Here is a 70532-nt window from a genome sequence, read left to right as displayed (position 1 = left end):
ATATTACAGTCTAATTTGAACCCATGCATTAGCTGACCAATGCATGCGGTGATGCTATCAAAAATTTACTTAGCATTTCAATATTTTGTTGTTTTGTCTTCCTGTGATGAAAGTGACAGGCACAAGTAAAACATTTCCTGACCGGAAGGATGAAGATACTTAGAGACCCTGAAGAATATAATCTTATCCATACTGGACTGTGGATAACAGGAATGAAAACTTATATATATATATATATATATATATATATATATATATATATATATATATATATATATATATATATATATATATATATATATATATATTAGTGTATTTAATCTTTCACTTTATATCACATTGACGAAGTAAAGAATAATTTGGTAAACTATATTACTCAAATTCTCCATGAAAAAACAATACGAAATAAACACAAATATGAGCCTGGGTAGTGATATCGAAGAACATGATCGCTTTATACGATAAAAAATTACGATCATTCCTTAAAATAATTTATTGAATTGTTTTAAGATGTAATATTTGATAACAATAGAACCAAACTCTTGGTACAAGTTTACATTGTAACAGAATTATCTTGAGTGCTCTTCAACCACAGAAACAACAATAAATTTCCTGTACATTAAGACAACCATATAAACAATAATAAATTTCCCTGTACTTTAAGACAACCACATAAGCAATAATAAAATTCCCTGTACTTAAAGACAATGTTACAGTCGTCGATGAACTCAATATCTTACCTACATTCTATAATTTCCCCTCCGCCCCAGCATGTGATGAGACATACTCCTACAATTTTCGCAGAATACACTAACAGGAAGCAGTTGAATCATCCGATAGCTAAATTTACTTAATATGATACTATTTTTAGAAAACCTAAAGATCTCAAGTCGACATAAATACTGAAATCATGAGTCATTGACATGCGATCGATACGAACAGAATGTCAAACGGTACACTGGCAATTTGAAAAATTGCATCAAAAGGTATTAATGTTACCAATATTTAAAAGATCTAAACATGCTACTAAGATTCAAGCCATTTGTTTGATTAACTGTTAGCAGGACAATGCAAAGTTTCATAAGAAAAATGGACTTTGGCAAGTCCCCAATTTGATGCATACAAACTTCAATAAGAAATATAGAAGATATAATTTGCGACAAAAGGAATGTATTTTCGTCGAGGATATTTTATCAGCTCACATGGTGATCACGAGTACTTAGTTATCAGTGATGATTAAATGTATCACAGTACTCGTAGTCATCAGTGATCATCAAAATGTATCACAGTACTTAGTCATCAGTGATGTGCAAAATGTATCATAATACTCGTACTTAGCTATCACTGATGGATTCGGTTATTAATTATTTGTATACACTTCTTAGCACTTCTTGTATCTAGCATGTAAATGACTTTTAATTGGATTGGATCGTTTTTATCTTTGCTAAATGAATGCTGCAATGCAGACACTGTGCTCTCATTCGATATCTTGAGACTGAGAAATAGTTTGTGATGTGATATGTACGGGTAGGAATATGAAGTCAGCATTTCATCTCAAACTAGTTACTAATTTTCGGGAAAATATTATTTTGGTTATTTCAACATCAGTCATTATTACCAGCCTGGGTGAGATATTTACACACACACACACACACACACACACACGTATATATATATATATATATATATATATATATATATATATATATATATATATATATATATATATATATATATATATATATCTATTTCGATCTATTATTTTTATTATTTATTGATCAATGAGTTCTTATGAATCAAATACCTATTGCGACTGAGACATGCTTGGAGAACTTTAGTCATTTTATTCTTATTTCCAAACCGACTTCTACTAAACAAATCAGAATCACACACCTTCATTATTCTGATCAAATTGTTCAAGGAAATTATCAGCTAGGCAAAGCTGAAATTACTTTCATACAATTGTGAAGGCGATGAAAAGAAACTCAGGGCGACTCCAACTTGCTTGTCATTTTCTGCAAGACGGGATACTTGTTTTAGTCACTTTTTACACTTGCAACATTTCGTTTCAGCTGTATAAATTCTAGCTATCGCAAACTTTTTCTACCACTTGTAAGTGGTGTAACAGTGTGTGTGTGTACTAGAAGACGTATCCTTCGTGGGTCAGGGGAGAAAACCCGCTCAAAAAATACGATCCGATATATTTTCTTGTTAGTTTTGTTGTTTTGTTTTGGGAGGCAGATTTTGGTTACATTTTTCATTTGTTATTCCTACGTTTCATGTAACTTGCTATGTTTGTCATTTCCGTTCATTTGTTAATGTACTTGTTATCAGAAAAGGGATATATTTCACTTTACTGGACCTAGTACATGTGCCAGCAGTATCCAATTTCTGCAACATAATGTGGCATTGGTATGGAAATCTATATTGTGGCATATGTAATATTACATGTCTTGATATACAAGTGATACGCCACGGATATCTACAATATTCCCCAAATTTTAAAGAACTCATCATATGGTATATCGTTCATTTATACCGATTGCATCACAATGTCTAAGGTACATTCCTATAGACAGATAAGATATCAGGTACATTCGGATAGGCAGAATTCATCATAAGGAATAAGGTAGATTCCTATAGACGGAATTCATCATAATGTATAAAGCACATTAATATAGACAGAATTTAGTATAAAGTATAGGATACATTCCTATGGCTTTTCCGAGATGCATGATGAACAGCTTGTGTTTCTATAGCATGTTTCCCAACCCAAGAAACCAGACCCGTAACATAAAATTGGTTTCTCTCTAGTGTTTAAAAAATTATATATTAAATTAACTTAAATTACAGTTTACTGCAGGAAGAAAATGCGTGGTTATGTCACTCTAAAATTATTCCACACTTGATATTCATTGAAGTATTGATCAAAACGAAATTGACATTATATTTTACCAAGATATTGATAAAACAGACATTTTGAATATTTGTATCCCAGATCAAGAAATAAGGGATAATATTAAACCTAAAGGTTAAAACGCCGAGACCAGATAAGGTGTCTATTGTTCGCTACCAACTGACTTTATAAAATATAGATCATTTCCTTACTTTTCTTTTCAATCAAATGTTTGACACTGACGAATTGACAAATGAATGGTCCACAAATGGTTTTGTCTTACATACATAAGTGGCAGTAAAATAAAATAATAATAATGTAATTCTTTTGATAAACACACTCAATAAAATATGCCCAGCCGTGCTGAATTTAAGGTTTCACACATGGACATAAGATAATAATATGATACTTAGGTATAAATATGGCTTTAGAAAATATGTCATCTAAGGCTGAGTGACGCATTTGCACATAGTCGATTTCACGTGTTTTGCCCGCTTCTGATTTTTTATTCTCTAATAATTATTGTATAAATTTCGAGGATAAAAAGAGTTTCGGAGAAAAGCATACACTCAGAAATCATACGCTTTATCTTTACTTCTAATGCACGGCTATTGATGAACTACCATCTCAAAATGTGCACAATGTAAAAAGCGAGAAAAACACTGTTAGTTTGTCGTATTATGTATCCGTATGTCCGGTATTTTCAGAATAACAATTTCCGTAGTGGTGTGGATAGTTTAGAAAAGTGGACGAGACTTGATTGAACAAATTATTCATTCGATATCCTGCATTACATTTTTAAAACTGAACTTAATAATAATTTTATCATTAAAAACATAATCACAAAATTTTCGTGTTCCTTTATTAAATATCCTGATACTTGTTCTCATGATTTTAAACTTGAGTCAATTCACGTCAAAATAAATGTAAGTTCATATAATTTTCACACCAGTCTGATGATAAATATTTCAAAAAACATTCAAACAGCATGCATTTGTTTAGGGAAACTTACACACACTTATTATTGTGTACCAATGCATCTAGAAATTATAGCAGCTGATATTTTATTTTTTAATTTTTTAAATAACACCTCCTACAGTTTGTCCCTTAACGTTCTCCTAACACCATTTTCTGCAAGTTCCCTCCTCTTTTGTCTATAAGCAATTTCGATCTATTATTTTTATTATTTAGTGATCAATGAGTTTTTACGAATGAAGTACATATTGCGACTGAGAGATGCTTGGAGAACTTCAGCCATTTTATTCTTATTTCCGAACCGACTTAGTTCTACTCAACAAATCAGAATCACACACCTATATTATTCTGATCAAATTGCTGTAGGAAATTATTAGCTAGACAAAGCTGAAATTACTTTCACACAATTGTGAAGGCGAGGAAAAGAAATTCAGGGCGATTCCAACTTGATTGTTTTAGTGTTGCATGATATTTTGTCATTTTCTGCCATTTCCGCTGCCAGACGGGATACGTGTTTTACTCACTTTGTACATTTGCACCATTTCGTTTCAGCTGTATAAATTCTAGCTATAGCAAACTTTTTCTACCACTTGTAAGTGGTGTAACAGTGCGTAAGTGTACAAGATGTCCCATTCGTGGGTCAGGGGAGAAAACCCATTCAAAAACACGATCCGTTATATTTTCTTCTTAGTTTTGTTGTTTTGTTTTGGGGGCAGTTTTTGGTTACATTTTTCATTTGTTATTCCTACGTTCCGTTTAACTTTCTATGCTTGTCATTTCAGTTCATTTTTTAATGTACCTGTTATCAGAAAAAGGATATATTTCAATTTACTGGACCTAGTACATTTGCCAGCAGTATCCAATTTCTGCAACATAATGTGGCATTGGTATGGAAATCTATATTGTGGCTTATGTAACATTATATGTCTTGATATACAAGTGATACGCAACGGATATCTACAATATTCCCCAAAACTTAAAGAACTCATCATAAGGTATAGGGTCCATTTATACCGATTGCATCATAATGTCTAACGTACATTCCAATAGACAGATAAGATATAAGGTACATTCGAAATGGCAGAATTCATCATAAAGTATAAGGTAGATTCATATAGACAGAATTCATCATAATGTATAAGGTCGATTCCTATAGACAGAATTTAGTATAAAGTATGAGATACATTCCTATAGTTCTTACTAGATGCATGATGCACAGCTTGTGTTTCTATAGCATGTTTCCCAACCCAAGAAACCAGACCCGTAACATAAAAATGGTTTCTCTCTAGAGTCAGAATTTATTTTTTGAAACCCTTAGGTAAAACTTTTTTTTTTATAAATTAAATTAACTTAAATTACAGTTTTTCAAAATTAACTTAGATTACAGTTCTACAAAATTAACTTAGATTAAGCTTTTTCAAAATTACTTTACATTACAGTTTTTCATAATTAACTTAGATTACAGTTTTCGAAAATTAACTTAGATTACAGTTTATCAAAATTAACTTACATTACAGTTTTACAAAATTAACTTTACAGTGTTTCAAAATTACCTTACATTACAGTTTTTCAAAAGAAACCTAGATTAGTTTTTCAAAAGTGACTTACATTACAGTTTTTCAAAAAGTAACATAGATTACTAGTTTTTCAAAAGTAACTTACAATACAATTTTTCATAATTAACTTACATTACTGTTGTTTTTATTTCCAAATTAACTTTATTAAAGTTTTTCGAAAAAACTCAGATTACAGTTTTTCAGAAGTAACTTAAAGTTTTTCGAAAGTAACTTAGATTACAGTTTTTCGAAAGTGACTAACATTACAGTTTTTAAAACGTAACATATCTTACAGCTTTCAAGCGTAACTTTTGAAATTAACTTAGATTACAGTTTTTCAAAAGTAACTTACATTACAGTTTTTCAAAAGTAACGTACATTACAGTTTTTCAAAAGTAACTTACATTACAGTTTTTCAAAAGTAACTTACATTACAGTTTTTCAAAAGTAACGTACATTACAGTTTTTCAAAAGTAACGTACATTACAGTTTCAGCACATTTAGATACATGATCAACGTATAATAAAGTAATTATTTTTAACTGCATCATTTATTAAAAGTTAGAGTATAACTGAACTAAGAACACAAAAATGCCTTCCCTATTCCAGCCGTGAAGTATTTTGCTTACTTTATTGGGGTTGGTGAACAATGTTCACCAGAAATAACTCTTTCTAAACTTATAACAATTTCCCGTTAATGCACCAAATAAACCCATAACGAGACGTGTTGACCACTGTCAAATGCATTAGAAACATCAGCATACAAACAGTAAAACGTCCTCCAGGTTTAAAAAGATACTTCAGAAAATACTTCATGCGACCTAAGCATCATGTCACATGTGATGTATTTTCTAAAGCCATCCTATCATATTATTATCATCTGCCCATGTGTGAAACTTTAAATTCAGTATGGCTGTGCATATTTTATTGAGTGTGTTTATCAAAACAATTACATTATTATTAATTTTATTTTACTGCCACTTATGTATGTAAGATAAAACCATGTGTCGACCATTCATTTGTCAATTCGCCAGTGTCAAACATTTGATTGAAAAGAAAAGTAAAGAAATTATCTATATTTTATAAAGTAAATTGGTAGCGAGCAATAGGCACCTTATCTAGTCTCGGCGTTTTAACCTTTAGGTTTAATATTATCCCTTATTTCTTGATCTGGGATACAAATATTCAAAATGTCTGTTTTAACAATATCTTGGTAAAATATAATGTCAATTTTGTTTTGATCAATACTTCAATGAATATTGATTTTGATATTGCTAAATTTGTACCGTTCATTTTCTTCCCATCTGCACCATTTAGAAATTGTAAAAACTTCTCGTTTTTGTTTTTCTTGATTTCTCGGGTTTTCTCGCAACGACGTTTAATATAAACCAGTTTCAGTTTGCCTAATTGTTTGTAAAGGAATTTGAACTATGAACATATGCATCTATGTGAACATTTTGGTTTGTAAAATCTAAATTGTTGACATTTCTCCTGTTTAGCTTTATCAAAATCGTTATTCCATAAGGGAATGAATTTCAATCTTGTATCTTCATTTTCATATAAAGTCACAAATCTGTTTACACAGTAGTTAATATTTATATGCAACGGCTGATAAATAACATTACATTTTTTTAAATAAAGTTGTATTCAAACAGCCCAAGGAGAGGAATTCAACACCAATTTCAAAACTGCAATACTATGGGACGTCCTTTCCAACACTTGTATTGAAGGGAAACAACTCTGTTGACCCTACTACGTAATCCACTATACTGCTGCGGCTATTTATTTATGCTGCGAACTTTAAAATTGAAAAGTATATTTTCTCCTTCTTTATAATAATAATAATAATAATAATAATAATAATAATAATGCACTAGTAGTAGTACTAATAAAGTTAGCCTTTTCACGAAATTATTTATCGAAATAAGCTCTAGGGATAATGTATGCTATATATCTTTTAAATCTACAGATAAAGATGTTTCCGGTGCAGATATATTCTGCAGATTCACCCGCAGTAAAAAGTATTCTGTCCATGAGCCTTGCATTGATTAGAAACCGCCATTCAGCCATCACTTGAACCTGAAGGAAGTAACTTCACTGTTCACCTAAATTGTCACAAATATTGCCAGAAATTTGGAGTCGGTTTAGTGAACAAAACAAATGCAAAACCTTTCTGTTGCGAATTGCAGAAGACATTAAATATTGCATCATACATTAACTAACATCCTTGGTAAAATTTGCTATGAATAACCAGAAACGACAATCTAAGATTTCATCTATGTAAAATAAAGGTAATCTGGCTTACAATAAATGTTTTTTTCTGCGAGACAAACCGACTACCTGACCAAGCATTTCTTCACGAACCGGCATGGCAGAGTTGGATAGTTCTCGATAAAACTTATCGAATGAAATTGCATAATTTGATGTTGCACATTCATTTAAAAAAAGATGTGGTTTTTTTTTTCTTTCTATCTGATTATGATGACATCAAAGGCGGAATTCGGTTTTGGCGCTGGGTTCCATGATACTATATACGAATTGTGTGCTAGCAGGTAATGAAACTTCCAGGTATTTATTTCAGGCGACAGGTTTACAAGCAATGACAGGCGAATATTTTAGTCATATCTTATCTTTAAACTGGTCAGTGAGGTCGGAGGATGAACTTGTGCTCTGATTCAAGAGGGCTTTGATGATTTCCGACTTAGTCGGAGTCAATGGTGGTTGAGAAGTTTGTAGCAAGTGTTATAGCACTCGTTCAGGGTTTGCCAAGCATCCTCCAGAAAACACTCCAGCCTCTCGTCTTGGCTGATCGCTAAACACTTGTGATTTTCACTAGGACGATCGACTTCCGAAATCCGTAACATTGTTCTGACGGATGCTTGGCGGACGATGCCAAAATATCCATTCTTGGGTAACTGACTCTGGAACACGTGACCTTCAAGAATTATCCGTACTCCTGGTCGGGGTCCAGCCGATCAGGTTTCTTATGCTTGGTAAGGCTTCCACATTAGGAACGTCCAGTGTCGCTTCTTCGATGGCCGTTTTAAAATCGCTAGCACTGGCCATCGGATGAAAAGCTTTGTTACTACAATTTAGATCAACATCGACTCCGTTTAACAGTTTTGTGTTTTTTAGCCACATCACCAATCACAAATGATCCATCGTTTCAAAATGGCAACCTTGATTGAATAGGATCCGGGTAGTCATCAGCAATCAATTCGGGACGTGTCAGGTTTTCATACCATGCAATCAACTGGGTGTGTTTTTTTTCACTTCCTTTCTGTAAGTAAGTTGCTTATCCATGTAACCCCAGGAAAGCAGGCTCCATGTTGTTGCGTACTGGTTTGCTGTACAGATACAATTCCAATTCACGGAATAAGTAATGCATACAATAATTGATGTGAGCCACGCTGTCATCATGGTCTTGAGTGGTATCGTAGGATTGTACCACTTTCACTTTAAAGTGCATATAACTGTTATTCATATTGATGTAGTCTATAGTTTGTTCCCTGGTTTCTGACTTAGTGAGCCGTCGTAGTATAGGACGATATTGGATAGCACTGGGATTTTCGCATCGTAATCGTCGTGGGTGGCATAGTCAACAGGTCGACTTCCATCTTTGAACATTGGCATGAATTCGTGTGCAACATTGTGCATTTAATTAGTAATAGAATAGATCCAGACCACTCATTCTTCTTCCTGCAATGTCCACGTTGCCTTAGTGTTTTTATTTTCGCGTCTCTTCTTGTCGCATCATTTGATGATGCGTGTATGCTGTGGCAGGTCCTTTAACGGACCTGTAGTGTGGGAGTTTTTTCCGTTTACCACAACTTTAACCCATCTGGATTAGCAATTGTTACCTGCATTCAGTAACTCCTGTTTTGGATTCGATCAGTCGACCAGAACGTTTTGAATCAGTTATTTTCCTTGAGACAGGGGGCTGTGTTTGAAGGTATTCAGACCTTAGTGGATCACAGACAAGACAGTACGAAAGACCTATTTTAGCATACTTCCAAAACCCTATTCTCGTTTTCGAGCTGCTCTTTGGTATATGGGACACATCAGTTAAGAGTCACTATAGCAATGTTTGCTGAAAACTAAGTTTAACGGTGAGTCTTCCGTCGGCGAATACAATATTTTGCCTGAGGTGGCAGGGTCCAGTTTCGTAAATTGGCCCTTGGCACATCTATTAACGTAAGGCTATGGTGTGACTTTTCCAGCTATTATTGTTTACTATTTGAAGATATGAATATATTTGTGAACTGGGTGTTTCGGGCTTGTGTTGTTATTGAAATTGATGTCAGGAATGCACACCTTCCATAGTTACTCTGTAGTGTGTTAATAGTGAAATACCATTATTCGGGTAGGAGGAAGAGTTAGCCTCCCATAGCAGTAAACACTTTGGGTTTGGGGCAAGTAGAATATCTCAAAAACGTACACTGTTTTGCAGAATTGTCGTCTAGGAAAAAGGCTTGTGTTTGCAATGTGAGCATCACATGGTGTCAAAAATGAGCTTCGGACATGAAAATTGCAGGTAGAAATTTTGGGTCCGGTGCATAAACTTCTTCTGCTATGGACTACCATTGACTTCTTGGTTAAGAGGATAATATTCTTATGTTTTGTTTAAATATAGGTATCCAAAATATGGACCTTTTCTTACCTCACTTGTATATTTGATTTTTTTAATGATTTTTTTATACTAGGTCGCTGATTGCGGCATTACATTTGTACATAAAAACTGCCCCCTGCCGCTGAGATCTATCTTAACACTCATTTTCACGCAGTTAATGTACGTTTTACTGATGTGAATGGAGTACAGGCGAACAAGTTCATTGCGAATGTGACAGATGTTTCCTCCCTGTTCGTGAGCCCCGTAAAAGTAATAGAATCCACTTAAAATGGAATCGCTCTCAGCAACAAAGCTGTTGTTTCTGACACGGCCAGAGTGTGCAGACATTAAGTGGAGTCAATTCCGTCCTCCGGTTGGGTAAATATCCTTTGTCAAAAGTGTTTTTCTTTTATGCGAACTTGACACTATCGACTGAGAAATTCAACACTTTTGTCTATTTCCATCAAAAAGGCTTTTGACCGCTTTGCTTAAAAATAGTTTTCAGAGCCCATGTTAACTCGAGATCCATTTTAGATGTAACAGGTACGACCTTACCATGTCTTGAAGACACAAGGGTAACACAAAATAAATACTTGTAAGACTGACTGTACGAACCAAAGTTAATAAGATTTTTAAAAAAAAATGCTTTTCGCCCTTCATCGATACCGGCTACCCCGATTAGGCTTTGCTTTTTAATCACTTTGTGCAACACGTACTTAATTTATTCTTGCACGCCTTGGGTGTTTGCAGTATGATTTAAATTCCGCCGTAGTCAGCGAAGTGTGCGGGATTCTGGTAAATGCTAGTCAAGCGTTCATACATTCTCGTCGCTATCTTTGTCGTATTTCTCTTGCTGTGCATGTAAATCTTCCATATCTCCTTTCCCCCTCCGCCCAACCCAACCACCTCCCATCTCCTCGCATTCCAAATCATCTCCCTGAATTGGCATGCATTGTACAAGTCGATGACGTTAAATCGATCGTCATCACTGTGATATTTCTTCCGCAGCTTGTGCAGAGCAGTTTTCGTAGATTCCAAATGTGTGTTAAATATGGAGGTAAATATAGTGTTTGCAATGGACCAGACTTCATTTTAATCCTTTCGTGGTGTGCATTTTTTGTGTGTCATTGACGTTAATCGATAGTGTACAGTCAGTTTGATTGAAAACAGTTTTAATGACTCCCGAGACATAACCGGCTACCACTCGTGAAATTGAGTCAGCAACGTTTGCCGGTAAGGATGCCATCATCAATGTTAGAAACCCACCAGGTTGCACGAGCACTTGTTTCATTTCGGTCACTAGAATTTCTTGTGTGTTCTTGTTTCCAAAGACGTAGCGATGTCGTCCTGACTGCAATTTCAATTAGTGGTTCCTTTCATCACGTTTGAACAAAATTCTGATGATGCTATACAATGATATAACTGCATTTTAGACTAATTGAACAAAATTATGATGATGCTATACAATGATATAACTGCATTTTAGACTTAATTGAACAAAATTATGATGATGCTATACAATGATATAACTGCATTTTAGACTTAATTGAACAAAATTATGATGATGCTATACAATGATATAACTGCATTTTAGACTTAATTGAACAAAATTATGATGATGCTATACAATGATATAACTGCATTTTAGACTTAATTGAACAAAATTATGATGATGCTATACAATGATATAACTGCATTTTAGACTTAATTGAACAAAATTATGATGATGCTATACAATGATATAACTGCATTTTAGACTTAATTGAACAAAATTATGATGATGCTATACAATGATATAACTGCATTTTAGACTTAATTGAACAAAATTATGATGATGCTATACAATGATATAACTGCATTTTAGACTTAATTGAACAAAATTATGATGATGCTATACAATGATATAACTGCATTTTAGACTTAATTGAACAAAATTATGATGATGCTATACAGTGATATAACTGCATTTTAGACTTAATTGAACAAAATTATGATGATGCTATACAGTGATATAACTGCATTTTAGACTTAATTGAACAAAATTATGATGATGCTATACAATGATATAACTGCATTTTAGACTTAATTGAACAAAATTATGATGATGCTATACAATGATATAACTGCATTTTAGACTTAATTGAACAAAATTATGATGATGCTATACAATGATATAACTGCATTTTAGACTTAATTGAACAAAATTATGATGATGCTATACAATGATATAACTGCATTTTAGACTTAATTGAACAAAATTATGATGATGCTATACAATGATATAACTGCATTTTAGACTTAATTGAACAAAATTATGATGATGCTATACAATGATATAACTGCATTTTAGACTTAATTGAACAAAATTATGATGATGCTATACAATGATATAACTGCATTTTAGACTTAATTGAACAAAATTATGATGATGCTATACAATGATATAACTGCATTTTAGACTTAATTGAACAAAATTATGATGATGCTATACAATGATATAACTGCATTTTAGACTTAATTGAACAAAATTATGATGATGCTATACAATGATATAACTGCATTTTAGACTTAACTGAATTGAGGCAATATTATCACTTTTAAAAACTTATTTATGGACGAAAAACGCGTTCTCCATCAAATTAAACAAAACGATGATACTTGAAATTTGTTCTGCAGTTTAGTATGGTGCAATTGTCTACAAGATTGATTAATCTTGCAACAGACATTACAAAAAGACAATACCAAACTATCCAAAATTCCAACATGGACCAGTATCCTCCCATTAATTTTCAATCCCCGTATATGTCACATCGATGTTCAAGTTACCCCAACCTCCCCATGGTTACGCATTCGTTTCCTTTTCCCCATACTAAGCTATCCATATTAAATTTCCATATAGTACTATACTATCTCATCCATTTTAAATTGCCACAGGCTCCATTCATCCATAATTGCCATATTAAAACATCCATATTAAATTCCAATAAGACCCTATATTGACCCATCCCTGCTAAGTTCCAGCTGGTTCCAACAGTACATCTATTCTTATTCCGATCCATTCCCATAGACTACCATATCGACACATATACCAACACAGGTAGGCAGTAACCAAGGTGATATCCTTTTCCTCTAAATCCTCTATAGTCATGTCATGTTTGAGGTCAACTGCGACATACCAGTGATAAAGAACCATTACGTCAGTTTATGTGCAAATTTATTTTTTGTAGCCATACGATAGTAATGAAGTCGGGCGATATAGGCTCAATGGGAATTAGCATTAAAAAACACCCTGGGTGGGTATAGCCTCAATGGGAAATTTAACATTACGGAAACCCCTGGGGGGATATAGCCTCAAGGGAATTTAACATGGGAAAAAGTCTTGGGCAACTCTAGCCTCAAGGGGAATTTAACATATGGAAATTGAACGTGGTGGGTCTGTATAGCGTCAAGGGGAATTGAACATGGTGGGACTGTCTAGGGACAATGATGGTAGAGGGTCAAACACAACAGAGACAGAGTCATACATACACTAGTACAAGCCTGAGATTTATATATAAAGCATTACCAAGACCTGAAATCTTGCTGGGGTGTTCAAAAAGTTGCATAATTGTAATGATGCTATAAATAGCTATAATCAAGGAAATGCTCAACGACAAAATGGATATGACTAAAAGTAACGTTAAAATGACGAAATTGTCCCAGAATTTAAAGGAAAATAAACATATTCCCGAAAATTAAGTTACAATGGTTTAGACTAAAATGGATAAAATTAGTAACTACTTACAATATCAACTTGTGTGACGATCGTGGATAAACACCCATGTATCTATTTATAGCTATAATCAGCTGAAATTCCTATGAAATCTCACTATCTATTTATAGCTACAAGTTGTGGGTTATTCCTTTGGAAAACCACACTATCTTTTTATAGCCTCAGCTTGAGTGACGTTCTTGTTTATGAACTCTAGTAAGTATGTATAGCTACAACCTGTGGAAAACCCCAAGTCCATATTTATAGTCTCAAAATTTCCAGCGTCACTGACGTCACTGTACTGGAAACAAGGGGATAAATGGCAACAGTGTTGCAAGTGGCTGACCTGAATACGCGCTACTGCAGGTAGGTAGGTAGAATGTATTTGATAGGGATAAAGGGAGTTTTATAGGGACAAACAGAGACCAATACACACACACACACACACACACACGCACACACACACACACACACACACCACAGAGGGAAAATTTAAAAACAAACCCAAAATATACTATTCACACAGGGAAGAGGAAAAAAACCAAAAAATATACTATCCAGACGTTCTTACACTAATACAAGCACACCCACACAGATCGAAGAATAAAACCAAAATTAAAATATACTATCCATACAAACGTACGCTAACGCATACAAACCCCAAATATACTATCCATACAAACGTACGCTAACTCATACAAACCCCAAATATACTATCCATACAAACGTACTCTAACTCACAAACCCCAAATATACTATCCATACAAACGTACGCGAACGCATACAAACTCCAAATATACTATCCACACAAAGTCGCTAACGCGTACAAACCCCAAATATACTATCCACACAAACGTACGCGAACGCATACAAACCCCAAATATACTATCCATACAAGCGTACGCGAACGCATACAAACCCCAAATATACTATCCACACAATGTCGCTAAAGCGTACAAACCCCAAATATGCTATCCACACTCGGGAGGAAGAAGAAGAAGAAAAACAACCAAATATACGATCTACACAACGTACGAGAACACACACACACACACACACAAACACACACACACACACAGAGGGAAGAAGAAAAACAAACCCCAAATATACTATCAACACAGAAGGGAGATAATACAAACCCCAAATATACTATCTACACATGGAAGAGGAAGAATACAAATCCCATACCTACTATCCACACGAAGGTGAGATGTAAAAAAAATAAACCCCATATCTACAATCCACGCAGAGGGAAGAAGAAATAAATAACCCAATATACACTATCCTCAAAGATGGAAGAGGAAAAATCCATAATATACTAACCACACAGAGGGAAGAAGAAAACCATTATACACTATCCACACGGAGTGAAGAAATAACCCTTTATATATACTATCAACAGAGAGTGAAGAAAATAGCCCATTATATTCCATCAACACAGAGTGAAGAAGAAAAAGGTTTTTGAAAGCACCTAACCCTCACCTGCAATGACCAACTCTGCCAAACACCTACACCCCACCCCCACCCCCAACACTGCAAAACCCATTTAACCCGTTATTTTATGGCATCAGTGTGTAATTTAGGAAACATCAAGACACAAAATGATGGATGAATAGGCTGACTATTGTTTACCGACTTGCATGCCTAAAGAGCGTGCATGAAGGAAAACATCCTTCCATTTCAATTCTAACTAAAACATGATCCAGAGGGATAGAGAGAGGTGAAAAAGCACAATTTCATAAAGTGTGAGTAAAAACAAAACACGCCATCCTTATTATACAATGTCAAGACCAAGAGACACTTACGTTTTCTTTCTGGTCTATTCTCTTTTAGAAGGTAGTATGAAATTTCACATCAGGGCCAACGCATCGGCTCACATTGTCAATTTTTCCATTTCCATGTCTTCACTGGCACAAGTTCTTCCTCATCTTCAATTTCTTCTTCTTCTGAATCCCTCTTCTCTTTTTCGTCTTGTTTCTGTTTCTTCTCTTTTCTCTTAGGGCACTCTGAATCCCAGTGTCCTTTCTCCTGACAACGATATTAGGCATCTTGACTATTGTCTCTCTTTCTTAGACGAAGCAGGTATTCTGGAGACAAATACCCATTTACCTTTGCAGATATAGCAAACTTCATTAGCACTTACACACTTTCCTTTCGTATGACTCTCATCAAATCAACGACCAAAATAGTAAGTTTTGTTGCCACTTTCGCCTGTGAATTATGCTTTCGTATGACTTTTAGCATATATTTGACCAGCAGGTCGATCTGTGCTGACTCTTCCATCTTCTTGATCGTTTGAGAGTGGAATGAATACTCTGACACTAAGACACTCTCCCTATATACAGGGACCTGCTGCGTATGAAACCTAGTCAAATGTAATTTTGCAATAAGATGAAACGATTTTATTGAGAAAGTAAAAGGCAATGACGTGCCGTGTCGCCTCACACAAAACCTGAAGTGTTAGCTCAAATCCGTGTCAGCGATTTCGAAGACGACATAACTGAGCTTTAATCAATGCTCTCCATTTATACCACAAAACCACGAGTCCTGATTCACGCCAAAAGAAATTTCGTTCGGTCCATAAAAGATAGTATCACATCTGAGAAACGCAAAAACGAACTTCCAGAAAACTGAGAACGACGGCTTACACCTACAACGTGAAATGTATGAGTTCAAGTAGTGCGTAAAACTTAGTCAAATTAAATTTTTATAGTCAAGACAAAACGATCTCTTTTCGAAGAAAAAAGCAGACACCAAGCGACAATGGCGATCCGTGTCAAACAACACTTTTCAAAATGTGTATTATTAGTGGTTTGTTCTAGCGATCTGCACGGTTAAATTAAATGTTGATGTATTTTACAATAAGACGGACACAGTTTCCATGGGATCGCCCATGGTACCATTGTTCGTGCATTAGTTTAATTTTTTAAAATATTTTTTTATATAAATCGCCTATAGGATAGACCCAGTAAAGCATGGCCATTCTCATCACTGTGTGAATAGCTACTCAAGTCAATTCGAAGTGAACGCGGTAAGAAAATAAGTATAGCCAATGAAATGGCTTACAACGGGTGATGCATTGTTTTGTTCTAGGACTGTGTGGCATAATAATCCCTACGCTCTTGCGTTGTTACCATTACAGTGCAGACAGACTGGAATGTGAACTTACAAGCCTTCTTTGTGTATTGTACCATTTTTTCTTACCACATCAAAATAATGAGCGTCACAGTATTGGTTCGCGTTTTCAAGCTGACCAATTTTTTTTTATCTTACTTAAACATTTTAACATAAACACTCACACTCACATCGGTAGAGTCAGAACAGACGTGTTACAGTATTGAGGGGCATGTTATCTTTTTTTCTTTCTTCAAACTAATAAATTTGGGGTTTGTATGAAGTAAAGAACCGAAAGTACAGTGAACCTCAAGGATGATGTCCCAATCTGTCTGTCTATTGATGCGTGTATTTACTTAAGAAGAAATATGACCTCTAAAACACAAAGAGATACGGCAAGCATGATTAGAATGAACACAACGATGTTTTCCTTCACGCCCGTGTAATTTAGAGTTTCAATCCTCTTTCAAGACAAACTTGGTCTCCTTTTGTAGGGCTTGAAATAAAAAAAAAAACTGAAAAATCTTAAGCACTTTGCTATAGATAATTTCATCAACAGACTAAACAACATAAATACCGTTACAACACCAGAAAGCCTTAAATCTTCTATCAAAAAGAAATGCATCAAAAAATTAAAGATTAACGATAACTAACCAATGAAACCGAATTTAACAAAGGCAATGACATGTGAAGAAATGTCTCTCACTTTGGAAAGGTAGGCGAATGTAATCTGTCATGCACCATCAACTTGAAAAAATTATAAACAAAGAGAAATCTGAATTCAAAATTCATTTTGTTTTAAAAATTGTTTCGTTTCTTTTTTCTTTTCTGGAACAAATCTAAGCACTAATATAGAGTGGAAAAGGGAAAATGCACATAAAAGCTTTGATATTTCTGAAAAAATGAGGGGATATTCCTAACGTTCATAATCACCTATATATGCTTGGACTTGTCTGTGACTTATCCACAAAACAAGATGTACATATTTCTGGTCAAGCTGCAAGTGTGTGCGTGTTTTGGAAAATGGTAAAAATTGGATATACAATTTTCTCGTGACACTTATAAAGTGAAGAGTCTGTGCAAGTGTCAAAAGCCAAAGTCATATAAGTTTTGTATTTTGTACGGCTTGTAAAGATTTCCACTTTAGAAAATGTGAAGTATCACAAGTTATTATCACAAACAGAAGTGGAACATAGGGGCTTGCAAGAAAGAAAATAACCCAGACAGTTGGTGTCATCAAGAGTGCTAGAGACGGTACCCGAACTTGCTTGCTTGCTTACTTGAATTAAGTGATTTTCGCTCCAATGGAGCATGTATCACTGGTTTAATCACGCACCGCGTGATTTTTAATTACTCCTGGGGAAGGAAAGAGAGCCTCATCCCCCAGGCTTTTATGTACTCACAGACTACTTTTAAATTTAGCCACTCAGGTGTAGGACTAACTAGTCCTTAACAACCTGACGGAAAGGCTTTAAACATGAGTGGGAATAGTCTCACCACACACTCATTTTTCTTAGTTGGTTTGAAATGCCTCAGGTGTCAACCCAAGCAGTATGTAAAGCCCGCTACGATTGGTCGGTAGCGATGACGTCACATTAGGACACATGGGCGTGTGGCAGGTGGAAATCGTTCCACATTCTGCCACGTGTACAATGTCCGAGCGTGGTAAAGGAGGAGAAAAGGTGCTCAGCAAGCCAGCGATGGATGTTAAATACTCCCCAAAACGCCAGCCCGTACTTATTTAAAATCAAGTCCCGTTTTTGCTAATGGACAATAAAAAGTACCAATAATGTGTTTTACACCTGTGCAATTAGTTCAAATCTAACGAGTCTGTTAAATTTCCTACTTCCTAACGTATCTATCTAATATTAGTACTTAGTATACATAAAAATAACCATACTGGTCTTATTTAAATTAATATGTCTAAGCGACATATACAAGTTTTGTCACTGTTAGGTTTAACAAGTTAAGTTTGTTGTGGTGTTCCAATGGGTCAAGTTTGTTTCGAGAATAGTTTAGTCAAGGAGGGATACCAAGCCAAATATGGTTCCCTATTTAATAAAAGGCAATCTTTTGGAGCCCTAAAAAGGGCTGTTTTTTCTGCTAGAAGGTACCACGTCTCTCTTTCGCCCTCACGATCTTTCTCGCACTCCTAGTCTCATGATTCTTGATATCAGGAAATGCGTAGCCATGATGGGCGACAATGTAAGCAGCGGCTTCTACAAGCTGACTGAGGGGGTATCCAGTGTAGGCTTGTCTGTAGAATTGGGGGGAGAACTCTGAACCCAAATCCCCATTGAGAACGTCTTGGTTTAAAGGTGTCTAGAGATTTGTAGGCAACGTATTGTAAGGCTCTTATACACTGTCTTGCTTTGTTGACGTCATATAATGCTTGATCTAGCCACATTTCGGTGTACTTCTCAACGAGGATCAGCGTCCCCCTCCTCCTCCTCAACCGCCTCTATTTCCTCTTCTGGTTCTGATACTAATTCTTCAGTTGAGGTAGATAGTTTCGAATCCGCTGCTATGGTGTCTGTCGCTGTTATTGTTGTTGTGGTTGTTATTTCAGCTGGGATGGCCTGTAGTATCGGAGTGAGAGAAGAACTTAGTGCCTCCGATAATTGAGTCTGAGTTTGCCATACCGTTTGTCTAACATAATTGGCCCTTTGTTCTGCCACCACTCTTTCCGGGGTGGGTTGTTTGTTAGGTATAGTCGGCTGTTGACTAGATGTTATTTGTGGTCTCGAGGTGGGTGGAGTGCTAACTGGTTGGGTCTGCATTTCTTGCTCCCGCTGCTGTTGCGTATATTTCTTCCCTCCGCACCGAGTTCTGGGTCTAATTACTTTAATTTCGTTGTACCCGAACTTACATTATCCATATTACCACCAAAAAAAAAACAAAAAAAAAAAAAACAAAACGCACAGACCTAAAAGAAACACTCACTCACTTTTTACTGACCATCACTATTTTAAACATTTTGATAGGCGACAGAAACGAAGGGCTTAGAGTCACACTTTCTAACCAAGATAAAGAAATCATGTGATTATGGACACACTTCTGTTTTTATTTTCTAACTGACTAACATATCATAGGCAATGGAATGTTATTTCTTTTCGAGAGTATGGGGTAGCCCTGAACTTTTTTTTTGTTTTTGTGAACTTGAAGCTATGGCGATCTTTTAGGTTATAAGATGGCGGCCTCCTCTGACGACAGGCTTTCTCTCAGGATAAGGTCTGCTTCTTCGGAAAGAGAAGAAGAACTCTTTGGTATCGATACGACAGTCGACAAAGCCTCTGTCAGGTTCATGCTGCTGTTGCTGTTGCTGCTGTTGCTGCTCTCTCTGCTGTTTATGAAGTCTGTACTTCTCCGTCCATTCTTCTTTCTCCTTCTTGATTTCCTCCTTGAAGAGCTCTTCTTTCAGGTCTTCAGTGACTTTCAACATTTTCACATTGTCTATCTCTTCAGGTCGCGATATCAGAGTTGTCATGACCCTATGCAAATTCACATAGGCTTCGTTCAACTTAGCTAGTCTGGAGCACATCTTCGTAGGAAGATGAGTCGACAATGGATGGGCAGACTGGAGATTGCCCCGTTTTTATGGTCAAAGCGCGGACGCGAAGGAAAACATCCCTCCACGGTTTTCGAGTCTTAATGTTCAATGAGTGTCATGAGAGGGATAGCAAGAAGTCAAAGAGCATGAATTAGGATATCTATAGCCAAACAAATCATAAAGGCATTTTTTCTTTCTTCAAAACACAATATTTTTTATTCAAAATCACTTAACACTAACAATAATTAAACAATATAACATCAAACATTTTTTTTTAAATCACAAACATTTTTTCTCAACTAACACATTATTTTGGACAGGGCTGACAACATTGTGAATGAAATTGTGATTTCCACTGTTGGAAGTCATTAGGCCATTGATGGACACTACGTTTCCTAGCTAGAGACAAAAGATAAGCATAATGGTCACAAAACCATCGATCTACTTTCACATCGTTTCTAGAAGAAGAACGAGGATCAAAATGATTCACTAAACGTTCTAAGGAATAGCCCAGGCTGCGATGATGCAGAAAATACACACAATATTGTCCACACACCAAGGAATCTGTGCCTTGTAATTTCACATTATTGAATCGTGTGGTCTGAGCATTTCTTCTCATAAAGTCAATGATATCGTCTTCCAAAGGGGGCAATCCATACGAATCGAAATATTCCACACATCCTTCTTGAGGAAAGTAGACGGCTACCCAGTGGGTTCCTGGGAGATGACTGTCGTCCATGTTGATCACATAAGCTTGATGGTCTTGAGGTTTGCGATGAGGGAGTTCATCTTTAGCACAGACGACAGGATTCCAAGAAGCAGTGTACGAACTGTGGTTCAAAAGATAATAAAGTTCCCAGGTATCCATTTATTTGTGTGGTTTTTTTCTTCACAGGTAATGATAAGTGATCAATTCGATCCTGACTTTTTGCTTGAAAATGTCTGACAAGTAACCGTTTCTTCGCCTCGTCTCCCAGCTCTTATCCAAGAGAGCTTCGATGCGATGGATCTGTTGAGTTGTTAATGGAGGAAAAGAATGTTCACGCAAGCCTTTATACCATTGTTGCAACACGTCTTCTTCCGAGATGAGACTCCAAGCTTCGTCCCGATATTCGTCCAATTTTTCTTCTTGACTCAACATCAGGCATTTGTCGTGTTGAATTTGACTGGGATGATCGTTATGACATCCATAGCAATCTTTCTTTATCAATTCCTTAATTTTTTTTTGCCAAGACTATAGCATAACAGGAAACTAAATGGGCTTCTTGTTCTGGCCATCTAGACTTCATCATGGTGACTTCTTCGTCTTTGTCTTGGGGTTTTCCTTCCTCAGGATCTTCACATTCCATGTCCAAAGAATCCCTACTATATAAACATTGATAAAAGTTTTCCATGACTTCTAATAGTCTAGAATGACTTCTCTCAAACTGTTGATTTCTATCGTATTGTCAAATTCAGCATCCAGGATGACGTTCACCATATTATCTGCGCTTAGATTTTCTGCAAACTGAATTTCCACACGAATCTGGCCGGATTTTATAGGGTGGAAATGTCCCTTGTCGCAGTCTTGACTTGCAATTCGTTTGAGAACCGTTTTAGAAAATGGAGTTTCACTGTAACTTTCCCTTTGGAGAATGGAATATTTTGTCCCAGATCTCCTTTTATAGCAAAGTTGATAGTGTCCAAATACGACTTACTGACGGGCAAATAGTGAGGATGTACAAATTCATGGTGTACGTGATAGGTGTTTGCACCTTCCTGGTCATTGTTCGTGGTACTATCCACTTTGAAAGGAATGACACGCAGTAACGGCACAGAGGTGTGTCCCACCACGTTGTACTCCACCACATCGGAATACACAAAGATCAAATTCAGTCCTTGGTTCAGTTCTACCGGGTTTCCAAAAGCTCTGTAAAAATCCATATTACTGTTGATCTTGGGGCTCAAATTGTTTGCGACCATTTCTGCATGTCCACCCAAAATTTCAAACAAACTACCATTGAACCTGAGGGACAATGTGTCCGTATCTTGAAATTTAATCATAAGACGATGAGCCACTTTATGGTACTCAACCATCACACTTTTTTTGGCTCTGTTCTGTGCTTTGCCAAAGGCTAAGTTGAACCTGTCCGCAATAGTGTCCACCAAATGTTCACCACTAAAATAATAACCTGAAGGAATTTTCAAGGTGTAGATAATGAAGGCTGGATTGCTGGCTGGTCTTGTGTCCCCTAAAAACCCGATTTTATTGATTACTTCTTCCAATTGGGCATTCAGGATTTCCACCTGGAAAAAGTTTTGCTTTTCGGTGATGTTTTTGATTTGTGTTGGGTGAATGATTTCCACCAAAGCCACTTCCCAATGCTTCGTGATCTAATTGGATGGTTTGAGGTAACTTGACCGTGTAACAGCACAAAGTGTTGTTGGGAAACAACTCCATAGAACTGTCACTAGGTAAGGTTAAGTAGAATTGGTTGTTATTGTTCATAATTCCAGAGTTCTGTGACTGTCCGAGGGGTTACTGGAAGTCAGACGAGTGTCTTCGCCCAAAATGGGGTTGTTGTTGTTGTTGTTCGAATGGTGACTGACACTGGACGCAAGATTCCCGTTCTTCCCGTTCGAGGAGAATTTCAGGAAGGGATTGGGAAGCAGGTAACCGATGCAACCGCTTAATAAAATGTCCACAATTGTTTGTCTCCTTCTTGCAAACTCAAATTGGCGATGGCTGTTCTGATGACACAATACACCGCAAAGATTTGGCAGAAAAAGACGATTTGCGTTTTAGGCACACGTTCTCCACATCACACCCACAAGGGTTGTTTTTGCAGATCTTGCAGAGAAGAACTGGGTGAAGGAGTCATCGCAGTAGCTGAATCTGTGTGAAAGGACATGATGGTCACTTCTTTTTATAGTCGATGACTTGCGAAGCGTCGATCCAAGAATCAAAACTAGGTGGATATCCTTTCCAACGTACTTTTACTTCTTTGACACGTCGTTTGCCCACTTTACGGGTTCTGCGTTCGAGAATGCCCTCGATGTCGTACACGTCTTCTTTTTTGGTGACACGACTTGATTTTCAATAAGTACGGGCTGGCGTTTTGGGGAGTACTTAACATCCATCGCTGGCTTGCTGAGCACCTTTTCTCCTCCTTTACCACGCTCGGACATTGTACACGTGGCAGAATGTGGAACGATTTCCACCTGCCACACGCCCATGTGTCCTAATGTGACGTCATCGCTACCGACCAATCGTAGCGGGCTTTACATACTGCTTGGGTTGACACCTGAGGCATTTCAAACCAACTAAGAAAAATGAGTGTGTGGTGAGACTATTCCCACTCATGTTTAAAGCCTTTCCGTCAGGTTGTTAAGGACTAGTTAGTCCTACACCTGAGTGGCTAAATTTAAAAGTAGTCTGTGAGTACATAAAAGCCTGGGGGATGAGGCTCTCTTTCCTTCCCCAGGAGTAATTAAAAATCACGCGGTGCGTGATTAAACCAGTGATACATGCTCCATTGGAGCGAAAATCACTTAATTCAAGTAAGCAAGCAAGCAAGTTCGGGTACCGTCTCTAGCACTCTTGATGACACCAACTGTCTGGGTTATTTTCTTTCTTGCAAGCCCCTATGTTCCACTTCTGTTTGTGATAATAACTTGTGATACTTCACATTTTCTAAAGTGGAAATCTTTACAAGCCGTACAAAATACAAAACTTATATGACTTTGGCTTTTGACACTTGCACAGACTCTTCACTTTATAAGTGTCACGAGAAAATTGTATATCCAATTTTTACCATTTTCCAAAACACGCACACACTTGCAGCTTGACCAGAAATATGTACATCTTGTTTTGTGGATAAGTCACAGACAAGTCCAAGCATATATAGGTGATTATGAACGTTAGGAATATCCCCTCATTTTTTCAGAAATATCAAAGCTTTTATGTGCATTTTCCCTTTTCCACTCTATATTAGTGCTTAGATTTGTTCCAGAAAAGAAAAAAGAAACGAAACAATTTTTAAAACAAAATGAATTTTGAATTCAGATTTCTCTTTGTTTATAATTTTTTCAAGTTGATGGTGCATGACAGATTACATTCGCCTACCTTTCCAAAGTGAGAGACATTTCTTCACATGTCATTGCCTTTGTTAAATTCGGTTTCATTGGTTAGTTATCGTTAATCTTTAATTTTTTGATGCATTTCTTTTTGATAGAAGATTTAAGGCTTTCTGGTGTTGTAACGGTATTTATGTTGTTTAGTCTGTTGATGAAATTATCTATAGCAAAGTGCTTAAGATTTTTCAGTTTTTTTTTTTATTTCAAGCCCTACAAAAGGAGACCAAGTTTGTCTTGAAAGAGGATTGAAACTCTAAATTACACGGGCGTGAAGGAAAACATCGTTGTGTTCATTCTAATCATGCTTGCCGTATCTCTTTGTGTTTTAGAGGTCATATTTCTTCTTAAGTAAATACACGCATCAATAGACAGACAGATTGGGTCATCATCCTTGAGGTTCACTGTACTTTCGGTTCTTTACTTCATACAAACCCCAAATTTATTAGTTTGAAGAAAGAAAAAAAGATAACATGCCCCTCAATACTGTAACACGTCTGTTCTGACTCTACCGATGTGAGTGTGAGTGTTTATGTTAAAATGTTTAAGTAAGATAAAAAAAAATTGGTCAGCTTGAAAACGCGAACCAATACTGTGACGCTCATTATTTTGATGTGGTAAGAAGAAATGGTACAATACACAAAGAAGGCTTGTAAGTTCACATTCCAGTCTGTCTGCACTGTAATGGTAACAACGCAAGAGCGTAGGGATTATTATGCCACACAGTCCTAGAACAAAACAATGCATCACCCGTTGTAAGCCATTTCATTGGCTATACTTATTTTCTTACCGCGTTCACTTCGAATTGACTTGAGTAGCTATTCACACAGTGATGAGAATGGCCATGCTTTACTGGGTCTATCCTATAGGCGATTTATATAAAAAAATATTTTAAAAAATTAAACTAATGCACGAACAATGGTACCATGGGCGATCCCATGGAAACTGTGTCCGTCTTATTGTAAAATACATCAACATTTAATTTAACCGTGCAGATCGCTAGAACAAACCACTAATAATACACATTTTGAAAAGTGTTGTTTGACACGGATCGCCATTGTCGCTTGGTGTCTGCTTTTTTCTTCGAAAAGAGATCGTTTTGTCTTGACTATAAAAATTTAATTTGACTAAGTTTTACGCACTACTTGAACTCATACATTTCACGTTGTAGGTGTAAGCCGTCGTTCTCAGTTTTCTGGAAGTTCGTTTTTGCGTTTCTCAGATGTGATACTATCTTTTATGGACCGAACGAAATTTCTTTTGGCGTGAATCAGGACTCGTGGTTTTGTGGTATAAATGGAGAGCATTGATTAAAGCTCAGTTATGTCGTCTTCGAAATCGCTGACACGGATTTGAGCTAACACTTCAGGTTTTGTGTGAGGCGACACGGCACGTCATTGCCTTTTACTTTCTCAATAAAATCGTTTCATCTTATTGCAAAATTACATTTGACTAGGTTTCATACGCAGCAGGTCCCTGTATATAGGGAGAGTGTCTTAGTGTCAGAGTATTCATTCCACTCTCAAACGATCAAGAAGATGGAAGAGTCAGCACAGATCGACCTGCTGGTCAAATATATGCTAAAAGTCATACGAAAGCATAATTCACAGGCGAAAGTGGCAACAAAACTTACTCTTTTGGTCGTTGATTTGATGAGAGTCATACGAAAGGAAAGTGTGTAAGTGCTAATGAAGTTTGCTATATCTGCAAAGGTAAATGGGTATTTGTCTCCAGAATACCTGCTTCGTCTAAGAAAGAGAGACAATAGTCAAGATGCCTAATATCGTTGTCAGGAGAAAGGACACTGGGATTCAGAGTGCCCTAAGAGAAAAGAGAAGAAACAGAAACAAGACGAAAAAGAGAAGAGGGATTCAGAAGAAGAAGAAATTGAAGATGAGGAAGAATTTGTGCCAGTGAAGACATGGAAATGGAAAATTGACAATGTGAGCCGATGCGTTGGCCCTGATGTGAAATTTCATACTACCTTCTAAAAGAGAATAGACCAGAAAGAAAACGTAAGTGTCTCTTGGTCTTGACATTGTATAATAAGGATGGCGTGTTTTGTTTTTACTCACACTTTATGAAATTGTGCTCTTTCACCTCTCTCTATCCCTCTGGATCATGTTTTAGTTAGAATTGAAATGGAAGGATGTTTTCCTTCACGCACGCTCTTTAGGCATGCAAGTCGGTAAACAATAGTCAGTCTATTCATCCATCATTTTGTGTCTTGATGTTTCCTAAATTACACACTGATGCCATAAAATAACGGGTTAAATGGGTTTTGCAGTGTTGGGGGTGGGGGTGGGGTGTAGGTGTTTGGCAGAGTTGGTCATTGCAGGTGAGGGTTAGGTGCTTTCAAAAACCTTTTTCTTCTTCACTCTGTGTTGATGGAATATAATGGGTTATTTTCTTCACTCTCTGTTGATAGTATATATAAAGGGTTATTTCTTCACTCCGTGTGGATAGTGTATAATGGTTTTCTTCTTCCCTCTGTGTGGTTAGTATATTTTGGATTTTTCCTCTTCCCTCTTTGAGGATAGTGTATATTGGGTTATTTATTTCTTCTTCCCTCTGCGTGGATTGTAGATATGGGTTTATTTTTTTACATCTCACCTCCGTGTGGATAGTAGGTATGGGATTTGTATTCTTCCTCTTCCATGTGTAGATAGTATATTTGGGGTTTGTATTATCTCCCTTCTGTGTTGATAGTATATTTGGGGTTTGTTTTTTCCTCTTCCCTGTGTGTGTGTGTGTGTGTGTGTTCGCGAACGTTGTATAGATCGTATATTTGTTTTTGTTTTTTCTTCCTCCCGAGTGTGGATAGTATATTTCGGGTTTGTATGCGTTAGCGACGTTGTGTGGATAGTATATTTGGGGTTTGTACACGTTAGGGACGTTGTGTGGATAGTATATTTTTGGTTTTCATGCGTTCGCGTACGCTTGTATGGATAGCATATTTGGTTTTGTTTTCCCTCTCTTCCGTGTGGATAGTATATTTTGGGTTTGTTTTCCCTCCCTTCCGTGTGTATAGTATATTTTGTTTTTGTATGCGTTAGCGAAGTTGTGTGGATAGTATATTTGGGGTTTGTACGCTTTAGCGACGTTGTGTGGATAGTATATATGGGGTTTGTATGCGTTCGCGTAAGTTTGTATGGATAGTATATTTGGGGTTTGTATGCGTTCGCGACGTTTGTGTGGATAGTATATTTGGGATTTGTACGCGTTAGCGACGTTGTGTGGATAGTATATTTTGGGTTTGTATGCGTTCGCGTACGTTTGTGTGGATAGTATATTTGGGGTTTGTATGCGTTCGCGTACGTTTGTGTGGATAGTATAATTGGGGTTTGTATGCGTTCGCGTACATTTGTATAGATAGTATATTTGGGGTTTGTATACGTTCGCTTACGTTTGTGTGGATAGTATATTTGGGGTTTGTATGCGTTCGCGTACGTTTGTATGGATAGTATATTTGGGGTTTGTATGCGTTCGCGTACGTTTGTATGGATAGTATATTTGGGGTTTGTATGCGTTAGCGTACGTTTGTATGGATAGTATATTTTAATTTTGGTTTTATTCTTCGACCTGTGTGTGTGTGTGTGTGTGTGTGTATGTGTGTGTGTGTGTGTGTGTGTGTTAGTGTAAGAACGTCTGGATAGTATATTTGTTGGTTTGTTTCCTCTTCCCTGTGTGAATAATATATTTTGGGTTTGTTTTTTCTTCTTCCCTCTGTGGTGTGTGTGTGTGTGTGTGTGTGTGTGTGTGTGTGTGTGTGCATTGGTCTCTGTTTGTCCCTATAAAACTCCCTTTATCCCTATCAAACACATTCTACCTACCTACCTACAGTAGCGCGTATTCAGGTCAGCCACTTGCAACACTGTTGCCATTTATCCCTTAGTTTCCAGTACAGTGACGTCAGTGACGCTGGAAATTTTGAGACTATAAATATGGACTTGGGGTTTTCCACAGGTTGTAGCTATACATACTTACTAGAGTTCATAAACAGGAACGTCACTCAAGCTGAGGCTATAAAAAAATAGTGTGGTTTTCCAAAGGAATAACCCACAACTTGTAGCTATAAATAGATAGTGAGATTTCATAGGAATTTCAGCTGATTATAGCTATAAATAGATACATGGGTGTTTATCCACGATCGTCACACAAATTGATATTGTAAGTAGTTACTAATTTTATCCATTTTAGTCTAAACAATTGTAACTTAATTTTCGGGGATATGTTTATTTTCCTTTAAATTCTGGGACAATTTCGTCATTTTAGCGTTACTTTTAGTCACATCCATTTTGTCGTTGAGCATTTCCTTGATTATAGCTATTTATAGCATCATTACAATTATGCAACTTTTTGAACACCCCAGCAAGATTTCAGGTCTTGGTAATGCTTTATATATAAATCTCAGGCTTGTACTAGTGTATGTATGACTCTGTCTCTGTTGTGTTTGACCCTCTACCATCATTGTCCCTAGACAGTCCCACCATGTTCAATTCCCCTTGACGCTATACAGACCCACCACGTTCAATTTCCATATGTTAAATTCCCCTTGAGGCTAGAGTTGCCCAAGACTTTTTCCCATGTTAAATTCCCTTGAGGCTATATCCCCCCAGGGGTTTCCGTAATGTTAAATTTCCCATTGAGGCTATACCCACCCAGGGTGTTTTTTAATGCTAATTCCCATTGAGCCTATATTGCCCCACTTCACTACTTACGATGTCTTACGCCAGTAAAAGAGAAATGTTAGGTTTAGTTCCGTTGTACGGAGAAATACAAGAATTTAATCCAACTTCAGTAACTCTGCAGGTGTTATAAAATAACAGCTTCTTTGTTCCTAGTTGTGGAATGCAAACAAGATATACTACCAAATTTAATTTTATACCAGGATTTACAAGTCCCCAAAATCATCATTTCAAACTGATCTTCACTATACTATATTTTAGGCACAGACTGATTACTTTTTGAAGGCGGTGAAGAGGGAGGCTACGATATTTTGGAGACTAATTTTCGACCTCAACCTTCCCACCTATCCCCACCCCAACACCAGGGCCCAAAGCTTGAAAGACAATATTGTCCTCAGTTTTGCCTTATGGAATTTATATCACATGATTGTGTTACTGAGTACTAAGTATAAACATGTAACTGGCGCATACAGCCAGTTTGAATGAGCCCATACTGGTAAGGGGGATTTTGGTGTGTGTCATGACTCTTAATTTAGAAACAGGTGTATTTTGTTTACTAGAGGACAGCACTGCTGATAATACTAATAGTCTAGTATGTACAGATTTAAAACAAATGCGTGGCATGTTTTAAGATACATTTATGTAAACTTATAAAATCTCCTTTGATGTGTTTCTCAAAATTATTGCGTAATTAAAATAATAAATTTAAAGAATTATAAAATGCAAAATTCATTTAACCACTAGTCTAATTATGTTGGTGATTTATTAAATCAAGAATATAGACTTAGAATAGTACTCTATAATTTCTCTTCAGAGTAATGCATAGTGCTAACAATAAGAGTATATGCACTCTACAAGAGGTACCGACCATTTCATTTACGGGATAGGGGAGGGAGAGCGATTTCGTTCTGACGAGGGAACTTTTATTGAAATATATTTTTGGCAAATACAACGATGGATAGAGTACAATTATTTTCCGCTACAAATAAAAATAAGACATTTTATTTCAACTCTTCTATGATCCGGATATTTAAACCCCACCCACCCATACGAAAGTTAAATAGTCTGTCCCTTAAAAGAGTACGTAATTCATCAATGTGGTTGATCAAAAACAGAGATCACTAAAAATAACCGATTGCCGTCGCATTATAAATACCACTGTTATTTCCGGTTATTATAAAGGTCGGTAAACACGGTGTTGACGACCTGTTAATGCACCTAAAATTTTGAGGTCAGTCAGTTTCGTGAAAAGAGATAAATTCCATTTCAAGAACAAAAAGCAAAATGCCTAAGTCATTAACAAGACATTATTATCAGGTATATTTCATTTGTTAAATCAATTTTATACTAAACTGATATCTGGATCGACCTCAGTTGTAAAGACTAAGTTTACTAACAACGTGACGGAAAATTATGTTGACTGGAAATTGTGTGCCCATGACTCATTCTGATATTGTCAAGGTCACATAATGTCTATATAAAGGCCCGGCAATTTGTTTGTAAACAAATATTCGGAACATTGATAACCACTGCGGAAAAAGGCAAGTAATGATCCATTTGTAGCATATATCCTTTATTTTGTTGCGAATTATAATAGTGCTAGCCGATTGCATTAACATTTGATATTGTGAATGTGATTAATTAATATCCATTGAGTGGATTTAATATTACCAAATCCGTACAACGTCGCTGATGATAATTCCAGACTATGGGATAAGACATGGCATTAGTTTCAGATGCAGATGCGTAAAACGCTCTGAAAATTTGAATACTCCGCCTAGAAGGGGATGGTACGGGGTGGGGTGGGGTGACAAGCATCCAACAGATGTGAAATGCACAAGGACGTGAAGATGCAGTTGTTTATTATTATTATTATTTTGTTATTATTATTATTATTATTATTATTATCCATAGACATTGACATATTATCACTCCTCTCTAATTTGGTTTAGCAAACTTTTAGAATATGCTTATCAATACCTAATTGATTCTGCGTATTAACTACATTAGTGTACACTTGCACAATTATTGGGATATCATTCAAAGCGATGCTCAAATGCATTAGAAAACATGATAATAACGCAATGCTGATGATCCTATGTCTAAAGTCCAGTTTATGGGCAGGTATCGCATCATGGAACGATCTATCATGACATCAGTCTCATCATCATCATTATTTATTATTATTATTATTATTAGAGAAACACACTAAAAGAAGCATTTGAAGAAAATACGTTATATGGCGAGACCAGAAAATACAGACGACATGATTCCAAATTTGCCTATCTCAACACTGCATTCATATGTTGGAGAAATTGTGAAAGCTACAAGTATGGACAACACAAGAGAGCGTATGAAAAATGAGTGGGCCAGATATATTTCCTTTGGAACGTTCCCCCGATCATGCCCTGTTCAACCAACAAGATTAACCCAATCCGGGTTCTACTACTCTGGAACAGGGGACCAAACTATCTGTTTTGCATGCGGATTGAACTGCAAGAACTGGAAAGAGGGAGACTCACCATTCGATGTTCATAAGAGACTGTCTCCAAATTGTAGTTTTGTGAACGGAATTCTGGACAATAATATCCCCATAAGGAACAGAGTTATTGATTTTGTTACACATTTAAATTCTGCAACCGCTTTTGAGGTACAAGACGAGAAAGTGACGTATGGCATTAGCGGTTCAGAAAAGAAAACCTCGAACAACAAAAACGAAAGTCGTGTATTAAGTGATATCCAAACCAACTTGTCCTCTGCTGTGGATAGGACCGGAGAAAAAGAACACTCAAGGGATACTTTGGGAAACAGTGAGTCACCGAGCAATTCCACTTATACATGTAGCCCATCTGCTGAAGTCGAAAAGAAGGAAACTTACAACACCAGAAACTTTCTATCAGAAAGATTTAATAGACAACAGGAACAAATTCAGAATGACGTCAAAGTCGCCGAAAATCTTGTAAATTCCAGTGAAACTAACGGATCAATCGGAAGCAATACAATGACAAACGAACAAGTCACATCTAAACCTGCACAAGTGAAACAACAATCATCTAGCAATACAAATAACACTCTGGGTGTTTGCCTTGAGAAACCGAAGCATCCACACTATTCCATTTTAGCATCACGTCTAGAATCGTTCAGGGGATGGCCTTCACATATGAAACAGAAACCGGCTGACCTGGCCGCAGCAGGATTATACTATGTTGGTAAGTTATTAAGCTACTGCTTTTCAAAGATTTTCTTTCTTTTTTTAATTACGATTTTATAAGTGTCTGAGAATAATTCGGAAGTCATCGGGTCTTTTATTAGATTAATTCTCTTTCATTTTCTATGGACGCGTGATAAATGAGCGCTATGATCTGTGTTTAAATTCTTGTCGTTCTGTATAATTCAACGATTTTATGGTTGTTAAAGATCTAATTCTTGCATTAGTAGCATCTGACACAATCCATGTGTCGCCTTGGTACAATATCTAGATTATTTTACCTATTTCACAGGTGTGGGTGACTGTGTACGATGCTTTTTCTGTGGAGGTGGGTTGAGAAGCTGGGAGGAGGAAGACGATACCTGGGAAGAGCATGCGCGATGGTACCCTGATTGTGCTTTTGTGAAACAGTGCAAGGGAGAGGACTTTGTATTGAGACAGTTGGCGGGAATAAATCTAAGATCTAACGAAACATTGGAAACGATATCAAGAGAGAGCGCTGCTTCAGAAAAGAGTTCGCAAAAAGAGCTATTCCATGTGCCATTAGGGTCTGAAGCCAGGGAACTGCTTCCTGAAGATCCAATGGACTATCCGTCAACTCAGAGCGTATTATCCATAGGTTATAACACAGAGATGGTCAAGAAAGCCGTGCAGATGCTAATCAGTAAAAATGGTAAGTCTATAAACAGTTGGTGCATAGCCATTATATAGTGAACTGTCATAACGATAACGCAGGATTTACATTTCCCCACAGTTTATTAGAATACTGGTGTAATTTATATTGGAGGTGAGTGTGGATTGCTTCCCTGTTCAAGATGGGGGTGGGCATACTTTGGAGATTCAATAGACTGGATTTCCAGATGTACCATTAGTTTCACACGGTAGGCTTTGATTTGTACATTTAATTTGTACGTTGTTTTATTGTACTAAGCAATAAATGGGTTTTGTTATATTTTGTGTCGCTTGTATTTATCCAGAGACAAACAGAGCTTGATATAAATGAAGTTTAATACTGTTCAAACATTTTTAAAATGATTATTTTGATTTAAGAGATTCATTTTATCCGCACGTCTAACACCATGGAAAACCTTGTATAGGAGCGGTCGCTAGATTTAGTTATATTCGTTTTGCATCCTTTTTCAGTAATGATTGTGTTTGTATTAGCACTCATTTTATTTTTCAAAAGTTATGTCGACAGATGGAGCTGTTTCCAATAAATTTACCAGTTCATCATGTTAATTTCAGTTGTTACTGTTGACAAACGGGGGTGCTGAAGTTGAATTTGTGGAGACAACGGCACAGAATTCCATCGCGCTGACACCTCAGTAGAAGCCCGCATGCCAACTGCAGCCTGTTTGTGTGACCGCTCATTATAGTTTTTATTCGGTAATTTATTTTCAGTATAGTGCTGATGACGAATAGTATAAAAGAAGGCTCTGTTTGGTATTCTGTTGTTGGTTGTTGGTTTAGCTTTAACGCCACTTTTCAACACATGATATGGCTGCCATGTATTACTGGAGGAGGAAGATCCCAGCTAAACCCCTGTAAGAACCATCGACCCACTGGAAGCTACTGGGAAGTAGTTTAAGTTACCCACATTGGACGAGCCGGAGACTCGAACCGAAAGGGACAGAGGTGAGATGGCAGTAATGTGTAAAGTCGAGCGCATTAGACCTCTCGGCCACCCAAGTTCCACTTCCTCTTAAATATGGAACAATGGTTGATCAGTTTTATGATGCAGCGTGTTTAATTTTGTAATTTTTCCTTTATTGTCGATTCTCATCAATAATGCCCACTTCCTATCTAAATATAAAAGCTCAGGGACTATAGCGTAATAATGTTAATGTTATTTAAATTTGAGGTTCAGCATGGGAGGGATTATGTTTATCAAATCAGTGTTATTATTGGGATAAGTGGACTGCCTCGTAGTAATAATGTCCTATTATGGTAAATTACTTTTAACATGAACCGATAAATACATTGAAACTAAATGAATGTTTTTCCAGGGTTATGAAGGCGTATAAAAATTCTACTTCTTCAATATATGAAATGAAAAATATGTATCATGTAATATATACTTGAAGAGACTCGTTAAAGACAAACGTAAGTGTAATGTGATTGATGACAAGGCTAGATAGACAAAATCAGAATGCATATACACAAACATTAAAATTTACAACTAAGAAATACTTAAATCAAGATGCATATTACAGCGGTATGTGTTACTTGTCTGTTACAGGTCACACCAAATTTTCATCCACCGAATTGATGGAAGTCATATTTGAGCTGGAAGAAAATGAATCAAATTTACATATTACGGAGGACACTGATCCTATCAATGACATGGCGAAAGTGCCTGCCGAGGTAACCACTCAAAACAAGATCAGCGGTACTAAAGACGCGAATGCGGATGGAAATATACAAAATAGTTCTCATTTACATCATCGCAATCATGTGGAAAAAGAGAAGAATAATTATTCCTCTCAAAACCGCCTATCATCAAAAGAAATGGAATTTATGCTAGAACAAAACCAGGAACTGAAGGACCAGATGACCTGCAAGATCTGCATGGAGAATGAGGCGTGTATTGTGTTCCTACCTTGTTGTCACATGATGGCCTGCCCTCATTGTGCCCCAGCCCTTATAAAATGCCCCATATGTAGGCAGTTAGTAAGGGGTACCGTAAGGGCTTACATCTCGTAAATGGTATGGTCTGGTGTTCGTACGGCAGATAGTGACACAAAAGTTTTATAGTGCCAAGTAATGAACCTAATGTGAGTTGTCCAATGACATGACTCGAATCCATACCATTATAATCGCAAGTCAAGCACGCTAACCACTAAGCCACAGTGGAATCTCAAGTAAAGGATTTATGGGAAACAATCGTTATACTACTTTCAGCCAATCATACAGTGTAATTCATTAATACTGTCTCTTTCATCGTGCTTAACTGACTTGATGCAGAATGACAATGGATAATGCCTTGAAATGTATTTCTTTTTATTTTGGTTGTTATATAGAGCTGAATGTAGTAAAAGAAATTGCTCATTTTACTACTGGTGTGTGTGTGTGTGTGTGTGTGTGTGAGAGAGAGAGAGAAAGAGAGAGAGAGAGAGATAGAGAGAAAGAGACTGGGCTCTTGGAACCGGTACAAGTTCCAAAATAGAACTTACTGCCCAATAACCAGATTACACAGATGGTAACTTTTTCATATTACTTCATCTTATAATGCGTATGTTTTGGTATCGTTTTATTACATTATATTCATCTATGATTTTCCCGACAAGAAACTTATGTGCGTTTCTGAAAATGTCCCCCCCCCCTTTTTCTATTAGCTAGTTTGTCTACAGTAACATTTCATTCAGACATGCATAACGCTTTTATTTCCAAAACGAAGGAGGACATAATCTCTCATGAAATGACACCATCGTCTAAATTATTCAAAATATCATGCCAGACAACAGTCACAGAATGACACCGTCGTCTAGATTATTCATAATATCATGCCAAAAACTGACACTGAATGACACCGCCGTCTAGATTATTCATAATATCATGCCAAAAACTGACACTGAATGACACCGCCGTCTAGATTATTCATAATATCATGCCAAAAACTGTCATTGAATGACACCGCCGTCTAGATTATTCATAATATTATGCCAAAAACTGTCACTGAATGACACCGCCGTCTAGATTATTCATAATATCATGCCAAAAACTGACACTGAATGACACCGCCGTCTAGATTATTTATAATATCATGCCAAAAACTGTCGCTGAATGACACCGTCGTCTAGATTATTCATAATATCATGCCAAAAACTGTCACTGAATGACACCGTCGTCTAGATTATTCATAATATCAGGCCAGATACTGCCATTGAATGATACCGTTGTCTAGCTTATTCATTGTATCCGTGGTAGGTTTTATTCCTGTCGTAATAACAATTAGTTGGGGTATATAATTTTCCAAAATTACGATGGTAACTTGTAGCTTTCAATATTATGAGGAACCATTCTGCGAGAAACGGACTGCTTCACTATGATACCTTCAGACATTCTATAATTTCATTTTAAACATATTGCCTTCTTCGTGATTGATATAAGTATTAACTTTAATATAATATTCGAGATATAAATGTCAGTTGCTGTTACATTTTGTTGATATGTCTCGCTTTTTGTGTTATTGTATTGTATATACCGAGAATCAAATAACATGGGTTGTCTTAAAATACTTCAATAAAGATTGCAAGAATTTTTCAATTTCGCCATCGCCGGTCCCAAGCCCGGGTAAGAGAGGAAGAGGGTTGTGCGTGGGTTCAGTAATTCCTACCGCGTAAAATAATCCTTGCAAAATAAAGTTTAACAGTCAGACTATGTCTGTGTTGTGCTTAACTGAGAAATATTGCTTGTTATTGTAGAATATGCCATAAGTTAGGGGAATCAATATCACTTGTAACTAGAGCAAATTATATCTGTACAGTTTATGTGTGTGAAACAGCAGCTAGTTCTTGGTCTCAGGGTATACATGTGGTATGATTGTTATTGAAATTGAGTTTTCTTGTCAGTGAAAATGAGGATCCATTAAATGTGTCCGTTCAAATGACTGTTGTTGTTAATTCACAAAAGTCAAGCATACATCATAGCATACATCATTAGTATACAGAAAAGAAAATTATAAGAAGACCCTTTACTAACAATTTTAGTAAGGAAGCGTCATTGAAGGTGCCGCCTGTACTTTTAAGGTAATGAGGTAATGAAAGACGGCTCTTTTCCAAATAAAGAGGAAAGCGCCTATCCCTTGATCCCAAGTTGTATGCTTGGATACATATTATATTAACCCTTTTTATAAAAAATGATACTATTATAATCAAACAGGTTATAAGTGTATACTCGCATTGCTGTCATTCTACAAAACTTTCTTTCATTTAACCATTTATCCATGATTGCAATGAAGAATGATTAAGTTTTAAGCGCTTTAATCTCTGTTCGGTACTTTATATGTGTTAATTGATAATCAGATTTTTATACATTACGTGTCTAATTATAAATCTAGTTGAGTTTTGCCACGTGGTCAATTTCGCTAGCCTATAATGAGCGAGTTTCTGTATCCCCTTGTTGACACCTCTTAGCTCCATCCCAACATACATGACTGGTTAGAACTTAGAAGTGACACCCTGTTTTTCAAGTCCTTCCTTACCTTCGATCTTGATTTATTTTTGTCGAAGGGGATGAGCCCATTGTCTAGTGGGATAGGCATTGGTGCATTTTAATTAGGATAAAAGTGCTGTTATACTTGGCACAATATGTGTGTGTGTGTGTGTGTGTTTAACCATCTTAAGATTACATATCATATGACAAATAACAGTCCTTTCAAGTGTTTCAAGTGCACTTGATCTAAAAAGGGATCGTGTTTGACCGATATGATATTGTTGCAATGTTACACGCCTGTACGTAAACCCTGATGTCACAAAGACGTGTGCGGCGAAGGCAGCGACATCCGAGTTTAATGCAAAGTCATTTCACTACAGTACATTGCATTTTTATTATATCGAATATTCAATCGGTAATGTTGTAATGACATACAAAATAGAATCTTCTATTTGTGCACATTTACAATCAAACTAGACGTCTGTATTTAAAGAAAAACAAAACACATCTCCACGCGCCCGTACGTTGTTACCCCATCAACAGATAAGATCCTCTTAGCTATAAAGGTAAGAATGGACCGAGGTGCCATTGTGAGTACTATGTGGACAATAGTCGTTTCAGGCTGAGTAAGAGTAGTGTGTGTGTGTGTGTGTGTGTGTGTGTGTGTGTGTGTGATTTAGATTTTTAGCGTAGCTTTAACATTGTTTCAGTGATATCGCTACGATGTCTACAGTGTGGAAGTTTATAGTAATAACTAGCACTGGGGCATCATGCCGCAGACACTTAGCATCATGTCCCACCCAGTCACACTATCCTGACAGCAGGCCGACCAGTCCTAGCACTAACCTCTTAATGCTGAGCGCCTAGTGAGGCAGGTGTTAGTACCAGTTTTATAAGCCTTTGGTATGACTCGGCCGGGGTTCGAACCCGCCACTTCCCGCATCCGAGGCGAAGGCTCTAACCACTACATAAAACTGAACACAGCTACTGATAGCCAGCTTGTCATAATATAAAGCTGAAGGCTTTGCTATCCGACAAGATGGTAGCAGGTGGTAGTTATATATTGATTTTACACCAATGTATTGGATTGGACTGCGGATAAATGATTATGTTTATATATTGATTTTAGACTAAAAAGCTGCTGTGTTTGTCGAATTGAAGAAATTATAACGCATAAAAATAGACCTGAATTATATCGTTCAAAATTTCGTGAAGTCACATCATATTAACAGACGTCAGCCGACCTCATTAGCTGGCTCTGAGCTGGCCACAGTTCTTGTCACGTGCCCATTTGCATCACCTGAAGATATAGTTAAGTAAGGTTATCAGCAAGCATATATAACCTTATTTTGCTTTTGGTGCTCAGTTTGTCAGCCGGTCATGAGAAATTAAATTGAGATCACTACAGGCGTTAAAGTTATCTGCATCAGAAATATAGACGGCTTGAAATGCAGTCTTGATGGTCATATTGTCGACAACAATACAATTTTACTCGTAGAATTCAAGTGTCTCTTTGACAGACACGTCAGCAAACTGCCTGATTATTATTACAGCATTATTACCCACCTTAGAAGTCTTGGCTATAGCATCATACGGCCCACTTATAGACACAAATTCTCGCAAGTGTTACCTGGATAAAGTTCGACTGTATCCAAAGTATATAACAAATGCATAACAAAGACTAAGGCCGATATGAAAAGGAACTGATTGCGATAGATGTCATGGATTTCTTTAGTGACTTCGATGATTGTGATGACTTATGCGAATCTAATGAAGCAGAATTATTATTGTTTCTGAGAAAGCTTTACGTAAGGAATACGAATACGAGAACACGAGCGTTCTAAACCAGTCCGATTGTATTGCAGTTGCGATAGATGGTATCAGAAAAGACATCCTGAATTCAAGCTTATTGCTGTCATACCATGGGTGATTTTTAAGATCACGTAAAATTATATCGATCACGTGCCAGGCTATGACAAAACAATCTAGCGCCATATCGAAATGACGACAAATTGCATTCGAAGTAGAGAAATAAAAAATTAAAAATAATACCATATTATAATGTACAAGTTTGAATCAAGCTGAATAGTGACCGCAAATGACAACACATAAAATTTCCAATAGGCTGGAATACAGAAGACTTGAGCTGGTTGCTAAAAAGCAAATCGTTAATTTGGGATATGAGTTCGTCAAATAATTATCAAACGTACAAGTAGCATCTGGATCACTATGATTTTACACAGAGATCTATATCGAAGTGAAAAACTCCACCTGCAGCTCTTAACATTAAAGGAAGCAACGTCAACAAAAATAGCAAGTGCTTGTAATATCTGCAAAGCTGGGTAAAGTCTTGCTCTTCTGAATTTGAAATTGCATCTTTAATTACTGCAGAGAGAGAATTTATATCGGCATCACGATGTGTCTGATATCTTGCAATCTGATTGTACGCCTCGAACAATTTTAATTTTTATTAATTCCCCCATGAAAGTGTGGCCTCTGAAACCAAAGGTTGTGAATGCAAAGTTTCTGCTGTAGGCTCTTCTGCTTCAGGCTCTAGCTGAAACATTTCTGCTGCAGGCTTCGGATGAAATTCTTTATCTAAATTACTATATAATTTTATGCAGGTGAGACACGGTTATTCGGGTATTTTTACTCCAGCAAAGTAACTTGTCCACAACATAGGTATGCTATAATCGTATGGCTTCTGAAAATCGATATAGAGCATTGCAGAAGAGAGTATGATTGCGTCATACTTAGGTTTCTCAACGTCCTTGATAGTATGATGGTATGCTTCTCCAATCATTTTGAGATCCTCTGGTATGGAATATTGTACTCGCTCTGCTTCACGCAGTGCTGTGGAGTATACTCCACGTCTAATATGTTGCAGATATTTGAATAAAGATCTGGCACCTTGTCTTACATATTTTGTAGTGCACTAGTGGCGTCAGCGTTTCACGTAGTCTAAATAGTTAGTTATCAAATTCGGATGCTTCTGGACTGCCATCAAAGTTTTGCCGTGGTATCTATGTTATAAACGATGCTATATCCTTACGCTAACCGAATCTACCATCAATCTTTTCTTTAACGAAATCGATATCAGCCTGCATCGGATTTACTTTATACGTATGTTTAGAGTTGTATTTAGCTATAATGTAATAATCTTCAATCGCTTTCAGCAAAATAGATGATAGATCAACAGTTGTTATCCACAATGCCCTTGAAAAGACTGTTACATTTTTCTTAAGAAGATCTTTATGTAGTGCCATATCAAATGTACATCAATATGGTCAGATATTTCATCATCAGGATAACATGCTCCAGCAAAGATTCTGCTTGGTATACTGTTTTTTGTTTGGGTTTTCTGTGGGGGTTTTCTGCCGTCGAATGCTGCAAGCGCTAATTGTTCCAATACCGACAGTTTTCCAACGTTCTGGAGAGCAGCTACAAGAAAAATAGTTGATATATTTTTCTTCATAGTCTTTGTATTTAATGGTATGATAATAAGCTTCTGCAGTCTTTTTTGTCGGTTTTAGACTCTCATCTTGGTGTGTTCGGTCTGGCTATGATTTATCTGCCTGTTGATTTGGCTGTGGAATTTCTACATCTGCGTGTGGCTGCAGGATGGCTAGCTTAGGCTCCCCATAATTAAGAGACTCTTGCTCCTCATTTTAAAATGCTCATTGGCTTTTTGGACACAAACACTAGTTGGGAATATTGAGAACTTATTTAAAGACATTCTGGATTCCATCACTATGTCACATCAGAACATTCAAGACTTTTAGTACATCGAGGCATGCAAAACTCTAGGTACATCAGAATATTCAATGTTATTGGAATTCTATCGGAAAATTCTATACTTTTGGACTTGTAATAGAACATTTAGCATCATTTCCTTTCGCTTACTTATTGTAAAACTTAGAGTGGTATTTAATTTGTCTGAAGTACAACGGAAGAAACAAGGCGGCGTCTTACCACTGCTTCCTCTACTTGCTGCAGGTGATACAGACTGTTGTCTGGCCGTGGTATAGGTTAAACTTTTAGTCTTGAGTAAACATAGCAATAAATAAGCTAATGTATGACAGAAAGGGTAGTCATAATAGGCCAATAAATTTGTCTAAAATTCAAGTAAATTGACAGCATCGCGGTGCTTATCGTTCAACAATACAGAAGACAGCCTTGAGGAAACTTTATCTCAAACCAAACATAATCGATCCGTTGTGAAGTCAATATTTGCTGAGCGCAAGAAAAAATAACAGCCCGCTTTGTCAAATCCATCGCTGACAACGATTCTTCCGCCAAGCAGCCTATAATTGCGTTGGACACTTAGTGTAAAACCACGTTTGTGTTTTGTGTTTGGCTTGAAAGACAAATGGACTCTGCCTGACACAATATATTGACCCATATAATCATTTGAAATAACGTAATGCAAATGGTCTGCCGCCTAATGGCCATGAACCATATAGCTAAGCAGAAACCTCAGCGATGCGGCACGACATTTGCTATAGAGACCGCCAAGATAAATAAACCGTAATAAGACCAACAGCAACGAGAGCACGCATTGAGAAGCGCTTTTGTCAGAAGTCCTATATAAGCTGGGCGTTGGAACTATAAAACCAGAAAACCAACGGCCAACAAATAAAACAAACAGCAAAACAAAACAAGATGTCAGCAAACAAACATAGCTGACATGCTTGCAAAAGAGTTACACAGTTAGGCAAGACACCGTTTTCCTAGGCGTGGATTATTCGTTAATGGCGTTGATGATACTTTGTCTGCAGATTTAATCTATATGAAAGAATATTCCAGAGAACAAACGTGTCAAAAACCTGCATATTATTATAGACGTCTTCAGTAAGCACGCGTGGAGCTTGCCACTAAAAATAAAATAGGCCTGTTTATCATAGACGTGTTCATATCTTTGTCACGTAGACCAACAAGCTCTGAATAGCTCACGGCAGCGAATTTTATAATAATACGTTTGAGACGAGCTAGGGAAAGCAGAATATATATGTAAGCTGCGCGTATAAGCATTATCCGCTCGCTCCAGAACGTATGCTTGTTGATGACGCAAAATTGAGTCTGTACTCAAAAGCGCTTAAGAAAACTTAGGTGTTGACAAAATTGACCCCAAATTCCTTCATAAAACGAGGTACGTTATACACAATAAAATATCACATGCTACGACTAGACATGAGATTGTAACTAGTTAGAATTCAACGTGTTGTAAAATTCAGGCAGGAAGCTTGGTTGAAGATTATATTGATTTCAAAACAAAGCGAGCAGCTGCGACAAGCAGTTTTTATCTATAATTTACTTCAAGTAGCAGTCTAAGTACACACACACACACACACACACACACACACACACACACACACACATATATATATATATATATATATATATATATATATATATATATATATATATATATATATATATATATATATATACACACACACACAAAACAAGCGATAAAACGTTATGCCTCTTTATTAAAAGGAAGGATATACCAGCAGACGCGAATTGGCGAATAAGAATTCTTTCGAATCCCTTAGCAACAGAACGAGATAGAACGTGGGATTGTGCCCAGAGAGTTCTCTGCTTTAAATATAGGGCTAAAATATTTCTTGTGCAGCAGAATCGATATTTATGCCTGTACTGAACAAGCTGTCTTCTTCTGTTATCCAACCTCGACACGCAAATTATCTGTCTGTCTTAATATGGTTTCCAAATTCTCTATGTGATTATCCGAACTATTGTCATTGAGATATCAATAATTAACGTATCTTGCCATCATTCCATGCTATAACTCAAAAATAAATCTATGCGCGCTCAATACCGATTCTTCCTATGCTGGTGGCTGCGATCAGAATATATCCGTTATTTTTCGGATTTTGCGTTAAATTTTAAGACGAAGGATGTTTCTGACATGCCCTTGCTCATTTCCTAATACAGATTGTAGACCGAATGCTCTCTCCAAGCCATGATAAGTAATTCTCTCCGTCTATGTAGTACTTTCTGGCCGCAATGGATTGTGTACCCGATATCAGTAAGGTATTATGTGTCAACATTATGTTTACAACTGGCAAAAACATCGTGGTATCACTACGCAAGCCAGCGGACTAATTAAAGATAGACCAACCTGTGCTGGTATCCAGATGGTAACACCAGACTCTACACACACTTACGTCAGCAATATTTATACGCTAACATGAGGTTGTTGGTGCTGCTTTTTATAAGCTCCGCGCCATTTTTTCAGCATATGTCGGCCGTTTATATGGCGAAAGAAGAACCCGCGAAAGCCCTGGGAAAAACAGCTGACCCACGGGAAGCTACTGGCAAGTTTTCTTACATACCCACTTAGACCGAGCCCGAGACTCGAACCCAAGCGGACAGAGGTGAGATGTCAGTGACCTGTAAAAGCCAGCGCCTCAGACCTCTCGGCCACCCAACCCCTTGAAGATCGGTAAAGTATTTTTTCTACATGCTTACCTTGTAGTGAGAAGAGGGATACCTTCATCTTGTGCTTTATATCGTAAATATATTGAAATATATTTTTCTCCAAAAGTTCATACAACATTGCTTAATATTCAGAAGAAATTTTTGTCACATTCAATTTCACCAGTAGTAATGGTGGTCCGGAATTTCCGGAATTTCCTATTTTACGGCATGTTATCGTGCTTTAATAACTTTCATATTACATTTACACATATTTTGCAAGTATATTCTTAGAGCGGCACGTATAGCGTGATGCCAGTTTTTAGATGGCTTGAGAAAAACATTAAAAAAGTTACAAATAAAATATGACAATGTGTCCTGAAAAGCACATTCTTTTTCCTGTTTTTTCCAAGTCATATAGAATGGAAAGTAAATTGATACACGTGTAAAGTTTGACTTCGTCCTGCTGTAATTTCTGAATTTCTTCGGACTTTCACGAGCGTCATGGTGGGTGTATGAAAAGAGAGTTGTGGTTAGGCAAATACAAATACATCGAATTTATGTTCATGTTGGAACCTTATTAACAGATGATTTTTTGTTGGAGGTGGGGTGGCAGCTTTATCATTAAATCTCGTGTTTTATTAGAGTAAATACTTTATATTAATCTATCTCTCTATTGCTCATCACACCTTTCTTATTGGTCATTTTGTGGCGTCAAGTTATATGTTTGTTGTGTTTTTGGTTAAAGTTGTACATGTTCACATTTAGCATTTTCCTTTTTTATTTCACTAACCTCAGATGACATAAAAAATGTTAAATGAGCGATAGTGTCCTTAGCTGGTGTTCTGTGAGCTTCATAACTCCTTGCAGTATCTGTTTACATTTATTCTACTTCTAGATCATTCTATATTGTGAACTCGATATTACACAGTTTGCGCCAGTAAGTACATTAACATGCAATGTGTTTATAACTGATTGATATTGTAATTCTCCTAAAACAGGTGAGGTAATAAAAGATATACTGGGTTTAACCGGTACCCGGTCGATAACACCAAGTATTTACTTACGTTGTGTATTAGTCATGCATTAACTACTTTAGGTTAGGGTTTGAATGAATATGTATGCAGAAATATACATTTTCTGTTGTGTTTCGTTTAGAATGAGGCACGGTATATATTTTAATTAACTTGTGGTAATGACCTAATGATGGCAGAGTTTTTGAAAACATTTATTGTAATGTTTTGGCTTCCATCCTTACACTATTTGCTTCATGTAATGATGCTAGTTTTATTTTTCTTGTAATTTTTTTGTAATTTGAATATTTGTTAACAACGTACGGCTGTTTATTTACCCCACATGCAGATTAATTATGCAATTAGAAAATTGTTGACTAAGCATTGGTTTTAAAGTAAAGATTTACTGGCTTCTAACTTTACGTTTCCTAAATGCAAGAAACATGATGCACATGTACAAATTTATATTTAGATCCTTAGCGATGTTATTCATTCATTTAATACGATATATTCTCCAACCAGCTATTGTTTTGGGCTTTCTGGATGACTTATAAATTGTACAAATTCTGTCGTCTTCCTCCATGTCAGTTCAGTTATTATTATATTTATATTTATTATTATTATTATTATTAGATAATGTCCAAAGGTCAAGTCTGCAGACATTTGGAGAATATCTAGGGTCAATGTTCGTTGCTTAAATTGTCTAACCTTTTCATGCAGATAAAGAATATATAGATAAAGGGTGGGAATTTCGATAATGAACTGCATTTACGAAAAGAAGGCGTTGCATCTTTCACATTTCCTCTGTTAGCCATGCTGTCTTCTAATATGGCATGATAGGGTTAATTTGGAAGGAAAATATACGTCTGTTCGTGCCATAGATAGGGAGAATTATTCAAGAGCATTAACTGCACTTTGTTCCAGCACCAAGCCCCTTCACATTACTGTTGGTAAAATGGAAGCTTAATTTCGTTATCGGCAGGTACTTCTTATCACAAACTGTGCAAGGACTCTGCAATCACTCCGAGAGCAAAACAGTGGATATTGCTGCTGTCCGCGGCATTAATAGAAGCGAATAAATCAAGTACATTTTCAGGACTCTAGTAATTTTCAGGTCACTTAGGAATCGTTTTCGTGACTCATGTAGAAGAGACAAAAGTATAATGCCCCTACCTGTCTCTTAAAGACAGCTTTCACTGTTACATTACTATTTGCTCGTAAAAACCGACTCTAGACACATGTGGACAAATAGCCATACAAGTCAGTTCAACATTAGTCAAGACTGATTACGCTATCTTACGGATCTTAAAAGGGGTAAATTATAAGCGCATATACCTATTTATTTGTATATGTTTACATGCATACAACCAAAAGTAGGACAAGGTAAACCTATTTTAAGTCTTAGCGCAGCTGGAATATGTTAAAATAGAAATGACATAATGTAAACTCATTTGGCGGAAAAAAATGAATAAGGAAAAAAAAAATAGCGTGGCATGTTTCATACATACAATTTTAATATAAGGATGCAGTTCCTAAAGCCATTTATTCTAAAAACTGTTTAATGGTGAATTTCCCTCTATAGCTGAAAATACACGTGTAGCAGAAATTCCATACGGTCTGTCAATACGAGTACAGAGTTGTACGTTTAGGTGGCATCGAATTTTTGGCCAACACTGTCATTATGGCGTGTCTAGGCTATATATAAATACTCTGCGTACTGTTGTGAACAACAACATTGAACCTTGGCGAGCTACACGAAACAGGTAAGCGTACTAAAAATGGAAGGTTATACCCATTTCAGAATGAGATATTCTCGCACTTAAGAGTTTGACTTTAATAAAGCTTTCTATGACTCTAGATACAACAATGAAATTTAAATGAACAAATAAAAGTGTACACATCCATGCTGCAAAATGTGAAAGAAATCAATCGACTCGAACATTCATTTGAAATGTTGAATATTTCGAACCTGAGTTTCAATATGTGCAAAGAAAAAATACACCAACTTTCTGCTATATTTGGAAATCACTGAATATATTATTACTGTGCATGTATCATTTATACCATGTGACTTTCATTTTCAATGTAATTATATTCACAAAATCACAGTTCATATCCGTTTTCACATGTGTGCGTTCTACGTACATGCGTGCGTGTCACGCTGATGAAGCTGAAACACTCCTTTACCATATATGCCAATGAGAGGTAATGAAGAAATCATTCAAAATAAGTATACATTATTTTAGTTAGATACAATATATAAATTCCATTATAATTGTTGTATGATCATTAATTTTGCATTTCTTGGACGAAAATGGTTTGATATTGGGCCAAAAATCTTTTGACTTTGCCCTATCCACACCCCAGCATCTTTCCAAAATGTATATTATAAAACGAATCCTCTTGAGTTCATTAACTTTGTTCGTTCGATTTTTTTAATTATTCAAATGATATTATTTCTAAACAAGATTCTCCTCTAAAGATAGCTTTGCATAGCGGGCTCTTCTAGGAAAAGGAGGGTAGTTCTTAAGAAACGCTTCTTTAACCGGAACATATACCTCATTGCTATCCAACAGGTGTCAACAGGTTTCCAACAGGTGTCATGTACATCATTAAAGCCACAAAGACTCACTCAAGGCAGCACTATTTATATCCTCAAAAAACCGCAGTTGATCAAAATTGTTATAACATCTGAAATTTATTTTGCAATTTTACTTGTGTTCACTTTTCGTCCCGATAAATACCAGTCACTCAAACTACAGTTATTAATTTATAAATATCTTTAAATATTTTTTTCTTAAACGTCATATAACATCGTCAGCATTCGGAAGAAATTTTGGTGACATGCAATATTGCCAGCAATGGTGGTCGAAATGTCCCAATATTGCAGAATCTTTCTTGTACGTTGATATTACATTTTCGTATAGTTTTGCAACTCAGTAATCTGAGGCGGATACAATGTACGATGTCAGATTTTAAAGGATTAAAGAAAAACATAAAAATAGAAGTAACTACAAAGAGACAAGTCACCAAGTCACTTAAGTATATTCTTTTTTCCATGACATAGAATTAAAAAGTTGCTTCAAGGAAAGCGAAATTACATATGGACGTATGTTTTTTTTTAAATATCCTCCCTTCCAAAAATAAAATGGTCTGCCCCTTAAACAGCGAAGAGATCTGAAGAAAAAAAAACGATTACAGTCATATTATAAATGCTACTCTCTGTACCTCTCAGAGGTAAGTCGGTATGGTGAAAAGAGAGATTACTAATAATTCCACTTCAAGAACATACTCAGCTCCTAAAGTCATCAATAAGTCATCATTATCAAGTATGCATAATTTGTTACAGCCGATTCTATACTAAACTAAGAATCGGATCGGACTCTGTTGTATAAACGAAGTTTACTAAGAGCGTGACGGAAAATAACGTAAACTGAAAACTTGGGAGTCCATGACTCTTTATGATATTATCAAGGTCACGTGGGGACTATATAAAGGCCATGTATTTGGTTTTGGAACATTGATAACCACTGCTCCTAGCATAAATATATATTCTGGTTAACAGTTCGATGTTGGTAAGAAGGTATCATATATGTGATTAATTTATATCCATTGCGTTTAGTTAGTATTACCATATTCCTACAAAGTCGTTTAAGACAATTCCAGACTATGGGTTAGTTTCAGAGGCAGATGCGTATTTCGCTTTGTATACCCCGCCCAGAAAGGGGGGATGGAGGGGGCGAAAGATATTGTTGCGGGTACAAGAATACAACAGTTGTGAAATGGACAGGGATGTATTATTATTATTATTATTATTATTATTTCCACGATATTAATCGATATACATCGCTATATTATCAATCTTTCTAATTTGGATTAGCATTCTTTTGGAATGTATTCATCAATGTGAAATGTATTGTGCTTATAAACTGCATAGGTGTACACTTTGCACATGATGATAGCCTTCAAAGCGAGACTTCAGTGTAGTAGAAACTAGAATGAAAATGTCATGCTCATGATGTGTGTATATATATATATATATATATATATATATATATATATATATATATATATATATATATATATATATAAAGTCTTCTTTATGCACAGGTATCGCATCATAGAACTATATGTCATAGCATCGGTCTCATCATGATCATCATCAAGAAACACACATAAAGGAGAACTTTAAAATATACGTTACATGCCGAGACCATAAAATACTGACGACACGATTTTAAATATGCCTCTGTCATCACTACAGTCATATGCTGGAGAAACTATGAAATCAACAAGTATGAACAACACAAGAGAGTGCATGAAGAATGAGTGGGCCAGATATAGTTCCTTTGGAACTTTCCCACTATCATGCCCTGTTCAAGCAATAAAATTAGCCCAATCCGGGTTCTACTACTCTGGAACAGGGGACCAAACTATCTGTTTCTCATGTGGATTGATGTTCACGGACTGGAAAGAGGGAGACTCACCATTCGATGTTCATAAGAGACTGTCTCCAAATTGTAATTTTGTAAACGGATCTGGGGACGGTAATGTCCCCATAAGGAACAAAGTTGCTGATATTGTTACACGTACAAATTATGAAACCGTTGTCGAGGGCCTGGACGAGAGGATCGCGAATGGCATGAGTGTTTCAGAAAACAATAACTCCAACGACAGAAACGAAGGTCGTATATTAGGTGAAATTCAAACAATCGTATCCTCTGGTGTGGATAGGACTGGAGAAAAAGAAAATTCACGGAATACTGTGGATACGCGGTGCAGTGAGTCACCTAACAATTCCACTTATACATGTAGCCGATCTGCTCAAGTCGAAAAGAAGGAAACTTACAACACCAAAAACACTCTCTCAGAAAAATTCAACAGACAACCGGAACAAATTCAGAATGAAATTAAAATCGCCGAACGTCTTGTAAATTCCAATGAAACTAATGGATCAATCGGAAGCAATGGCATGACAAACAAACTGGTCACATCTAAACCTGCACAAGTGAAACAACAATCATCTAGCAATAAAAATAACACTCTGGGTGTTTGTCTTGAGAAACCAAAACATCCACACTACTCTATTTTAGCATCACGTATAGAATCGTTCAGGGGATGGCCTTCACATATGAAACAGAAACCAGCTGACCTGGCCGCAGCAGGATTCTACTATATTGGTAAGTTATTAAATTATTGATTTTCAAGGATTTTCTAATGTTTGAAAATTACGATTTTATAAGTGCCTGAGAATAATTCGGAAGTCATCGGGTCTTCTGTTTGATTAATTCTCTTTTATTTTCTATGAAGGCGTGATAAATGAGCGCAAGGATCTGTGTTTAAATTGTTGTCGTTCTGTATAATTCAACGATTTTATGGTTGTTAAAGATCTAATTCTTGAATTAGTCGCATCTGATACAATCCATGTGTCGCCTTGGTACAAGATCTAGATTCTGTTACCTATTTCACAGGTGTGGGTGAAAATGTACGATGCTTTTTCTGTGGAGGTGAGTTGAGAAGCTGGGAAGAGGGAGGTGACACCTGGGAAGAGCATGCGCGATGGTACCCTGAGTGCGCTTTTGTGAAACAGTGCAACGGAGAGGACTTTGTATTGAGACAGTTGGCGGGAATAAATCTAAGATCTAACGAAACATTGGAAACTGAATCAAGAGAGAGCGCTGCTTCGGAAAAGAATTCGCAAAAAGAGCTATTCCATGTGCCATTAGGGTCTGAAGCCAGGGAAGTGCTTCCTGAAGATCCAATGGACTATCCGTCAACTCAGAGCGTATTATCAATAGGTTATAACACCGAGATGGTCAAGAAGGCAGTGCAGATGCTAATCAGTAAAAAGGGTAAGTCAGTAAGCAATTGATACATAGCCATTATGTAGTGAATTATCATAGTGATAACACTGGATACCTCCCACTAGAAGCCTGTATGCAAACTACAGCCTGTTTGTGACCGCTCGATAAATCTCATATTCGTTGTTGTTGTTGTTTTGTTTTCATTTTGTTTTCCAACGTAGTGCTGATGACAACTAGTTTAAACACTTTCATCCAAAACAAAGGATCCTAATAGAAAGCTCTGTTTGGTATTCTCTTGAATAAGGAATATTCATTGCTCATTCTTGTGATGGGATGTGTTTTATCTGTTTGGTAACTTATCCTTCTGCTGTATCAAATGTTTCCTTTTATTTTCGATTATTATCAGGAATGGCCACTTCCTATCTTAGTCTCAAAGCTCGGGAACCGTAGTGTGATATTGTAGAGGGCATTAAAATTTCAGGTTGATTAACGGTGAGGGGTATGTTACGAGAGCACGGTTATTACTGGAATAAGTTCATAGTCTCGTGGCAATACTGTCCCATTATTGTAGTCTACTTTTAATATTAAAATTAAATGAATGTTTTTTCCAATGTGATGAAGGCATAAGAAAATGCAACTTCTTTAATATATGAAATGCAAAATATATATGTGAAGAGACTTGTTATGGACAAACGTAATTGGAATGAAATTCATGACACGGTCAGATAGACAAGCTCAGAACTCACATGCACAAACATAAAAAGTTATAATGAAGAAACACTGTTTCAACGCATATTACAGCGGTGTGTGCTCTTTATCTGTTACAGGTCACTCCAAACTTTCGTCCACCGAACTGATGGAAGTCATATTTGAGCTGGAAGAAAATGAATCAAGTTTACATGTTTCGGAGGACACTGATCCTTTCAATGACATGGCGCAAGTGTCAGCCGAGGTAACCACTCAAAATAAGATTAGCGGTACTAAAGACGCGAATGTAGATGGAAGTAAACAAAGTAGTTCCCATTTACAGCATCGCAATCATGTGGAAAAAGAGAAAAATAATCATTCCCCAAAAAGCAGCCTATCATCGAAAGAAATGGAGTCTCTGCTTGAACAAAACCAGGAAATGAAGGACCAGATGACCTGCAAGATCTGCATGGAGATTGAGGAGTGTATTATGTTCCTGCTCTGTTGCCACATGATGGCCTGCCCTCATTGTGCCCCGGCCTTTATAAAATGTCCCATATGTAGGTAATTGGTAAGGGTTACCATAAGGGCATACATCTCGTAAATAGTATGGATTTTTATTTCGACGGTAGAGCGACACACGAAAGTTATAACGTACCGAGGCAATGAGCATAATGTAACGTGGTCGGTGACATGATTTGAATCCTCATCCGTCAAATCTAAAGTCCGGCACCCTAACCACTGTAGACATAATTTTACCGACAAGAAACTTCGTGTGCGTTTCTTATATTTCCTCCATTTTCCTTTTAGCTAGTTTTACTACAGAGAAATTTTATTTTCCCTTTCACATAGACATGCATATCACTTATATTTCCAAATGAAAGAGGCCAGAAACTGTAATAGGATGACTCCATCAGCTATATTATTCACAATGTCATGCCAGAAACTGTCATAGAATGACACCATCGTCTAGATGATTCATAACATGAATACCAGGTGGTTTTATACTTCTTTTTAATAATAGTTACTTGGGGTATATAATTTTCTTAACTTATTATGGTAAATTACGACTGTCAGTATCATGAGGCTGTATTCTGTAAGAAACAGACTGGTTCGCTATTTCATACCTAGAAGTTCTACAATTTTCTTTTAAGCATATGTATATAGATGTAATGTCGCGACATATTGTTTCCTCTTCTTGATTAATAGAAATATTAACTTTGATATAATGTTTGTGATGTAAATGTCAGTTGCTATTAAATTTCGTTGATATATCTTGCTTTTGTATTATTGTATTTTATATACCAAGATTAAACCAATAAACAAATAGCGTGCGTTGTTTTGAAATGCTTCAATAAGGATTGCAAGAATTGTTCAATTCCTCCATCGTCGGTCCCAAGCCCGGTTGAGAGAAGACGAAGGTTTTGCGTTGGTTCAGTAATTTCAGCCGCGTAAAATAGTCCTTGCGAACTATATTGTAACACTCAGAATATATCAGTATTGTGCTTGATTGAGAAATATTAGTAGTTACTATAGAACAAATCGTAAGTCAAACAAATCACATGGACTTGTAAAATGACAGGCGATACTTGTACAGTTTTCATGTGAGAAACAGCAGCTAGTTCTCGGTTTCAGAAAATTTCATGCTGGAAAATGAAGTTACCTTTTGGTCTCAGAATATGGATTTGGTATGGTTGTTCTTGAGTTTGAGGATACTGTCAGCGAAAATGAAAATCGATTAAACGTATCCTTTCAATTATAAACTCAGGAATAAACGTCGTTAAAGGTGATGCTTGTTCTTTTTAGGCAATGATGTAATCAATAAGAACTCTATACCAAGGAGAAAGGAAAGCGCCTTTACCTGGATCCCACATTGTATATCTGGGATACATGATTATATAAACATTTTTACAAACAATATAAAATGATACTATACTTCCAGTGGGGTTTTACCACCTACTGAATTTCGCTAGCCTATAGTGAGCGAGTCCTTACCTTTAAAAGGAACTACCATTGTTTGGGGGGATTATGACATTCTTGTTTAGGATAGGGCATTGGTGCATTAGAGTCAGGAGAAAAGTGCTGTTATCCTGAGCACAATGTATGTATGTATGTATATATATATATATATATATATATATATATATATATATATATATATATATATATATATATATATATATATATATATATATATATATTCAGAGACATCCGAGTTTAATGCATACTCCTACAAAATAGAATCCTACATTATTTAAATAAAACAAAACATCTACACGTGCCTTTTCTTTGCAACCCAATCTACATATATGAGTCTCTTGGCTATGAAAACAATATTAGACCTAGATGTTAATGTCAGTTGTCATTTCAGGCTTAGAAAGAGTAGTAAATGTAGAGGTGGACATGAAAACATGGATACACTTTCACACTGTCTGGCCACACTTTTCCGAATAATGTGAGCTGCGCAGATGGTAGCTTTCCTCAGTGAATGATGACGACGCCATGAGCTCACATCACAAGTAAAATAATTTTGTCTGCAATTTGTGTTATCTTAAAAATAAAATTGGCGAGATTATGTGGAAAAGTAACCGGTGTTCTCAAAATAGCCTTGTTTACCTTTACTGCATATTAGATTAATCTGTTGGGGGTAGGGGGGGGGGGGTGTACAAGAATGATAGCCGCTTGTGATTATATAATGAATTTACACCAGAAGGAAGGCTTTTCTAGTCCACTTAATGGTGGCAGATGATGATAGCCTTTATAACGCTTTTACGTAAAACTGAGGGTTCAAGTAGTTGTTTCCTAACAGAGTCGCCTGAGTTTTGTTTGCACAAGCATGAGTGCCGCTTGTGATTAAATAATGCTTTCGCATAAAACTCAAGGCTTGGCTATCCAACAAGATGGTGACAGGTAAGTTATATATTGATTTTACATAAAAGTGTTTGGTTAGACCGCATTGGAATCCTGATGCTTATATTTTGATTTCAGACTAAAAGGCTGCTATGTTTATCCAATTAGGAAATTATATAGTCTCATAATGGATCTGAATGCTGTGTCGAAAAAGTTCGTGAAGTTACATCAGATGAAACAGAAGTTAGCAGAATGGTACTCTGACCACATTAGGTTGCTCTGAGCTGCCCACAGTTCTTGGTATATGCAGATTCGCATCGCCTGAAGACATTGCAAGAAAAAAGCATGGCAAGCAGCAAGCATATGTAACCTTGTCTTGCCTTGGGGACCATTTTTTTAATCCTGTCATCAGAAATTATATTGAGATCACCACAAGCGAGAAGGTATAGGCTGTGATATCCGCATCAGAAATATAGACAACTTCAGATACAGTGTGGATGATTATATTTCCGATAGCAACACATTGTTACTTTAGAATTCAAGTGTTCCTTTGTCAGAGACGTCAGCAACCTTCCTGATTAGTATTTGCCGCAAGTATAATCTTGCTTAAAAGTCTCCGGTATAGCATCATACGTCCTGTTTCTAGATAAATCTTTCACAAGTGCTTGCTGGATCAAGTTGGATTTTATCCAGAGTATGGTAAAAAAATTCATAACACGGACTACGACCGATATGAAAAAGATAAGTGTCATGGGTTTCTTTAGTGATTTCGATGATTGTGTTGACTGAGACAAATCTAATCAAGCGGAATTACGATTGTTTCCAAGAAAGGATGTGCATAAGAAATATGACTACGTGATCACAAGAGTCCACGACCAGGCCGATTGTATTGCAACGACGATAGATGATATCACGACAAAAAAGATATCCTGATGGCTTGCTAGTTGCTGTCTTGCCATTGACGATTTTTAAGACCACGTACTATTACATCGCTTGCGTGCCAGGTATTTACAAGTCAGTCAAGCGCTATATCAAAATTGCGATAAATTCCATGTCAATTAAAGAAAGAAAAAAAAACCCACAAAACAATAGTACTATAATGTACAGTTTTGAGCAAAGCAGAATAATGGACGCATATGCCAACGCATATAACACTAAGGTAACATATCACATAGGCTAGAATACAGAAGAAGTAAGCTGGATGGTACAAGAAATCAGACCGTTAATTAGCGCATATACGTTCATCAAGGACTGTTTACAAAATAATTCATCAGACGCTAAAGTAATATCATGACTAGATTAATTTCTATGCAGAGATCGCTATCGTACTGAAAAAATCCAGACGCGTACTAAGAAAATAGTAAAATAAACTTGGGCGCAAAAAATCGTTGTATGATTTTGTCAAGACCACTATCGGTCGATCTCAGATTTAAAATTTACAAGACAGCATGGCATCATTTATTTTCTCTCCGTAAGTTAGTTGCCACTATTCATTTCAGTTCCATTGCTTTTATTTTCATTTTAATGTACCTTTTGTGCTAATATTTGTTTACATAACTTTTCTCGTATTTGCTAACACAGACAGGACTTTGTATGACCACGATGTTGTCTACTACTCTGAATTCTTTAACGAAATATGCCATGCTGAATGCGGCGCCACACAAGCAAGTCCTGATATGATTCAGAATTTTGTATACCTGATCTAAGCTTACTTGCACATAGCATTTTTTTAATGATCTCCCTCCATTTGTCTAAATGGAGTCTGCGCTACAATCCCAACGCCAAATGCAATCATAATAAATGTACGTAGGAAAGCGTCCGTGCCAGGAACATGCTTAACACTAAAAGAAATGCTCTCAACAAAAATAACGAGCACTTGTAATATCAGCAAAGTTCGGTAATAAAGTCTTGGTTTTCTGAATTTGCAACTGCATATTTAATAGCTGAAACTAGAAAATTGGTATCAAGATCTAGGCGCATCAGATATATTGTAATCAGATAGTATGCCTCGAATAATTTTAATGTTTTTCTCCTGAACCAAAGGTTGTGACTGTAAAATTTCTGTTGTCGTTTCTGCTTCAGGCACAAACGGTAAAAATTTTGCTGCCGGCTTTGGAGGAAATTTATCATCTAATTTACTTTTTATCATTTTATATAAAAACGAGGCACGGTTCTTCATACAATGTCAACAAACTTATCCCAGTATGTTGATATAACTTTCTTTTTAAAATAAGTTTTTCTTTGCTTGCTAGCTTCTGCTACGTGAGCAAAATTGACTTCAGATATTTTTACACCAGCGAAGTAACTTGTCTGCAGTTTAGGTATATTATAACTCTATGGTAGCTTGATAATCAGTATATTCAAATTCAGCAGAAAGTATATTTGCATCATACTCGCGTTTTTCAACGTAGTTGATAGTATTATAGTACGCTGCTACAGTTATTTTGAGATCCTCTGGTATGTGATATTGTACTCGCTCTGCTTCAGGTTCTAGTTTGCTGATGACATTTAAATAAAGATCCAGTACCTTGTCTTTCAGCATAGTATAATGCACCTGCGTCGCCTGCTTCTCATGTAGTCGAAATAATTTATTATCAAATTCTGGAGAGGCAACAAAGTTTCCTTGTGGTATCTCTGTTGTAGCGGATGTTTTGTCCTTAAGTATTCCGATTTTACCAGCAACCTTTGTGTAATTAAATCGATAGCAGCTCATTTGCATTATATTTATGCAGTTGTATTTAGCTTTGATTTAATAAAGTTCGATCGCTTTCAGCCAATTAGGTGATAGTTCAACAGCCATCTTGGCCGTGATGAGCTTGAAAAGTGTTTGCATTTTTCTTAAGGAACTCTTAATGTGGTGCCAATTCAGATGTACGATAATGAGTACGGCCAGATATTTCATAACAAGCTTGTTATTGAAATACTTTTAATTTGTTTCGAATGCTACAAGTGCTAAATTGTTCATACTGATAATTTTCCAACATGCTCAAGATCTGTAACAAGAACATTGCTGTCATATTTGTCATAATCTGTGCATTTTATGATGTGATATTAATCTTATGTGGTATTTGTTCAGGTTCTAGAATCTAATTTTGTTGTGGTCAGTCTGGCTCTGTTTTTTCTGCCTCTGGTTATGGCTGTAAAAAGTTCTGAACAGCAGCTTCGTGAACTTCAAAAAATAACAGAGTGAATGAAGGAACCAGAAACCAAACCAATGTTTGAGGAGACAGCATCTGAGTCGGCAGGTGTGTAATGTGATACTGATTGGCTTGACGATTTTACCAAAGAAGGCTACACAAATCTTATCGGTGATATTTTGGGATGCTCAGATAAGATCCAGGACAAAAGATCGGTACCAGCAAACAAGGGACTACAAGCATTTGTTAACTATACGGCAAGACATTCCATACGCGAACGCACACTTTAGCAGGAAAGCCGAAAAAGTGACCTGGCGTTAAGGAAGCTTGTTGATGAAGCAAAGACGGTTAGAGCGAGCTTCGAAGAAAAATTCATAAACTTGGACCGAAAGCAAGATTCAGAACTAGATCTAGAACCAAGAGAGTGAAGACACGACACTTAAGACAAGAATAGCGCTGAAGGCTGGCTATCATATTGATTTTGCAATCAATGACAACCTGCGTCACCCGCTTGGATTCGGCTCCCAACGTGGAGTACTCGTATAAGGACTCATATCCAATGAATATATCCGGTACAGTAATTATTGATACTAGAGATGAGATCGTGTACTGTCTTCCTCATACAGCTTTTATTGAAATCAAGGGATATTTGCAAACGGCTGCTGCTTCATCTGTCAATTTTGAGGCAAATACAAACGTGGCGTTGGCAAAGGAAGACTGGAGTTTATTCGAGACGGCGTGGTGTCAGTTTAATAATCAAACAGGACATTATCTGAGTGCTGAGCGTACAAAAATTATGAATTTAAGTTCTATGACCGATGACCATAGGAAAAGCTCGGCAACAAATATGTTTTGGTACAAACACACTTACAATGCCACTGTCAGCAAGAGGTTCAAACAAGGCGTTGTTTTACTTATTATTTACGCAACAACTGATGCTAACTACGGCGAAGCCGAAGCTGTCGCATCCATCCAAGGAGGTTTTGTCAATCCAGAAGATGGAAAATATGATATTGCTCTTATCGTAAGATGCGCTCTTACTAATGGTTATAATGAAGTTTGGATGATGCCGCCTCTGAGCTCTATTTTTGAATTTTACCTTGATACTGATTCAGTATTCGCGGAGTCAAGCACAGGTATTAGAGCGAGCTGATCATATCACGTATATTCTTAGTCCAGCTGGTGTAGAAGACGGACAATTTATTCGTACTAAGTTATTTCTCTAGATGCCAAAGGTAACTCCTTCGATATCACGCGCTGGAATTAAACAACCTGCTGTGTCAATGTAACAAGAAACTTTATTTTTTGCAGATGCGCCTGTACAAGAGTATGGCGTATTTAGCAGCGCAGGTATCCCTTAACTGTAGAACAGACACGTTATCTTGCAGCGAATTGCCACGACACGTTTTTGTAGCGTTTCAACTTGCCACACAAGATGCTGATCAGGAAACTAGCAGCCAGGAATTTGACAATACGTGTCCGACTCCAATTGCTGCCAGTCTCAATATCAGTCATAAATTTGACATGCCTCCGATTCGAATTCCTGTCAAGACTCAATAGCAAACCGTAACCCAAGCGTGAATTCGAATGTAATTTTACTGCGCTAGATATAAAAAAAATATTCGCAGCGTACTTTATGTTTCAAGAAGCAATACAATAATATCAGGACATAGATACAAGAACGCAGATATAATTGGCATTCAACAAATTTACGACCTTGTATCATATCCCATAACGAACATCATATCAGTGAACATTATTCTGACGCTGGCGCATCAGCAGTTAATCAAAAAGGTGCAAACAATTCAAAAGTCTAGATCAAAATTGGAAGCAGCCAATTAAGCCAAAGACAGCACGTTCTGGTGCTAACAAAAATAGCACATGAAATCCAACATCGCTATGATCACTGGCAAACGGGGTAACATTTAAATTTCCTACCTAGCACCTCTCTCACTATGGTGGATTGTTCCTAGCAATATTACCTCTGCTTGTGGTCTGGGATTCATCAGTTTTGTATGGGTTTCGGTTGCTATTACTTGCTGCTAACTCTGATGCAACGTTAGGCCCACTCAAAAGTGGCAGCAAACTAAGACACAGAAAAAAAGCAAACTAGTTTGCACAGAGTTTATCTAAACATTATACTAAGAAATGCCGTATCAACAAGTTAGTAGCTCTCTGTCTCTGTCTCTCTCTCTCTCTCTCAAACTCAACGTAAGCCAATTGCGCAAACATATTCTAGAGGCAGCCCGATATCAATAAAACATTTCATTTGGCGGCGACATACTTATGTTGACAAAGTGAGGAAACAAAGTGCAGCTGGCAGAGGCGTCTGATATGTATATATAATTTTTATTGTGTAACTGACATTTGTCATGTGCGTGATTGAGGGTTATGGAATTTTGCTTACCGGACTTTCGTTATGATTTAAATGGTAAACAACATGTTTACTAAAGATTTAATTTCAAGGCCTAATATTGCTTAAGAATTAGTGGAATTTTTCATTAGTCCCCCCCACACACACACACAAAAAAAAAGAAATTACTATTTTCACCTAGGTGAAATGGGGATCTATATATAGAGGTTTCGTAACAAATGTTTCATTCCTGTTTCGTGCAAGTCCTTGGGAATCCATGATCAGCGTTTGCAGCTATGTTTAAATATAATTTGAGAGGAATTATTTATTTAAATTGTTCATTAGAATTACAAAATGCTCATTGACTTCCTGGACTAAAGCACTACCTTGGGAATAGTGAGAACTTATTTAAATACATTCTGGATTGTAGCATTGTGGTACATCAGATCATTCGAAACCTTTTTACATCATGACATTCAAGATTCAGGATAGTCATGATTATTGGCATTTTTTTCTGAAAATTGGATAGTTTCGGACTTCTGATAGAACATTTAAGATACCTTCCTTTTGGTTATTTATTTGAAGACCTTGAGATGTAACAGCATCATGCTTAATTTGTCTTCAGCACAACATTAAAAAAAAGGCAGCGTCTTAGCACTGCTTCCTCTAATCGTTGAAGGTGGTGAGGGCGCTCTGTTGCATGGGTTCCCGGGAAAGCTTTTTGGCAGTGCAATAGGTTAAGATGTTAGTCCTGAGTAAGCTTTGCATGAAATAAGCTAAAGCATGACACAAAGGGTGGTCATATTAGGCTATTACGTTTATCTAAAATTCAAGTATATTGACAGCATCGTGGTACTTATCGTTCAATAAGAATACCGACGGCCTTGAAGAAACTTTATCCCAAACTAAAAATAATCCATAGGTGTTAAAGACAATATGTGCTGAGTGCGGCAAGAAAACATCTCGCTTTGTCAAATCCATCGCTGGCTGTCCCACCAAGCAGCCGATAGTGGCGCTGGATACTTAATGTCAAAAACCTTTGTGTTTTGTGTTTGGCTCAAAAAAGGAGGATTGACTCTACCTGGCCACGAGTACAATGGCCCATATAATCCTTTGGAATTGCAACGTAATGCAAATGGTCCGCCGTTTCCTGGCCATGAACCATATAACCACGCAAATGCCACAGCGATGCAGCATGACATTTGCTATAGAGATCGTCAGAAAGAAAAAAGCCCTAATAAGCCAACAAGAATGAGGGAGCGCATAGACAAAGGTTTTTCTCAGAGGCGCCATATGACTTAAATATAAGCTTGGTGTTGGAACAATAACAGCCAGAAAATCAAAGGCCAGCAAATAAAAAAACAGAACAAAGTAAGATGTCAGCCAAACAAAATTAGATGGCATGCTTGCAGAAGAATTACACAGGCAGGCAAGACGCCGTTTTCCTAATTGTGTTGATGATATTTTGTCTGCAGATAAAATTCTGTTTGTGATATTGTGTCTGCAGATTTAATCGATATGGAAGAATATTTCAGAGATAATAGAGGCTTCAAATACTTGCTACATGACAAGCTGGGAGCTTGCCACTAAAAATAAACATCTCAGCAGAAGCCCGCATGCCAACTGCAGCCTGTTATGTGACCGCTCATTATAGTGTTTATTCGTTATCAATTTTCAGCATAGCGCGGATGACGAATAGTGTAAACATTTTCATTTAAAACAAAGTATCCTTATAGAAGACTCTGTTTGGTATTCTGTTGGTTGTTGCTTTGGGTTTAACGCTAGTTTTCAACACATGATATGGTTGCCATGTACTAATGGTGGAGGAAGATCCCATGTAAACCCCTGTAAGAACCATCGACCCACTGGAAGCTACTGGCAAGTAGTTTCAGTTACCCACATTGGACGAGCCAGAGACTCGAACCTACACGGACACTCGACCACCCAAGGTCCACTTCCTATTAAATATGGAACATGGATTGCTCAGTTTTATGATGCGGCGTGTTTTATCTTTGTAATTTATCCTTTATTGTCGATTCTCATCAATAATGCCCACTTCCTATCTTAATATAAAAGATCAGGGATTATAGCGTAAAATTGTTGAGGTTATTAAAATTTGAGGTTAACTAAGGGAGGGGGTATGTTTATCTGATCACTGGTATTATTGGAATATGTGCACTGCCTCGTACCAATACTATCTTATTATCGTAAATTACTTTTAATATTAACCGATAAATACATTGAAACTAAATGAATGTTCTTCCAGTGTGATGAAGGCATATAAAAATGCAACTTCTTCAATATATGAAATGAAAAATATGTATGATGTAATATATACTTGAAGAGATTCGTTATGGACAAACGTAATTATAATCTGATTGACGACAAGGCTAGATCGACAAAATCAGAATGCATATACACATACATTAAAATTTACAACTAAGAAACACTAAAATCAAGATGCATATTACAGCGGTATGTGTTACTTATCTGTTACAGGTCACTCCAAATTTTCATCCACTGAACTGATGGAAGTCATATTTGAGCTGGAAGAAAATGAATCAAATTTACGTTTTTCGGAGAACACTGATCCTATCAAAGACATGCGCAAATGCCTGCCGAGGTAACCGCTCAAAATAAGATCAGCGGTACTAAAGACGCAAATACTGATGGAAATAAACAAATCAGTTCTTATTTACATCATCGCAATCATGTGAAAAAAGAGAAGAATAATTATTCCTCTCAAAACCGCATATCATCGAAAGAAATGGAATTTATGCTTGAACAAAACCATGAACTGAAGGATCAGATGATCTGTAAGATTTGCATGGAGAATGAGGCGTGCATTGTGTTCTTATCTTGTTGTCACATGATGGCATGTCCTCATTGTGACCCGGCCCTTATAAAATGCCCCATATGTAGGCAGTTAGTAAGGGGTACCGTAACGGCTTACATCTCATAAATGGTATTGTCTGGTGTTCGTACGGAAGAGAGTGACACAAACGTTTTATAGTGATAAGTAATGAACGTAATGTGACTTGTCCAGTGACATGATTCGAATCCGTACCATTATAATCGCAAGTCAGGCATGCTAACCACTAAGCCACCGTGGAATCTCAAGTAAAGGATTTATGGGAAACAATCGTTATACTACTTTCAGCCGATCATACAGAGTAATTCATTAATACAGTCTCTTTCGTCGTGCTTAACTGACCTGACGCAGAATGACAATGGATAATTCATTGAAATGTATTTCTTTTTATTTTGGTTGTTTTATAGAGCTGAATGTGATATAAAAAGGTGCTCATTTTGACTCTTGGTGTGTGTGTGTGTGTGTGTGTGTGTGTGTGAGAGAGAGAGAGAGAGAGAACATGGGCTCTTGAAACCGGTACAAGTTCCAAAATAGAACTTATTGCCCAATAGCCAGATTACACAGATCGTCACTTTTTCATGTTCATCTTACAATGCGTATGTTTTGGTATCGTTTTATCACATGATATTCAGCTCTGATTGTCCCTACAAGAAACTTATGTGCGTTTCTGATATTTCCTCCCTTTCCTTTTAGCTAGTTTGTCTACAGTAACATTTCATTTACTTTTCACATAGACATGCATGACACTTCTATTTCCAAATGAAGGAGGCCAGAAACTCATGGAATGACACCATCGTCTAGATTATTCATAATAGCATGCCAAAAACTGTCATTGAATGACACCATCGTCTAGATTATTCATAAGATCATGCCAGATACTGCCATTGAATCACACCGTCGTCTAGCTTATTCACTGTATCCGTGGTAGGTTTTATTACTGTTGTAATAACAATTAGTTGGGGTATATAATTTTCCAAAATTACGATGGTAACTTGTAGCTTTCAATAGTATGAGGTACCATCTGTAAGAAACGGACTGGTTCGCTATGATACCTCCAGACATTCTACAGTTTCATTTTAAACATATTGCCTTCTTCTTGATTGATAGAAATATTAACTTTACAATAATGTTCGTGATGTAAATGACAACTGCTGTTAAAATTTGCTGATATGTCTCGCTTTTTGTATTATTGCATTGTATATACCAAGATTCAACCAAGAATCAAATAAAATGGGTTGTTTTAAAATACCTCAATAAAGATTGCAAGACTTTTTCAATTTCGCCATCGCCGGTCCCAAGCCTGGGTGAGAGAGGAAAAGGGTTGTGCGTGTGTTCAGTAATTCCTACCGCGCAAAATAGTCATTGCATCGGAATTTCTTGTACATGCAGTCATGATCCTCGCTATATTCCTTTTCTTCTTTTTGGTTTTATATTTTTTTTTTGTCCCGACGGTTGATTGCACGGCTCCAACGCTCAGTTCATTTGTTATACTTCTTACTGTCATATTTATCTTTCAAGTGAGGCTAGTTGACTCTTTTTCAATGATAAAGCTCATCCTGCACCTATTGTCATCTATATTAGCGAATGAAAAGTATTGATATTAGTCTACCTTAAATGCAAAATTATTTAAGCTAAGCAAATTGTACAAGGTTTTTTTTGTGGCGCATATATTTTTATAATACGTGAGGGCAAACACGCCATCAACTTCTATCTCAGCATTACTTTCCTCAAACATTAGCTTATTAAACTTGTGCACAATCCTCACAAACTCTGACATGATATGTATTATATTGTTTACAAAATATCACCTAGCGTAAAACTTTGAAAGCATCTCAGATCAAGGTTCGTTGTCGCTGCAGAAAAATATAATATCCGAAATATCTTGCATTTGGCTGTGCCCTAATTCGGCATGTCGAAGCTATATGTTTCAAAGTCTATTGCGAACGTGGATGGGAACCATGTTGTCCAGGTGACAGCATCGACAAGACAAAATGGTCCTGCACTGTCACGTTTTGCAAAGGGCGTCGAATCAGCAGTGGAGTACCGCAGGAAAAAGGATCGTAGATAACATTGTGTCCGACTGCGACAAACTTTATTGACAAAGTGAGAAAATAAAGTGCAGCTGCCAAAGGAGTCTGTTAGGTATATTTAATTTATTTTTTGTACCTGACATTTGTCATGTTTGTCATTGAGGGATCTGACTTTTGACCACCTGACCTTCCGTAAGAATTAGTGCAAATTTTCAACTAGTTTTTCAGAAAATACTTTTGCGACCTTGGTCAGGTGGTGATGTACATATAGAAGGTTTGGTAAACAAATTTTTAATTCCTGTTTCATATCAGTCTTTGGGAATCAATGATCCGAGTTTGTAGTTTTGTTTAAATAAACTTTGAGAAGAATTATTTCAATTATTCATTAGTACTGCAAAATGCTCATTGGTTTTTTGGACAAAGACACTATTTGGGAATAGTTTGAACATATTTAAAGACATTCTGGATTCAATCACTGTGGCATATCAGGACATTCAAGACTATTTGGGAATAGTTTGAACATATTTAAAGACATTCTGGATTCAATCACTGTGGCACATCAGGACAGTCAAGACTATTTGAGAATAGTTTGAACATATTCAAAGACATTCTGGATTCAATCACTGTGGCATATCAGGACATTCAAGACTATTTGGGAATAGTCTGAACATATTTAAAGACATTCTGGATTCAATCACTGTGGCATATCAGGACATTCAAGACTATTAGTACATCGGGGCACTTGGTACATCATGACATTCAAGACTATTAGTACATGGCGCATGCAAAACACTTGGTACATCAGGATATTCAGTGTTATTGGAATTCGTTCGGAAAATTCTATACATTTGGATCTTTGATAGAACATTTAGGATTACTTCCTTTTGGTTGCTTTTTATAAGACTTAGAGTGCCAACATCGACGTATTTAATTTGTCTGAAGTGCAACTGAAGAAACAAGGCGGCGTCTTACCATAGCTTCCTCTACTTGCTGCAGGTGATAAAGACTCTGTTGTCTGGGTTCCTAGGAAATTTGTTTTGGCCGTGGTATAGGTTAAAAGTTTAGTCTTGAGTAAACATAGCAATAAAAAAGCTAATGTATGACAGAAAGGGTAGTCATAATAGGCCAATAAATTTGTCTAAAATTCAAGTAAATTGACAGCATCGCGGTGCTTATCATTCAACAAAACAGAGAACATACAAACTTGATGAATCTTTATCTCAAACCAAACATAATCGATCTGTTGTAAAGTTGATATTTGCTGAGCGCAAGAAAGCAAAACATCCTGCTTTGTCAAATCCATCGTTGACAACGATTCTTGCGCCAAGCAGTCTATAATTGCACTGGACACTTAGTGTAAAAAACACTTTCGTGTTTTGTGTTTGGCTCAAAAGATGAATGGACTCTGCCTGCCCACAATATATTGGCCCATATAATCATTTTAAACAACAACGTAATGCAAATGGTATGCCGCCTAATGGCCAAGAACCATGTAACTAAGCAGAAACCACAGCGACGTGGCACGACATATGCTATAAAGACTGCCAACAGAAATAATCCGTAATTAGACCAACAGCAACGAGAACACGCATTGAGAAAGGCTTTTGTCAGTAGTCCTATATAAGCTTGGTGTTGGAACTATAAAACTAGAAAACCAACAGCCAACAAATAAAACAAACAGCAAAACTAAACAAGATGTCAGCAAAATAATATAGCTGACATGCTTTTAAAGAATTGCACACGTAGGCAAGACACCGTTTTCCAAAGGGATAGATTATTCGTTAATGGTGTTGATGATACTTTGTCTGCAGATTGAATCGGTATAAAAGAATATTCCAGAGAACAAAGGCGTCAGAAACTTGCTAATTATTATAGACGTCCTCAGTAAGCAAGCGTGGAGCTTGCCACTAAAATTTAAACAGGCCTTCTATCACAGACGTGTTCATATCTTTGTAACGTGACCGAAAAGCTCTAAATAGCTCACTGCGGAGAATTGTATAATAATACGTTTGAGACGTGCTTGGGGACGTATGTTTGTTGATGACGCAAAATTGAGTCTATACAAAAACACTTAAGAAATACTAGGTGTTGCTAAAATTGACCCCAAAAATTCCTTCATAAAACGAGGGACGTTATACACAAAAAGATCGTATGCTACGACTAGACATGATATTGCAGCTAGTCAGAATTCAACCTACTATAAAATTCAGGCAGGAAGCTTGGTTGAGGGATTTATATATATATATACGTTTCGTTTAGGTCGTCTAGGTTCAATATATAGCCTACAGACGCCATAATGACAGTGTTGGCCATAAATTCGATGCCACCTAAACGTACAACTCTGTACTAGTATGACAAACCCTGTCGAATTTCTGCTACACGCTACACGTGTATTTTAAGTAATAGAGGGAAAATCGCCATTAAACAGTTTTTAGAATAAATGGCTTTAAGAAGTGCATCATTATATTAAACCTGTATGTATGAAAAATGCCACGCTATTTTTAATTCCTTATTCATTTTTTCGCCATATGCATTTACATTATGCCATTTCTATTTGAATTCATTTTTGACTGGTTTAGTGTTTTATTGGAACTGAATAGATTTCAATATATATATATATATATATATATATATATATATATATATATATATATATATATATATATATATATATATATATATATATATATATATATATGCTACTGTCTAACGTTGATAATTCTGTCTGAAATTTTTTGAAGTTCGATATTTGTTTTCCTGTATTTAAAAAAGTATCAGTATTTTACGGACTACTTAGATATTCAAACTACGCTAACACTTAAAATAGGGTTACCTCTTCCTGCTTTTGGTTGTACGAATGTAAACATGTTCAAATAAATAGGCATATGCGCTTATTATTTACCACATTTAAGATCCGTAATGCCCTAGTTACGTAATCAGTCTTTTGTACCCTGAAAGAAAAATGTATCTGTAACATGGCACGTAAATATTTCTGCTGACTCAGCATAGTCTGCTCTTTATTGTATTCTGGGTGGAATGTTGCCGAGACCGTCGCTCTTGACATGCTTGTGTTAAACTTGCACAAAGATTTGGACACTCATAAACAATCAGTTCATCTACTGGCATTAGGGTCTGGTAAAAGGAACCACTTCAGCCAACGTAGAAGTAAACATCAATAAAAAATATAAACACTGCGAAGAAAATTAAAATTGTCATCTTTGAGGTGTTGACCATAGAACAGAGAGAAGAGAGAATAGAATGAGTTGGTGATTTCTCCATTTTATCATGTTTAAAGGTTCCGTTGGAATTATTTCCCAAAACTAGCATCAAATGTAGAATACATTTTGAGAGTTAGTGCTCAAAGCGCTTTACAAATTTTCCTATGCTGTTTCTTCTACTGGGGCAAACTAGAGCAACCGTGCCGAAGAATTTTTGTTTCTGTTTTCTTTCTCTTTATAGTATCAATGTAGTCCGTCAAATTTTGTTTTGTATTTTGAGGTATTCTGAAATGTTCTTCATTTTACTGACTTTTGTTCTTAAATTGACTGTTTGCAAAGCCAGATTCACACTTGATCAAGAAATTATGATTTCATTGTAATTTCTCTATTTTGCTTTCGTTTTCACTAAAATATGCATCGATGTCCTTGATTAAGTCGAAGTACAAATTGCAATTAAAAATTTGAGAATATTATAGTTTCTCATGACTAGTGTTGGACTGACTTGTATGGCTATTTGTCCACATCTGTCTAGAGTCGGTTTTTACGAGCAAATAGTAATGTAACGCTGAAAGCTGTCTTTAAGAGACAGGTAGGGGCATTATACTTTTGTCTCTTCTAAATGAGTCACGAAAACGATTCCTAAATGACCTGAACATTACTAGTCCTTAACAATATGTACTTGATGTATTCGCTTCTGTTAATGCCGCGGACAACAGCAATGTCCACTGTTTTGCTCGCGGACAACAGCAATGTCCACTGTTTTGCTTTCGGAGTGATAACAGAGTCCATGCACAATTTGTGATAAGAAATACCAGCTCATAGCGAAATTAATCTTCCATCTTACGAACAGCAATGTGAAGGTGCTTGGTGCTGACAAAGCGCAGTTAAAGCTGTTGAAGAATTCTAGTCATCTATGGCATGAAAAGACGTATATTTTCCTTCCACCCTATCAGGCCATATTAGAAGACAGCATGGCCAACAGAGGAAATATGAAAAATGCATCAATTATTCGTAAATGCAGTTTATTATCAAAATCCCCACCCTTTATCTATATATTCTTTCTCGCATGAAAAGGTTAGGCAATTTAAGCAACCATCATTGACCCTTGGATATGGTGGTCATTATCTTATAGTAATAATAATAATAATAATAACTGGACTGACATGGAGGAAGAAAACAGAATTTATACAATTTATAAGTCAGCCAGAAAGCAAAAAACAATAGCTGATTGGAGTCTGTGTCGTATTAAATGAATAAACTTCACCGCTAAGGCTCTAAATATAAATTTGTACATGTGCATCATGATTCTTGCATTTATGGGAACATAAAGTTAGAAGCCGGAAAATCTTTATTTTAAAACCAAACATAATGTTTTGTCAACAATTTTCTAACTGCATAACTAATCTGCATATGGGGTAAATAAACAGCCGTACGTTGTTAAAAAATATTCACATTTTTAAAAAAAATTACAAGAAAAAGAAAAATAGCATCATCACGTGAAGCAAATAGTGTATGGATGGAAGCCAAAAGATATTACAATAAATGTTTTCGAAAACTCTGCCATCATTAGGCCATTACCACAAGATAATTAAAATATCTGCCGTGCCTCATTCTAAACGTAACACAACAGAAAATGTATATTTCTGCATACATATTCATTCAAACCCTAACCTAAAGTAGTTAATGCATGACTAATACACAACGTAAGTAAATACTTGGTGTTATCGACCGGGTACCGGTTAAACCCAGTATATCTTTTAATACCTCACCTATTTTGGGAGAATTACAATATCAATCAGTTATAAACACATTGCATGCTAATGTACCTACTGGCGCAATCTGTGTAATATCGAGTTCATAATATAGAATGATCTAGAAGTAGAATAAATGTAAACAGATACTGCAAGGAGTTATTAAGCTCACAGAACACCAGCTAAGGACACTATCGCTCATTTAACATTTTTGATGTCATCTGAGGTTACTGAAATGAAAAAGGAAAATGCTAAATGTGAACATGTACAACTTTAACCAAAAACACAACAAACATATAACTTGACGCCACAAAATGACCAATAAGAAAGGTGTGATGAGCAATAGAAAGATAGATTAATAGAAAATATTTACTCTAATAAAATACAAGATTTAATGATAAAGCTGCCACCCCACCCCAACAAAAATCTTATATTAAAAAGCTTCGAACATGAACATAAACTCGATGTATTTGTAGTTGCCTAACCTCAATTCTTTTGTCATACACCGACCATAAGGCGAAGTAACTAATGCTCGTGAACGTAAGTAGTAATGTGGGATACCGTAGCCTCAATGGGAATTAACATTACAGACACCCCTGGGAACGTATAGCCTCAATGGAAATTTAACATGGAGAAAAATCGTGGGAACGTATAGCCTCAAGGGAAATTAACATGGAGAAAAATCATGGGACGCTATAGCCTCAAGGGAATTTAACATGGAGAAAAATCATGGGACGATATAGCCTCAAGGGAATTTAACATGGAG

At 36.6% G+C, this 70532-nt stretch overlaps 2 protein-coding genes across 7 annotated transcripts; both read left to right on the top strand.

Annotated features, from left to right (window-relative positions):
* Window positions 1–30638: 30638 nt before the first annotated feature.
* On the top strand, window positions 30639–37065 carry LOC149773674 (baculoviral IAP repeat-containing protein 7-like). Of its 3 annotated transcripts, XR_016417322.1 has the most exons (5): window positions 30639–30792; window positions 31451–32460; window positions 32752–33132; window positions 33705–33845; window positions 34699–34836. XR_016417322.1 is itself a non-coding variant. In XM_089946145.1 (4 exons), exons 2-4 carry the CDS (start codon window positions 31491–31493, stop codon window positions 33731–33733), a joined length of 1380 nt encoding a protein of 459 aa, XP_089802271.1. In that variant the 5' UTR covers window positions 30639–30792; window positions 31451–31490; the 3' UTR covers window positions 33734–34842. The 3 variants fall into 3 exon arrangements, 2 of the variants coding, with proteins under 2 accessions (XP_089802271.1, XP_089802270.1); XM_089946145.1 differs by having other exon boundaries at window positions 33705–34842; XM_089946144.1 differs by lacking the exon at window positions 33705–33845 and having other exon boundaries at window positions 30640–30792; window positions 34699–37065.
* A 6250-nt stretch (window positions 37066–43315) lies between these two features.
* LOC149773673 (baculoviral IAP repeat-containing protein 2-like) lies at window positions 43316–64027 on the top strand. 4 transcript variants are annotated; one of them, XM_089946148.1, is made up of 5 exons: window positions 43617–44079; window positions 49175–50244; window positions 50536–50916; window positions 51696–51820; window positions 62395–64027. In XM_089946148.1, the coding sequence occupies exons 2-5, from the start codon at window positions 49308–49310 to the stop codon at window positions 62422–62424; spliced, it is 1473 nt and encodes a 490-aa protein (XP_089802274.1). In that variant the 5' UTR covers window positions 43617–44079; window positions 49175–49307; the 3' UTR covers window positions 62425–64027. The 4 variants fall into 4 exon arrangements, with proteins under 4 accessions (XP_089802275.1, XP_089802274.1, XP_089802272.1 ...); XM_089946146.1 differs by lacking the exon at window positions 62395–64027 and having other exon boundaries at window positions 43628–44079; window positions 51696–52829; XM_089946147.1 differs by lacking the exons at window positions 43617–44079; window positions 62395–64027 and adding an exon at window positions 44135–46827 and having other exon boundaries at window positions 51696–52829.
* Window positions 64028–70532: the final 6505 nt, after the last annotated feature.

The sequence above is a fragment of the Sinohyriopsis cumingii genome, unplaced genomic scaffold, assembly GCF_028554795.1.
Source record: "Sinohyriopsis cumingii isolate HCF-2022 unplaced genomic scaffold, ASM2855479v2 utg000622l, whole genome shotgun sequence".
Taxonomy (NCBI): Eukaryota; Metazoa; Mollusca; class Bivalvia; order Unionida; family Unionidae; genus Sinohyriopsis; species Sinohyriopsis cumingii.
Note: the sequence above shows the minus strand (reverse complement) of the source record. Positions and strands in the feature narration are given on the sequence as shown.

Bases quoted from the DNA above. Each gene is read 5' to 3' on its own strand.
- LOC149773673 (XM_089946146.1), top strand. From the start codon at position 49,308: ATGCCTCTGTCATCACTACAGTCATATGCTGGAGAAACTATGAAATCA. The intron at 50,245-50,535 runs GTAAGTTATTAA...CCTATTTCACAG, and splicing joins AGCAGGATTCTACTATATTG to GTGTGGGTGAAAATGTACGA. The intron at 50,917-51,695 runs GTAAGTCAGTAA...TATCTGTTACAG, and splicing joins GATGCTAATCAGTAAAAAGG to GTCACTCCAAACTTTCGTCC.
- LOC149773674 (XM_089946144.1), top strand. From the start codon at position 31,491: ATGGCGAGACCAGAAAATACAGACGACATGATTCCAAATTTGCCTATC. The intron at 32,461-32,751 runs GTAAGTTATTAA...CCTATTTCACAG, and splicing joins AGCAGGATTATACTATGTTG to GTGTGGGTGACTGTGTACGA. The intron at 33,133-34,698 runs GTAAGTCTATAA...TGTCTGTTACAG, and splicing joins GATGCTAATCAGTAAAAATG to GTCACACCAAATTTTCATCC.